Source organism: Lepisosteus oculatus, chromosome 7 (assembly GCF_040954835.1).
Source record: "Lepisosteus oculatus isolate fLepOcu1 chromosome 7, fLepOcu1.hap2, whole genome shotgun sequence".
Lineage (NCBI taxonomy): Eukaryota > Metazoa > Chordata > Actinopteri > Semionotiformes > Lepisosteidae > Lepisosteus > Lepisosteus oculatus.
Genome location: NC_090702.1, coordinates 42,699,632 through 42,771,720, shown reverse-complemented (window position 1 = coordinate 42,771,720; position 72,089 = coordinate 42,699,632). Strand labels below are relative to the sequence as shown.

The 72,089-nt window shown below is 36.2% G+C and overlaps 1 long non-coding RNA gene across 1 annotated transcript; it reads left to right on the top strand.

Moving 5' to 3' along the window:
• Positions 1-25,829: 25,829 nt before the first annotated feature.
• On the top strand, positions 25,830-42,248 carry LOC107078004 (uncharacterized). Its single transcript, XR_001478982.2, has 3 exons — positions 25,830-25,899; positions 35,498-35,569; positions 41,497-42,248. It is a non-coding gene; the product is annotated as an uncharacterized lncRNA (long non-coding RNA).
• The last annotated feature ends 29,841 nt before the right edge of the window (positions 42,249-72,089 follow it).

The window sequence follows — 72,089 nt, the reverse complement described above, 5'->3', positions numbered from 1 at the left end:
GGCATAATTCACTTTAAAGAAGTGAGTTTCCAGTTTAGTAGAAGGTTTCTAAGTTGTAAACTTAGAAAATTGAAAGTTATTGTTCTTTCATATGAAAAAATAGTAGCAATCTTTTCCAGTTTGTATACTGCCATTTTTCAGTAAGGATCAATTCAACCCTGAAAGTATTCTTTACAGATAAAAACAAATTAATTTATCAAACTGTCTCAAAATAAATGCAGTTGTCAAGCAAGGTTTGAAGGCTTAAACAACTCTGGGATACAGGATTTATTAAAATCCAGCAATATTCATCATTCCATTGCAACAAATTCATTCATCTTTTTGACTGGTGAATATGAATAAGATAGCAATCAGAAATGAAGATGCTTTTTGAGGTAAGAATGTTGAATTGAACAGGCATATTTTTAAAAAATAAGTGAGAATATTAAAAGTGGTACTCCTCTTTTCTGAACCTCATACAGTCTCCCTTTCCACATTTAAACATTAGTTGTGAAATCCTGTTTATAAGATGAGTATTTTAAAAAAATAAAAAATCCAAGGCTAATTTATTACCCAAGCCAAAGAACCAATTTATTTTATTTATAACTTAATCTGGACATTGTATAATATAATAATATGATTATATGTATATATACAAATAATATGTGTATATTATAAGGTATATGCATATGTTATACATTTAATTACCTTAATAGGTATACAAGCATAACAGAAAAAAATTGCACTTGTACTATTTGAGTCTGTCCTCTGCTGTTGAGGTGTTCCTTCTGTACACATTTGTGACCATTGGAACTACTCAGTATGTAAATTTCACCAAGAAGATACTGTATTTTGTCATCATCATCCTTTATTGTTCCATGGGTGGATGATGTCCTCCACGATATTGTTCCCAAAATGTCTGTCTTTAGCCTTCCTCATCCATCTAGCAACATTAATAAAATCTTTCCACCATAAACCAGGTCTAAGTTGTTTTTTATTCTTTTAGACTTTGTTCCAGTATCTCCTTGATTCAATAATGATCTCTGTTCTTCAATACAGTGTCAAACCCATAGCCAACTTTGTCCTGTTGCTTTTGCAGTAATGTCACATATACTTATAGTATTTATATTCTAAGCCTCCTCTGTGTTTCTTTCTTCTCTTTTCAGCATGGGATAAACCTTTACTTGTTCCTTTGCAGCCTACGCATGCTGATGCAGCTACCTACTTTAACTACTTTAGCTACAGTACCTACTAAAAAAACAGTCTCATCATGGATGTCCACTTTCACCTTTATTGTTTGCCTGGTCTTTGGAACATTTCACACAGGTTCACTAGTACTGGTTTATTCATGTAGTGCCTCTACCCAAGTTACTTATAGTAATACTCAACATTTTATATTGCACTGAGCAAATTATACATTGTTATATGCTGACAATAATTTTAATTTGTGCCTCATCTGCTATGTTTGATGATTTTGGACTCTATTCAGGTATAAAACTAATTGGTCTAAGTCTATTCTATTATTTTAAGTCTGTGCAGAAAGACAGTCTATCCCTTACTTTACTACTGGACAAACACCTCAGATACCTGTGTATTATGATTTGTCTTTCGTTATGTGCTATTACCATAAGTAACTTTAGCAACATTCATAAAGAGGTACTGTAGATCCTAAACACAACAGATTAACTTTTTTATTTAATTACTGACAAAAGACAATACTGTACCTTCATATTAAAATTTACTTGATTTTTAAAAATGCATTCTAGAAATTAGGAATTCATATGAAAAAGGAAGCAACCACATATACAAATTCTACAGAGGGAATGGTCAGTGAGAGGCTCATATACAGTATGATTAATTTTATTGTTTGTTATACTTTGTACAGCATAATTGTTAATGCTGACACTTCTATGATATATCTTGGTCTCACCAAATGGAAAATAATGATGGAACACTGGAAACTCTCATCTACAATATGTTACCATCAGAGCTTTGTCCATTTAGGAACACTACAGAAAGTGATTGAACAGTCAGCACAGCACTTTAAATTACTTCTTGTTGAACAAAACCCCCTAAATGCCTTTTAGGGGTGGCCATATATAACATTAGGGGTCTCACATTTGTCAAAAATGTAGCATTTCCAAGCACGTCTGTCTGCATGGCAAGGCTTGTACAGAGAGATGTGGTTGAACGTTTAAATGTCTGGAAAAGCATCCTTTAATCCAGAGTTATAACATGCAGCTGTTAGTCACAATTCCCAGTGCAAAGAAATACAACTACCAAAAAACACAATTCTTTATGAGGAACATAACAGAAGAACAAGAATAGCACACGTTTTGAGAAAATAACAAATAATGTACTGTAGTTTTTCACTTTTTATATTGGCATACTTTGTAGACTTTTAGGTAAAACATATTATTTTATAGCTGATGGTAGCAATCTTCTCTAGTATTCTGAACTATGTACAGTAGGTATTATAGGAGCTAACATTTAGTTTCATCATCATTGTGAAGACAGCTGGCACAAAACTGGGGAATTTTGGAAGCTAACCTGGGCTATGGCCCTTGGAGTGAGTTGGGTTTTACCTGGAATGTTTCCAAATCATTTTGAACAGAAAATTATGTAATCTGTGTTTACCAGATCAGCAAGGATTTTCCAGAATGAAATTAGAATCTAACCCAAAGGTTGCCAATCCTGGTCCTGGAGGGCTCGTCTTTATACAGTTTTTCAATCCAGCTGGGTTCCTAATGAATCACCTCATTATTGGCATAATTGGACCCATTTAAAATCTGATAAAAAAAGGCTGATCTCTTGTTAAATTAATATAGGTCTTATTCTGTTTAATCAATTTAGAAGAATAGTGAAAATATTCTGTAAAAACATCCTCTGAACGCATTTAAATTGCCAAGCAGATATGTTTTTGGTGATGTTTAAGACTGATATTGCATGCAACCACTGAATTTTCAGATCCATTTTTCAACTTAGTAAATCTATTGAGATACGGATGCATCAACAGTCCCCTAAAGGATTTTGCTCAAACTAAAGGAATTAAGCAGTGAGTGAGTCAACAGGTTTTATCATGAAGATGAACTATCTCTTATCTGGAAAGAGGTAATAACGGAAGCATTGGAAACACAAAAACAGAAATACTCTTTGAAGAAAAATTAGTTTTCCTGTTCCAAGAATCAAAAATACAAAGCTTTGAAGCATTTTAAGGCTTTCAAGCTTAAAAATTATCTACATACACAAAAAATAAAACATGATTTCTTCAAAAGAACACTTCTGAAGATGTTTTTTAAAATAATTTCATACACATGAAAGTTTGAACCTTCACCATAAATAGAACGTTTAGTTGATATCAGGGTCTCTGTCTTTAAGCTGTTGAATTTCAAAGCTTTTTGCACTTGTGCAAAACTTGCTACTGTTTATTTAAGTTCAAACAGGCTCCAGGTGATTTTCCAAAACTATGCATCAATAAGAAAAAAAAAACAGTTTTATTTTACACACTTACAGTATACTGCCTCTTGATATGTTTTACATGTTTAAAAATTCATACTGAATTTAAGAAAGTGGAAAGCGGATTTTCCTCTGGATCAAAAAAAATCCTACAAGCTATTAATAGGAAAGCGGTTCAGTTTGGTATGTCTGTGTGTCTGGTGTATCTGAATATCTGTGTGTATTTCATTAGGGATGTTAGGATGTTAGTGTTGCTGCTTTGTAGATCTTGGATTCTGGGTTAAGTTCTGAAGTGGGGCTTTCCGTGTGCTGTCTCCGATTTCCCTTATCCATACGAGGATTTGCGTCTTCCCACATTCCAAAGACATGCTGGCTAGAGAGACCGTGAGACACCAGAGTCAATCCCATTGAACTCACGAACAGTACCATGTTAACTGTTGATGGGTCATTAATTCTCCATACTGGGAAATTTCAGTCCAGAGAGAACCGTGCCACCTCCACCTACCTACTCCTGGATCTGGTTGGTCAATTTGTCTGCATCTTTTACAGGTCTTTTCAAAACACGAGCAAGCATCCAAACAGCTGGGAAAAACTGTTAAACTAGTCCAGTTAAGCAAACAGTGAATCAAGTCATTAAGAAGCCAATTAGACTGAAAACCTGTAGATACAACAGCTATTAAGATGTTAGAGTGGAGAGGATTTTTTATCTCAATGTAAGATTTGGAATAATTGCTTTAATAAAGTGAGGTCTTCTTTTCAATAAGTTAATTAGGAAATATTTCCTATCTGTATGTGCATAAATTACCCATTTTTTCTATATGTGTTTGTTGTGTTGAACATCATCCAGTTTCTAATGGAAGGAATTTATGGAATAATGGAGGGAATATGTTATAATTTAACTAAAAGAGGTTTAGAAAATAAACCAATATTTAGAAATAATAATAATAATAATAATAATAATAAACTTTTTTTTTAATACAGCGCCTTTAAAGGTGGCTTCTCAAAGCACTTTACAGAATGAGAACAAGAATAAAAAAGAATACAAAAGATAAAAACCAATTACAATATAGAGAAGAGACCATGGATGGTGGTACTAGGAAAAGCAGAGAAGCATCATACAGTAAGTTGCCAAGACACTTGTAAGATGTACTGTACAATAAATATACAGTCACATCTCATTTTTCAGACAAACGGTGCTTTTCTAGCACCTATTGGACAATAAGTGAAACACCTTAAATTATTTATAATGATTTTATAGAATACCTTAACTATTGATCTGAGTTTTTACAACTCTGGTTGCAATCCACTATATGCCTATATAATTTAATATGTGATAAAATCTTAAATGGCGGTTTGTAGAGTTACAGATCATTTGGAAACATACATATAAATAAACAAACAGGTTACTGTTCAGATTTGCAAATTTATTTTTTTAAGACTCTAAAAAACAGATATTAAATTGCGTGTATTTGTTTCTCTCTGTTTTCCCAAAATAAACTCACGGTGACCTGTATAGATGATGATCAATTTCTTATGTAGCTATTTCCTGTATTCATCTCTACAAGTTACCCTCTACACCCACACAGGCTCATTTAAAAAGCTCTCATGAACCCCCTCTTTTTTCTGTTATAGACTTGCAGGATAGTGTGATTAACTAGTATTAAGACAGTAAGTTCCAAACAAAGGTTTCAAGACATTCAGGCCAATCTAACCCATTTGATGGTTAACAGCTAATTGAAGTATCTATCAATCTCTTGCTTGATCCATGTTTTTACAAGTTTGCAGAAGACATCCTAATTAATACAGTATTATGTTGCCAAGAATTATGTTGGAATAGAACAGCCCTTATGTTCAATATGCGGTATTGAATAATACCAAATGCAGTACTTGCCACACTCACGTTTACCATGACAATGAAACGGAACATCTTTTTAAGCAAGAGGAGATTATTTGTGCTGCCATCTGCAATTTACAGTTTACAACAAAATACAATCCCTTTTAACCTTGCAGATCTGAAGTCCTTATAATTTAACCACCACATCCTCCAGAGGGCTAAAATTAGAAAAGCACTTTCCCAAGCAGGTAGCAGCCTCTTCATTTTCTAAGAATTTCTGTTGCTTTTTTTCCCCTCGCAACTGCAGCCACCCACCCATTCTTACCACTCACACATCTACAGGTGTGCCTTCCAGACGCCTGGGTCTCTCCGAGGTCTATCAGTCCCGTACACCTGGAGATGAAATCTTCAAACTGCCATATCTGCTATACTTAGTTTGTGGGGTATTAAAAGTTGGACTTTGGCATAATTCTTTCTATACATTTCCGTTTAATTTGTAGAAATCAAAGTAGTTTATTTTCTCTGGAATGTACTAAATTTGTTACTAATGGATGTTTGTGCACAGAAATCACAGAGACATCCATCTGTTAATGTCTACTGGGTAACAGACTTGTGACAATGTTCTTAACAACATCATTGCTAGGCATTTTCCACACAAAAAGAAAAGACGAAACATCTGGATACACATTATTCAAAATAAATTTGATTAAAAGCTGGAGTTAAAAGGTATTTTTAATATGTGATTTAAAAGCAATTAATTAGTATATGGGCTACAAAATCTTTCAGTAAAGTATAAAAAAATAAATAAATCATCTTTGGCCATTACATCTAAATTATGTACCTAAATATTATAGCTTATCAAACATTTATGAGATTATCAACACAATGAATGGTGTACTCTGAAATGGATTACAAAATGCTGATTTCCAATCTATTAAATGAAAATTAATTTAAATGCTACTGAACCATTCGCAGCAGCAACCTGAATTTCCTTGGAGGTCTCCTATATATGTATAATAATGTATATAAGAGTACAATCTAATATTTCCCATTTTCAAAATGCTTACCAAACTGGTCTAGTATAGCTTCTGAAAACACAATCAGGAAAAAAGGTACTAATATAAAAATAGAATATCATTATATTGTTGCATGTATGCCATGTGGAGTCTCTCAGGGTTAAATCTGTCCTTGATTTATCATTAGAATATCATGTAAACAAGGAGTAAAATTTCTGCAAGTGATGTGTGCTTTTAGAATACTATAACACACAAGTGCTAGGTGAGGTGCAAAAAATAATAAACCCCCATTGTCGACAGGTTGTTGAGGATGACAACAGATCCTAGAGCTTTCTGTGTACCTCACAGTAATTATACAGTTAAATTTACTTACTGTATAAGGGGAAGTAGTACTGTACATCTGAAGGGTGAACATGCTGCAAGATCTGCAGTGCTTGACCCTCTCTGGTCCCCACTGGCACCCAGAACTTGACCGCATCTTAGCAGATGTTGTATGCTAACTTTGGCTGGTGTGCAAAAACAGATGACCATTTGCCTGAAACTAGTCATGAAATAGAAATGCCTACCCTACTGTATAAAGAGTGTTCTAGTGCCATAGAACACAGTAGAAGAGATTATTTAAAGGCTTATTGTAAACTGTAGTAGGCATTGTAAGGTACAGATGACTGCCTATCCACTGTGATCATAGGAAATACCAGAAGAAACAGTACTCTACGCTACCAGCCTTCAGTTTCCACAGAGGAGGGAGTGGGACTAGACTTAAGAAATGACTTTCTCACTTTAAAATATTTATATACTGGCTCATGTATCTCTTATCTATTATTGTCACTTTTTCTACTCTTTTAAATTTCTCAGGCAATAGGCAAGTAGAGAAGTGACAGGAGGAGATGGTCACTTGTGGCTCTGGATGCAAATCTGTAAGTTAATCGCCAGGTGCATTGCTCTGAATCTTGATCACCAGGGAAATTCAGCTGCTTTCCTGATAACTGAACACGTCGTTCTTACAAAAAGAGCTCTTAACCCTTTTAATAGGGACCTGTCTAGTAAAGGCTTCCTAAAAATTGCCGATCTTAAGACAACTGACTGATTTGCAGTTCATTCACTCTGCAGTCAAGAAATGTCAAGTTGAAAAGTCATGTCGGTAGCGCGTGACATACACTGACCAGCTCTGATGAAAAAAAGAGCATTTTTAGTCTGATCTGGATGCCATTTTCATATCTCTTCCTGCCATATATGATCTTAATTGGTCTTATTTGGTGACTTCTGTGCCACAGGCAGAAGACAGACCACAGGCTCATTATAACCCATGAAATCATGCGCATTTCACATTACATGTTTAACCCTCACATTATCCCCCTACAATGCAAGCGATCTAAAGTGATATCTTAAATACACCTTCTCCCTGGGTAACACAAATCTGACTTTATATAAAAACCTTCCATGGATCCCATAATACAACTTTCTGGGTTAGGAGAGTTTATATTACATACAACCAGTGTGGCAGGTTCCTTCTGTGGATGAATAGTGTAGACTAAATGTAATACAGGCACCACCATGGATCTGTTTTACAGATCAGACTCACTTTGGTTTTGCTCAGGTGTGGTAACTTCTGTACATTATTTCACACTTTTGTATTTAAACATTAAGAGTGATTCATATTGCAATCATGCCAAGGAAGCACCCAAGTGATTTAATTATTTACTGTGCATTGTGTGTTTAATTATTAAACAGTACAGTGTAAGGTAGTGATATGTACCGTATATATAAATGTGTTAAAATGTAATTCTTTCTAATTAATTTACATTACAATTTTAAGTGAATGCTATATTTGGTCTTTAATTATTTTGATTATAGGGTTTTAAACTTTTTTCTTTTGTTATTATTTCATTTGTCTCCCCCTTTGTAAACAGTGTAAGTTTCCTTTCTTTCTCTCTACCTCATTAACAATACATTCTGTCACTTGTTCTTCACACCCCTCCTTGATACCTGTTAACCACTAAAGGACAATACATGTTGGTGACTCAGCAATTCTGCTGTCCTGTTCCATTCTGCTGTCCAGTGTTCTGTCCTAAAAAACAAGTTCCAACAAATATCCTTAATGAAATGCAGAAGCACATGTTGAAATGGCAGGAAGATCTAACATTAACCTTAGATAAAGCCATGCAATAAAGGCCAAGATACTGTATCTAGAATATAAAATTATTGAGATTGGTAGGAAAAGCACATGAGCTCCAGAATTATGTGGAAACCAAAACTCTAAAAGGTTTTTTTATGTATTCCAAACCATACATGAACGTCAAGGTCAGGAACCACACCAGTGCTGCCATTAAATAGCATCATACTGTCACGATCGTGTTTTCTCCCATTACCTGCACCTGGTCCCTATTTCCATTCCCCCTTAAAAGCCAGACTCAGACTTTACTCCTGGTTCCTCATTGATTTCCGCATCATGAGAGCCCGGGGTCCTGCTGCGTCCGGCTCCGTTATGGTTTTAACTTTCTGTTCCTGATTCCCCTTGCTGGTTCCAACCCGGTTCCTGTTCCCCCCCGGATAGGCCATGGACTTCTGCCTTTGTTTCTGATTACCCATTTAGATTTCCTATATGGATTGCTTGCCCCGGACTCACTTCCCCTGGACACCTGCAATCCTTGGACATGCCCCCTTGTCTCCATCCCTTCTCCTGCATGATGTTATTCCTACTGTGTCTTCACCAACCGGATCGTGTCGTCTGCATAGGGCCAGGAAAGAACTGCTACGTGACACATACCTCACCAACTGGTATGATGCTAAAGCTACATATAACTTGGTTAATACTTGGTTTACCATGGATATCACAACTCTCTACACCTTAGAAGATTAAGGTCTGGTAGTAGACATGTCATTCCCCACAATGACGGTCTTACAGCCCTCAAGCACATGCTGGACAAATGCACAGTGCTTGATCCACCCACCCACACCCTTGTACACCTTGCAGAATTGGTACTCACACTTAATGCATTCTCTTTCAATAACCTTTTTTTCCAGCAAGTTAGTTGAGTCGCCATGGGCACCAGAATGGGACCCAGCTATGCCAATATTTGTGTCGGCTGGGTAGAAGAACGCTTCTTCACTTCCTACACTGGCTTTGTCCCGGACCTCTACAAGCAATACATTGATGACTGTATCGGTGATGCCACATGCTCTAATGACCAGCTAGAGCACTTTCTGAATCATTCACCAACTTCAACACCCATCCCTCAAATATACAGTTAACATATCCTCTGCTACTCTTCCGTTTCTAGACATAAACCTATCCATAAACCATCCCCGACTCTATAATTTGGTCTATTACAAACCCACAGATTCACAAAGCTATTTTCTGTACAGCTCATTTCACTCCAAACACACTAAAAACTCTCTTCCTTTTTCACAGTTCCTTTGGCTGTGACTGTCATGTCCTCTGCAGCCAGAGGGGGCTCCTTCTCTGTCCTGTCTCTCATTTCCGGTTCTTTGCTGTCCTTGCGGGGTTTCTCTCTCTCTGGGTCTATATATTTCTGGGTCTTTCATTCTGCCTTGGCTCAGCATTGATGTTCGGATGTCCTGAGACCCGCCTAGCACCAGGTCACCCCATGTCCGTTACCTGAGGGCATAGGTTTCTATACAGCATTCCCTGAACAGCTGAGCCCGGGCTAACCCCCATCTCGCCACTACACATAGGGTCTTTTCGCTCTCCTGTCATTCCACGGTTCGTCCTTTCAGACATCCGTGACAACGACGACTCAATGATGATATTGATTTTCATAACCAAGCACTCAAAATGCACTCTTTTATCATCAACAGAGGATACCCCAAACCAAGGCCCTCATCCAAGCCAAAAACAGCCTTCAGACCAATCAGGACCTTCAACTCAATTAGGAACTCCCAGCCCAACAACTGCAATCCTCTGGTGCTCCCCTACCACCCTAACACATTCGTTATCCCCAGGACTATTAACGACAACTTTCCTATCCTACAGGATGCTCCCCCCATTTGGGGCCCTCTTTTCTGACTGCCCTATCATCTCATATCACGACCACCTAATCTGCGTAACCTTCTTGTTCACAGGTCCCTTTGACCGCCCTCAGCAACCATCCACACCAGGCACTTTTCCCGGCAAAAGAGCTTGCTGTATCAACTGCAAATACATATCTAATACCACACTCATTCACAGCCCCTCAGGACAATTCCAGATCACTCAGATGACATCCTGTACCTCCAGCAACCTTATGTATTGTATCTCTTGATGTAAATGCCCAGCCAGTTTCATTGGGGAAACAGGAAGGAGATTCGGAGACTGCTTCAGAGAACATGTGAGGGCTGTGAAGATTAAAGATTTCTCCAAGCCCATAATTTCTCATCTCACCTCTGATGGCCATGATCACACTGATCTCTCCGTCTGCGTTCCCAAAATAGGGTTTCTTAACTACTATAGCAGAAAGACATGAGAAACTAAAATTATGCTGCAGCTTGGTTCACACCTTCCCCCTTCTCTCCACGACAGACTTGTTTTCTTCTAATTCTCCCTATTCATTTGTTGGTTTCGTTTCACACCTCCCCTCACCTCTCTCGACCTCGCACCACTTGGTAGGCCACTCTGCCTCTCCCCTGCTCCCGCCTCCTCTTCTCTCCTGGCTTTTGTTTTCCCATGCTATATTAGCTTTGCTGACTGCCCTATCTTTCTTACACCCAAAGAAGGCTCCACAGCTGAAATGTTGTGTTTTCTTTCTTCTCTTTTCAGCATGGAATAAAACATATTACTTGTTCCTTGGTTAATACTCTATGTGCATGTGATTACACCACCCATGTATCAATACATAGTAAATCTTAACATTTAGATGGATGTATAGATGAAGATATGAAAAAATAAGAGAGAAAATCACAAATATCTGTAAGCATTCTGATCTACTGTGTAGCGGCGAGGCTTAATAATAAGGCAGAATTAAGTGTTCTGAGCCTTCCCAAATGAGGCCCCATTTCTCTGTTCATCTCTGTGGTGCAGCCACAGAGAAACTATTCATGCAAGATGTTTTCTTTTGATAAGGACAGCTCCCAAAGGGGGATGCACTTAGCTAAGCCTGGCTATCATGATCAATGGTCATCCATTGGCGCCTATCTGTCTAGGGAGTGCCAGTTGGACATCTGGACTGCATTACTAAGTGTCAGGAGTAAGTGACTCATATCTCACCTTGATCAACCAATCAGGTACTGGTAGGGCCGAGTAACCCACGTGGGACTCTGATGCCCATGGAACTTTCAGCCAATCAATGAGCTGAAGTTCCTCCAGGTAAAAACAGGCAACACAGAGATTCAGACAAGATTCAGATTCAGATTCAGATTCAACAAGATTCAGTAAGATTCTAAAGGGAATTCAAAGGAGAATTCCAGGTCAGGACAGCCCAGGAGCAGAAGGCTCCCAAGGGCAGGACATTCTCGCAGCGCGCCTCCTGACCATCCTGAGACTCAGCCCGGACAACCACGGAACGGCCAGTGTGTCCGAGTGCCAGAACTTTCTTTTGTTCTAAGAGTCTAGAGTGGAGGTTGCCAGAGAGTAACCAGCAGCAGGCCTCGTGAACAGGTCTGAACTGTGGACAGCTGAATTACTATTCAGAACTAGCTCTTCATTAGGAACGAACCGGTCCTCTTCCTGACTTGCTGGGACCCACAGTCATCTTTTCTCCTGTGCACAAACTTTGCTAGTTAAAGCCAACACTAACTAGCCGGACAGTGAGCATCAGCAGCGCACCGTCGCAAGCCGCACAGCACAGCCTGGCACCGAGCCAGAGAGCGCGGATTGGACAGCAACAGCCTGCAACTGTTCCTTTGTGCCCGCAGGAGATCTGAATCCCCAGAGATTGGATGAGTATTCAACTTCAATGCATTACAGCTCGAGAATTCAATTGTTATCCCAACCAGTTGATATCAATTTAATTCCTAAGAGTTATGTACTTGTTTTGAGTATCTAATGTAGAAGTTGTAACCAAGTTCACTTTACGAAACGGTCTAATTGGATGATATACTGAACGTATGTCCTCTTGATATGTGTAACACTTTGTAACTGATTGAATATATATCTTTTGTATTCTGATAACCCTCTCGATAAGATCTGTTAGTTTTACATGCATATTCTATGTAATAATAAATGTATCCTCGTGTATTAGTACCTGTGTGTGCGCGTTGTTTGAGTTATGTCGCATGGTTGGATTCTAAAGCCATCAAAAGAATCAACTTTGTGATTTACTGCTACAATTAATAATTGTCTCAGTAAATGCCCAAACCCTACAGAACTGGTGCCTTCAGAGAGCCACTATGATTACATATTTGGCGTCCCTGAACCGGTTTTCCCTACATTATTTGGCGTCCCTGGGCCGGCTTAATCTGCAACTGCAATAAAGTAATACAGACTAAGTAATATACCGAATACATTTTTGTTAATATCCATAGGTATTTTTAAGATATTTATTTTTTAGATAAATTAGCATTGGAAAACTTTAAAACTTAATCATGTGGAATCCCCAATTGATATAAAAAGCATTGACACCTCTCATTTTGATATACCATAAATTTAAAGCAAGGAGTTTAAATTCTTGACAAAGTACAGTGAACTTGAACTTGAACTTGAACGTTATTGCCATATGTAACCGGTACTGGTACAATGGAATTCTTACTTACTGAAAGTCTCTCGATTGTAAAACAAGTGTTTTACAATAGACAATGTGCAAGTAAACATATAGACAGTTTGAATGTAAACAATACAGACGTGTAAACAATGACTGGAGATGTGCAATAGATAAGAATCATAAAGAGGTAGATGGTGATGGTGTACTGTAGGTGTGGTCCGAGGGGGATGTCTAAATGTGTTCGCCAGTCTCACTGCTTGTGGATAGAAGCTATTGAAGAATCTAGTGGTAAGTGACCGTATGCTCTTATATCTCTTGCCTGAGGGTGAAGAGCTCATGCCCGGGGTGGTGACTGTCCTCTTTGATGGCCAGAATTCTACCACGGCAGCGGTCCTCATAGAGCTGTTTAATGTCGGTGAGACCGCAGCCGATGATCTTCTGGGCCATATTGACCATTCTCTGCAGTGCCTTTCTTTCTCGCGAAGAGGTGTTGCCATACCACACGGTGATCCCGTTGGTGAGGACGCTCTCGATGGTGCAGCGGTAGAAGTTCACCAACACATGTATTGGCATCCCCCATCGCTTGAGGCACCTCAAGAAATAAAGGCGCTGCTGAGCCTTCTTCATGATAGAGTCAGTGTTCACAGTCCAGGGATGTGAATTCCCAAAAACCTAAACTGGTGACTGTTTCCACTTCCGTTCCATCAATACTGAGTTGGCTGTGAGTGTATGGCCTTTGTCTCCGAAAGTCCACTATTAGCTCTTTCATTTTCTTTATGTTCAAGTCCAGGTTATTGCTATGACACCACCTAAGCAGCTGTACTGTTACGATCCCTGCCTCCCAGCAACGGAGGAGGCAGAAGTAGGCGTAGCCCCTATTCATCAGTTCACCTATCAGTTTTCCCATTCACCACCACACCCCCGTCTCATCCTACTTAAACACCTGTCCTTCCCTACCTCGTTGCTCAGTATTGGTTTTCCCTTTCGAGCTTCCTACTTGCGCTACTTCTACTCTGTGTTCGTCTTGGCTTTCGGTTTGCGGTTTTTCCCTTTGGACTTCGGCTTTTCGGATCTTGGCTTGGATTGGTTGCTTTCGCTCTGTTTTGGATCAATGGCTACCCCTGGATTCTCGGATTGCTCTACAGACTACGACTTTGGATCTCGCTTCGGCTTACGTACTCGTTCCCTTTCGGATATCTGGCTTCCCCTGGACTCTCGGCTCGTTCCTACGATTATGGTTTGCTTTCGGATTACGACTTGGTTTTGTTCGCTCCTGCAAGTGGGTTCACTTACTGGTTCAGTCCCTATTACCGAACCCATAACAGAATACTGAGCCATTTAACATGGACCCAGCGGAGCGAGAGGAGATTCGCTCGGCTTTGGATCAGCACGGACAAGCCTTACTCCAGCTCCAGGCTTCTGTCCAACAGATCTCTGCGCACCTGTCCGCAATGCCGCCCATCGGCAATCGAGGAAGCAACGCTGGAGCTGCCGCTTCGGCTCCGCCTCCGCCAGCTCCTACACCTGCCCCTCGACCTCTGCCACTAACTCCACCTGACAGGTTTGATGGCGACCCTACGAAATGTCGGGGCTTCTTAGCACAGTGTGCGCTGGTTCTCAGGCTTCACCCGGAGACTTTTTTTTCTCCTCAGGACAAGATCGCCTTCATAGTTTCAGGGCTAACCGGCCGCGCTTTGGAATGGGCCACTGCTCTGCTTGATCGCGGGGCTCCTGAAATTCAGGATTATGATTTTTTTTAGAAAAATTTAAGGGGTTTTTTTGTCGTCCCATAGTTGGCCAAGACTCTGCCTTCCGCCTCTCCTCCATCCACCAAGGCCGTTGGTCTGTACATGATTATGCTATAGATTTTCAAGTAGCAGCAGCAGAGACTCACTGGAACGATGAGGTCCTTATTTTTCTTTTCCATCAAGGACTCAGTGAAGAAATTAAGGACCATCTGGTAAATATGCCGCAATTGGGCAATACCTTGGAGGAAGTTATTTCACAGGTATTGCAATTAGAACTCAGAATTCGCCATAGGAGTGCTGAGAGATCTCGGTCCCCTATACTAGAGGCTCCTCGGCTATCACCTTTCAGATCTGCCGACTCAGAACAACCTATGGAAATAGCCCGCACCCGGGTAACCCCTGAAGAACGAGAGAGGCGCCAACGAGAGGGTCGCTGCCTGTACTGTGGGAAATTTGGACACTTTAAAGCGGCCTGCCCTGCTGCATACTCATCCTTGAAGTGCCGCCCACCTTCTCAGAATCCTAAGGTGAGTGAGAATACTCAATTCCCTCACCTTTCCTCAGGATTTTTTATTTGTTCTACACTATTCTGGGGTAATGAAAGGAGACCTCTTCTTGCTTTTATAGACTCAGGGGCGGCGGGTAACTTTATAGACGCCGCCGTCGCTTGAGCTTGGAAACTACCCTTGACCCTGGTGTCTACCCCTCTTCTTGTCCAGTCTATTGATGGCTCCCCCGTATCTCCAGGACTTATTAGGTGGCAAACGGAAATTATAAGCCTGCAGATAGGCGCCACCCATGTGGAAGACATCTGGTTTTATCTCCTTGAGACCCCAACACATCCTCTGGTGCTAGGCTTTCCTTGGCTACAGCAGCATGACCCACACATTTCTTGGTCCCGTAAAGAGATAGTAGCTTGGGGACCCAGATGTATTAGAAAATGCTGTCGCCTACCCGTGAAGATTGCACTCATGGCGACGTCCCCTTCAGGGGTTCCTACCATACCCCCTCAATACTCTGATCTACAGGAAGCCTTTAATGAGCAGGAGGCCTTGGCCCTCCCCCCTCATCGACCTTACGATTGTGCCATTGACATTTTGCCTGGTACTATCCCTCCCAAAGGTCCTATTTTTCCACTCTCCAATTCTGAGTCTGAGGCCCTGAAAGTCTATATACAAGATTCTCTGAAGGCTGGGCTTATACGTCCATCCACTTCACCAGCATGTGCCAGTTTTTTTTTTTGTGTGGAAAAGAAGGATGGTGGGCTCCGTCCCTGCATCGACTATCGTGGCCTCAATGAGATCACCATCAAGAATCGGTATCCTTTGCCTCTAATTCCAGCAGCACTTGAGTCTGTGCATGGAGCCAAGATCTTTACAAAACTGGATTTACGAGGGGCCTATAACCTAATCCGCATTCGGGAGGGGGATGAATGGAAGACGGCATTTATGACAACCCATGGACATTACGAATATTTGGTCATGCCCTTTGGTTTGGTTAATGCTCCAGCAGTGTTTCAATCTTTTATTAATGACATCTTTCGTGATCTCCTACAAAGATTTGTCTTGGTTTATCTAGATGATATATTAATTTTTTCTGATTCCTTCCAGGATCATGTTCTCCATGTCAGAGAAGTACTCTCCCGGCTCATTAAGAATAAGCTATATGTCAAACTAGAGAAGTGTACCTTCCATGCTTCGAGGATTCACTTTTTAGGGTACGTCATCTCGCCAGAGGGGGTGGAAATGGATTCGAGTAAAGTCTCGGCGATTACTGATTGGCCCACTCCCAAGAATCTAAAACACATTCAACGATTTCTCGGCTTTGCTAACTTTTACAGGAAGTTTATTCGAAACTTCAGCTCGGTGGTCACTCCCATAACCTCTTTGACCCGTAAAGGACCTAAACAAGGCAAATTGACCCCTCAAGCCGAAGAAGCATTTCAGCGTCTGAAACACCTGTTCACTACAGCCCCCATCCTAAAACACCCTGATCCAACTTTGCCCTTTGTGGTCGAAGTGGATGCTTCTGGCCATGGTGTGGGTGCTGTTCTCTCCCAACATCATGGAGAAAAACAGATTCTTCATCCCTGTGCCTTCTTCTCTAAGAAGCTATCACCTGCCCAAATGAACTACGACGTAGGTAACCGTGAGCTCTTGGCCATTAAGCTGGCACTGGAGGAATGGAGGCACTGGTTAGAGGGTGCTCATCACCCTTTTTTAATTTACACTGATCATAAAAACCTGGAGTATCTGCAGTCGGCCAAACGTCTTTGTCCTCGCCAGGCTAGGTGGTCCCTTTTTTTTTCCAGATTTAATTTCTTGATCACCTACACTCCGGGTTCCAAGAACATCAAGGCAGACACCCTTTCACGGATCCACGACCCCCCTGAGGCCGAATTGATTCCAGAACCCATCATCCCGTCTGGTAAGTTCCTGGCAGCGGTAAGATGGGACATTGAGGTAATTGTCCGACGAGCCTTGGTAGGGCAGACGGTACCTCCTCAGTGCCCTCAGGACAAATTATTTGTCTCTAATTCTGTCAGATCGGCAGTTTTACACTGGGGACACGACTCCTGCTTCGCCGGACACCCTGGATTCCACCGTACCTTGGATTTCATCTCCAGAGACTTATGGTGGCCAACTATGGCCAAGGATGTCAAGGAATATGTCCAGGCCTGCTCTATCTGCTCCCAAATGAAGTCTTCCCGGATGAGGGCAGCGGGCCTTCTTCAACCCTTACCCATCCCGGACCGTCCTTGGACCCACTTCTCAGTAGATTTTATTACTGACTTTCCACCCAGCCATGGACACACGACTATTATGGTGGTGGTAGACCGTTTTTCCAAATCTGCCCATTTTATTCCCCTACCATCCTTACCTACAGCTTGAGAACTAGCAGAATTGTTTGTACAACATATCTTCCGACTGCATGGCATCCCTAAGGATATTGTTTCTGATAGGGGCCCTCAGTTTGTCTCCCGATTTTGGAGGGCCTTCTGTAAGTCACTGGGCGCCTCAGTCTCACTTACCTCAGCTTATCACCCTCAGGCCAACGGGCAGACAGAACGAATGAATCAGGAACTGCTGACCTATTTACGGACTTATATCTCCTCTACCCATGATAATTGGGTGTCCTTGCTCCCATGGGCAGAGTATGCACACAATTCTTTGTATACCACATCTACTGGCATGTCTCCCTTTAAGTGTGCTTTAGGTTATTAGCCTCCTCTTATCCCTGACTCCCATCCCAACACAGAGGTACCTTCGGTTCAGGACTACATCTCTAACCTGAAGACCTTCTGGAGGAAGGCCAAAGCCACCCTTCTTTGCACCTCAGCTCAGCAAAAGAAGGTGACTGATCGGCGCCGTCGTATCCCACCCAGACTTCGACGTGGTCAGTTTGTTTGGTTATCTACTCGTAACCTTCCTCTTAAGCAACCTTCTGGCAAGCTTGCTCCCAGGTACATTGGTACTTTTTGTGTCCTCGCCCAGATCACCCCTGTAACTTACCGACTGGCCTTGCCTCCTACCCTTCGGATCCACCCTACTTTCCATGTTTCCCTCCTTAAACCCTTTCACAGATCCACCCTGTCTAAACCGCAAAAAAAAAAACCCACCTCCTCGAGTAATTGATGGACTCCCTGCTTACACGGTCAATAAAATCCTGGATTATTGATGGTCTCGTGGATCCCTACAATATCTCGTCGATTGGGAAGGCTAAGGTCCGGAGGAGCGCTCGTGGGTCTAGGAGAAGGATATTCTGGACCCCAACCTCATCCAAGACTTCCACCTTAACTTCCCGGATCGTCCCGTTAGGGCGTCAGGAACCGCCCGTAGAGGGGGGGGTAATGTTACGATCCCTGCCTCCCAGCAACGGAAGAGGCAGAAGTAGGCGTAGCCCCTATCCATCAGTTCACCTATCAGTTTTCCCATTCACCACCACACCCCCGTCTCATCCTACTCAAACACCTGTCCTTCCCTACCTCGTTGCTCAGTATTGGTTTTCCCTTTCGAGCTTCCTGCTTGCGCTACTTCTACCCTGTGTTCGTCTTGGCTTTCGGTTTGCGGTTTTTCCCTTTGGACTTTGGCTTTTCGGATCTCAGCTTGGATTGGTTGCTTTCACTCTGTTTTGGATCACTGGCTACCCCTGGATTCTCGGATTGCTCTACGGACTACGACTTCGGATCTCGCTTTGGCTTCGGTACTCGTTCCCTTTCGGATATCTGGTTTCCCCTGGACTCTCGGCTCGTTCCTACGATTACGGTTTGCTTTCGGATTACGACTTGGTTTTGTTCGCTCCTGCAAGTGGGTTCACTTACTGGTTCGGTCCCTATTACCGAACCCATAACATGTACAACTTCATCCCTGTAAGTGGCCAGTCTCAGCTAGGGATACCCAGAAGTTATAATATTCAATGACCTCAGGTTGATAATAAGAAAGGGTCATAGTGAGATGATTCTTCTTAGTGACTTCTTCTGTGAACCCAAGACAAAATTACTTAAGACAATGCTGGTATTGTTGGATGCAGTTATTCAGCAAAGCCCACTGTGTGAAAAAGATGATCGTGCCAAGTGGTGACAACTAAAGGTCTAAATTATCCTCCTTCTCTTAACGACACTTAAATTATGGGGGAAAAAAAGGTGTTGTAATTGATTTTAAATCTGGGTGTTAGTCTGATATGTGGATTTTAAACATTACAGCATTGCAGAAGAAATAGCATGCAAAGCACATCTTTGATGTTAGATAAAGGTGAATGATTTCAAAAGATCTTTTCAAAGTGATTATGTGGGAAGAGGGTTTAACCATTGCAAGCAGAAAAAGGTTAAGAGGGGATAAAACAAAAGTAAAAATACTTAGAATAGTGATGGATCTACAGCTGTCCCCCACCCACAGTGTTCTGGTGAATTCCATGGGGATTCATAATATTTACAACTAATAGCGTTATTTTTTCTTGCCACTACTTCATTATACAACTTTACACAGAAATAGCAAAAGTGACATTTTTGACCACCTACGCAGAAATAAATAAGTGTTCATAAAGAAACAAATATATTTTTTTTGTTGGAATTTTACTCATACCTGTACGTTTGTTCACAGAGGAGAAATCTACGGGGTGACTAGTACAGCTGCCTTTACATATGTTTGTGCTAAATTGTTGTACAGTACTTCATTTAGTTTATTTTAAAAACAAAAAAACACAAAAATATTTAAATCTATATATAGGAACTCATTCAAAGAAATCTAACACATCCCTGAAGAAAGAGGTCAAAGCATGTTAGTACAGTAGGTGTCGATGAAACAATTATATTTGTGAATGACAGGAAAATGGACTTTAAGTACAGAGTGGAACAAACATTAACATATGTGACTTTCTAGTTTTGATCTTATTACGTAACATGCATTGATCTCTTGCAGCAGAGAGAAACAGAATAAATTACTAAAGAATCTGAGGTTCAAACACTAATAATTTTATCTTTCACCTCTTATCTCAGAAGTGTATATCAACAAAGTTTTCTGTAATTAATGCAACATATCCATAGAGGAAACATTATGCTACCACAGAGCTTTGTTAGCCCAGGCAACCCAAAACATTTCTGTAACCGCTGACTGAGAAATACTTTGCCTGGGTAAGAGGATCCAATGTCTCATATTGCCTTTAGCCTCAGGCAGTTGTGGGAAAGTGGTACAACTGAATTTGTCTCTGAGCTAGTGGGCAGCTTGCAGGAAGCCACACACTGATACCAAATGCTGCAAGAGTCAAGTATGGGGAGCAAGTGTTTGCCATGAATGAATGAGTGAAAAAAACTTAAACTAACAAAAGAATCAAGACCAGTTAAAATATGACGTTCTCCCACAAAAAAAACTTGTTGGAAAGCAAATGCTTACTAATAGCGGGGTTAAAACCATATTTTATGTATACAAACACAAAATGACCCAAATAATCCCAGTTCAAGCAATATTTTGTCTTTTATCTTACTAGAAAGTGTAAGTATACCAAGGGTACACTTAATTTGGTATTACCAATTAATTTCACAAACTGCAGAGCCTTGGGAAAGTATTCAGACCCTTGTGGTTTTCACATTTTGTTGCTTTAAAGCTTGCAGTCATGAAGCTTTGCAGTAGCCATTTCTTTAGGTTATATAGAATGCTCCTATTATACATTGGGATTAGGGACCACAAGTATTGATGTTAATATTGTTTGGGACAGTAAGAGCATAAACTTTGCCCATGCGAAAAGACAGGTGGCTTTAACCATGAGAATTAATGGAAAAGAGTTGGGGTAGCGACCATATATTAGACTGATTGTGTGTTTTACTTGTAACTAACCAAATGCAGTATGGAAAGTCTCAATATAATTATAGATTTCTTAATAGGTTAACTTTCTTAATAATGCAACTTATAGTGGAATTACTTACTGTAGAAAGGGGAATTAAAATACATAATCAATAATATAATTCACTTCATACATTCCCAACACAATTCCAACACAGGTATATACATCGAATGTACTGTACCTACAGTATAATTCATAAAAACAACAATTTAAATAGATCATGCTATAAATTCACTATTCGCGAAAGTACTGCGAGGTCGCCTCATATTGGCTGCCAATCAACGTGGAGCACACCGGAATAAGAAGGAGCATTGCATGAAAGTTAACAAACAACAAACATGAAATAACAAACATGAAACATAGAAGATACATCTGTGCTGGCTCCAAAGTTTGACAAGCCTCTCCTCCATTTGCACAGTCCAAAACACTCACTCCTTATTTCTTTGCAGCCACCATTGCTCTTCACTGTTTGTGGGCATTGTATGCATTGTACTTCCAGTTGAGCAATCATTGGCTGTTGACTGTCGCAGACACAAGACCCCACCCCTATGACTTGCGACACACTAAGAGAAAATCAAACCAGTTTTTTGTCGAAGCGAGTAGCAGAGATTCGTAGGAGCTGTTAAGGGCGCTATGACTGAGTCGCTGGGGGTGTCACACTACACAACTGATGGTAACGGGCACGCACTGCGACTATCTGCAACTCTCTACAACCTGCTAGGATTTTCTTATGATTATGTAAATGAAGGCTACGACTGAAAATCCTAGGAGAAGTCGTGTTGTGTGATGCCTGCATTACCAGTCATGGCCTAATAATAATCCCCTATTATAAACTGGCTTCATTACCCTGCTCTTCTCCAAACGAATAGCTGATGTGTGGTGAGCATACTGGAGCACTTTAACTGCCATCACACCATCCAGGTGGGGGGGTTGTGATGGAGGGGAGTCCCCAGTACTATAAAGCGCTGTCTAGAAAAGAGCTATGGAAACATAGGGAATTCTTCTTCTTCTGGGTGTATAGTGGGGAAACCTATACTGTGGACCGCCTGTGTACACAACCTACTCCACACATTCAAAGTAAAAAACAAAAAAGAAAGATATAGCAAAGTAATCTGTAAGAAAAATAGAAAATACTTGAATGCATAGCTATTAAAACTTTTTTTGTGGCTGTCTCTGTAAGATTCCTCCGTCAGGGTTTGAATTTCAAGCTAGGAAACACCCATGAAGCCCAAGAGTTTTCAAAACAACTCACAGATAAAATTGTATAATGGCACAGAGAAAAGTAGAAACACATTTAAAAGAGCCTTAATACTGTATCTGTTTGACAGTGACAAAGTTGTTCATTTATAAGTGTATAAGTGTAAGGCATCGAGACACTGCCAGGCTGTTCCTCCAAACTAAGCAACAAAGCAAGGAGGAAACTGGCTAGGAATGCCATCATGAGGCCAATGGTGACTTTGAAAGAGTTGAGGCAGAGATGGTATTGTGTAAACAATATCCTTGTCACTCCACAAAGAGAGTGTCACGATATTAGTTCCCCCTCCTTAAGGGTGCTCCAGCCCTTTTACTTAAGACTTTATTCTCTGCACCTGTTTCCTATTCCCAGCCCACCTTAAAAGCCAGGCGCTGACGCTCATCCGGGCTCTGCATCTGATTTCCATATCCTGCGAGTCCGGGACCTGGAAGCGCCTGGTCCCGTTAAGGTTTTAATCTCGGTTTCCGTTCCCGTTCCTGTTCCCTGTCCGCCGATTCCGACCTGGGCTTTGTGTTTTTAATTCCTTGTTCTGATGGATCTCCTGGTTTTGGACTTTCTCGTGTGTTTTTGGATATTCCCTAAGGACTTCTCTTTTGGATTGTTCGCCTCGGCCACACCTTCCCCGTGCACCAGCGTACCTTGGACACGCCCCCCTGTCTTCAGCCCCGTTTTCCTGCATGACGTTTCCCTAGTGTTTCCCCACTCCGTCGGACTGTGTCGTCCGCATAGGGTCCGGAAAGAACTGTTCGTTACAGAGAGTTTGTCTATAACTGAAAAAAACATCTCATATTCCACATAGAGTTTGCAACAAAGTTATACTTTAAAATATGGCAAACATGTTGTAGTCAGACAAGACAACATTGGACTTCCTGATCTTGATCCAAAGCTTTACATTTGTCTGAAAACCTTCTTAGTGCATCATCAGTGCATATTCAGTCAGCATCATTCCTGTTGTGAAGCATGTTGGTGATAGCATTAGCATATAGTTCTGCCTCTCATCAACAGGGATTTGGAAACATCTTAAGAATGATGGTACATACTGTAGATGCAGCAAATTACACGGATATCCTAAAGGAAAAACTGATGCAGACTTAAAACTGGGACAAACACTCACTTTTCAGGTGGAAAACTTGAAAAATGCTGTTTATAAATGATTCCCAAACACCTTGAGAGAGTTTGTGCAAATCTGTCAAGAAGAAAGGAGGAGAACTGAACCAAACCAGTATGTAAAGTTGGTAGAGACTTAACCAAAAAGATGTAATTTCTGCCAAAGGTATGTTTACATTGAGTTCAAAGGTCTGAATACTTATGCAATACTTATGCAATCAATATACTGTATTTTATTTCTTTCTAGTATTTGCTGACATTCACTGTAAATCATCTTACCCCTAGAAGTCTTCAGTTTAAGCATTCAGGTTTCACATAAAATCTTAAGTTAAAATATGTATCTGCATCATTTCACAAAGTAGGACACCACAGGAAAAGTTTGAATACTTTTGCAAGGCACTGTGTACTACTCTTGGAAGTAATGAGGAAAACAAGTACATCTCGATAAAATCTAAATCCAGGAAAAGAAAAATTCAAACAAGGATTTTTTTTTGTTCTGTGTTGTCCCTATTTGTTTCCTAGGAAAGCAATGTGGATACACAGGAGAAGATCATTGAGTAGTCACAAATCCAAAGGGATCCAGTTCCCATAATTTTTGAAGTAAAAGTTGTAATTATCCAATTTCCACCAAACATAAGGATTCGTAAAAAATACAGAGATGAGATAAAAATATAAATGCTGTTGAAACATTTTAACCACTTTCATTTCCTGCTAAAAAAAACACTTCCTGGGTTTACATTAAGACTTGTTCATCACTTTTTCTCACAGATTCAGCATGTAAGATCTTTGAAAATCTTTTTTCCAGATCAGATGTTTTATCTTTCTTTCATCCATATGGCTATGAACATCATTCTTATTCTTTTAATGTCACATACAGTATGTCTTATTTTTTAATACGTCTTAAGTTTAAAGGATTTTCAGAAAGTATGTTACGTTGCAAAAGCTATATATAATTATTGATATATAGACTTGGTTAGAATGTTTTTAATTTGTACGCTTTCGATATCGCTGTATAGTGTCATAAACTTAAATCAGATCTTCTCATTGACCTATTACATGGGGGGCTGTGGGAAAGTCCCAGTTATGATGTAGAAGAAAGACGTTACTGTGGTTAATTCATAAGATACATAATTTTGCTGTTAATAATCTTTCACACAACTAACATTCTGGACCAGGCCTTCCAAATGCACCATGCCCTCTTTGAATACAGGGATATTTAAGGCTACATAATCTTTTACATATTAAATATCCTGGAAGTACTGAAACATATGACATAGGACTTTGAGTATAGATTATGAAATACACTTCATGAGAGTTTCTCAGTGGTTTTATACAAAAGAAATACAGAATAAAAACAACTGAATATTTTATTAATAATATTTCATATTTAAAAAAGGAATGCTCAACATGTTGTTCATATATAAGGTAAATGTCCAGGAAACTAGTTGTTCAAACATATAGTAGCTTCTCTATAGTGACAGTAGTTCAACCAAGCAAACAGTTGTATGATATATTATTTAATTTTTTCCTTGTTTTTCCATATTTCCTTATTATTAGGAACCTTAAATAGTTCTTAATTAGCATCTGAGATTCAACTGACAGCTTTCTTTAAAATCCATTCAATGAAAGCAGCACTGGAAACTATTGGTTATATGTTTCTGTATGCACCTGCAAACTCTTTCACAGTAATTCAGTGTAATTCTTAGACAACTGTTGTTTTTTTTTTCAAGAAAATAAGAAAGATGTGGGAACAGCATTTCTTAAACCTGAAACTTTTAATCATAAGAAAATTGAAAAATGGGTATCACTTTCTTAGAATTTTTTATGTCAATCTTTCAATATGACTTTTTCAGATTTATTCAAGGTGTCTTTCCTATTTTGAAGGTCTTTAGATCCAATTTTAACAGCAAGTACAATTTTATTCTCAGAACAGAAGGGAGGTCTCACTGTATTTGCATGTCAACCAGTTAATGTCTTTGTGAGTAACTTTGTGCTGTGTTTAAGCTCAAGTACATGTTCATCTGAAAAATATGCAGTCTCTTTTGATCAGTTTCCTGATGATCTTGCAACACTCTCAGAACACCTTTCAAGCTTCCTGATAACACTTACAATGTGATATTTCTGGTGATTAATCTCAGAGGTTCTTTCTGCTCTTTTCTAAGAATTATTTATAAAGTTTTAATGCTATAATACTGTTCCTAATTTCAGAAATTCCTCCCACACACATGAATAAGTCTTAAACATATCTGTGTCTTTTTTTATTTTTAAATGTATAGGCTATAATACTGTTATATACTTTCTTGGAATTAAAAAAAACAAAATATGCTTGACCTATATCAGAGTTAGTTGTCAGCAAGGATGTGAAAATCAAAATGTAGATAGCGCGTTGTTAAGCGCCCAGGATACAAGACATTATCTTCAGATAATGCCAGCTCTTTATTAGTTAAGAGAAGCTAGTTGTCTTGTACAGGGTTTAATGTGAGGATCTTTAAGAGTTACATGGCTGTCATTCATATAAATAAAAAATTCAAAGGTAAGGACTGGAATCACTTTTTTTGTCACATAACGTTTCCAAATCTTAATATCTAATCAATCTAATTGTTTTCAACGTTAGTTTTAAATGACAAAAATGTTTATAAACATGTCTTTGTTTATATGTTTATAAAATGTTTATAAACAAGCTTGAAGTTTTGCATTTTACAATAGCATGGTATTAAATGTATGTGATATTAGGCTGTGAACATACTTTTACTTATCTTCTAAGGGAAATTACGTTTTGAAAACAAAATTCTGAAGATTTTCTTAGTAGTAGGCACTTAATGAAAATAATCATGGAAGCTCTTGGTTATCCATGCACTTTTTAAATGTTATAGATCTGATTTTGGTTTGTGTGCAATTATGAGCAGGAAGTTACTGTTGACCTATTTAACCCATGTAGTTGATGAGGTGGCATAAACTATGGATAGAAATGCTGAGTTTTATAATGCTCTCTAATGCCTCCCTGTCATCTTCAATGGGGATTCATGAATTTGTGAGGTCATTTATCATTTCAGAACCATATGCCATATATGCAAACAGGAAGATAAGCTTGTGAATTTTAGAAAAGCAAATAAAGTCGGTCTCAATTAAGCTTTGTTGAAAGTTTATGCATTTATTTATTCATTATCTCTGCAAAGCAATTTTCCATATTAATTACAGTGACAGGAGGAAGGTAATAAACACAACAGCTAAACAGGAACTTGTTTTATGCAGAAGTACATGGTGTTTAAGGCACCCCAGACCATCTCTTGTAAAGCAATATAAATGTTGTTTTTTTATATATCTGCCGACAAGTATTAATATTTCTCTATTATAGGTTTTAGAGTAAACCAAGTTTTGTTTGAGCTGAAAGCGTTTGTTAACAGTTTTAGTACGTTTTTCCATTACGTATTTCCTTAGATCTCTTTTGGATTCTGGCATAAAAACGAAATAAAAAGGATGTTCTTTAATGATAATTTGACTCTAGTATCTGGCTTTTCCCCATTCCCAAATATCTACAAATATCTAAAAAGAAATCTACATTTCTATGTTTCCTTTGTTATGCAAATTTCGCGTAACAGAATATGAGTGCTTTTCGATTAACCTCAAAATGTCGACTAAACTTTCCCGAACGGTAATGTGTAGTGCCTAATAATTTCCTTCCATACATACCAATTGTGAGTGGAAAACCAACTCTTCATCAGAAAAAAAATCAGTTTTGTGCAGGGAAATATTTACTGTACATATGGCATTCGGGATTGCAAATTATGATGCCTCTAATTAGTAGCTGCTTCCATTTCAAGCACTAAAGAAAATGGCCGATTTAACATGGTCTTTCTATACACATTCACATATGCATACATTATATGTAGTGTATACACTATATATTAATATTTGTTTTCTGAAAAAAATCAATTTCAATCTGTAATTAAGGGGTAATTTGTATAATAGTAGCTGAAGATTAAATTCCCCCCCTATCCATGACAAAGTGCTTCTCAATTGGCTGTTTAAAGTTTAGGTTTCCTTGCATGTCTGTAGTATTTGTCGTCAAGATGTTGTTGAAATGAAAAAGGGAGCAGTGATGAAATCAGACCATTCTTCCTTTCATCAAACATCTGTTGTTTCTTGATAGAATAACACAATTACTTTGCTTCTTTAACAAATCTTTAACTTTATTTCATTTTCACTTTTAACGATTATATTGGATTAGTACGTTTGCAAAACCAATTGAACCGTGTTTTCCGAAGGTGTATGGGCAATTGGAAATAATTTCCAGTTGTGGCAAAAAGTTGCTATTGCTGACTTAATATAAACCGCAAGTAACTGAACATTTTCGCAAGTGAAACTTGGAAAAAAGCCAGGCAATAAGCCCTTTGAACCTTTGCAAGTATACATTGTCAGCTTTACAAACAGGAAAACTTAAAAGACACCAAAAAGTCATGCATTTTTCTAATTGCAGATGGAAGTATGGTTTGGAGAAAGACAGGCTGCAAACACCTCTGACAACATAAAGCACAGATCCATCATCTCTGCTTTATGCTGTATTGTAATACTTTTTCAACTGCATTTCAACACACTTAATGTTTTAATCTTCAACATCATAAGCATCAGAATATACAACAACAAAAACATGTTTGCACTTTGACATGCAGTGGTTAACTGAAGACATGAATAGAAGAAAACTGATTACAAACAAGACAAGCTATTTCAGCAAGAGTAGCAGTTGGTACAACTTATTGTTTCACAGGATATGTTATTCTTTTTCTAAAGGAGCATATTGCATTTATATTTGTCTTATGGTCTCCCTGTTTTAAGTTTTTATGACCTATGAATCCCAGTTCACTGGCAGTTCTACTAATCTCTTAGAAACTATAGTTATAAACTATAACTGCCACTTTGGAAATTCTGAGCATGTTAAAGTTAAAAAACAACTACATTGGTACAGAAATAATGTAAATAGAAACATGTAGTGATGCACATTGAATTAGTTTATTTTAATATACATGATTCAGAGTAAATTTAAAAAGTCTACTCTATCTTAAATACTACTGAAGCTGGTCATTTCAGCCAAGCATACTCAATAAAACAATAATATTAACACAGGCTTCTCAAACAGCTAATGGGCACACATTTTATAATTCAGTATCAGGGAAAGTGCAATTTTTTGCAGTCTGCCAAACATAAATGGTTATCTTGCCAAACCTAAAGATACCACTCTTTTTGTGGCACAAGGTTGTAAACACATTTTGAACTTTTTTCAATGTTTTTAAGATACAATCATTGTGACTCAAATTTTATTGACGCTTGTTTAATTTTGAAACTTTGAAAATATTTCCAGTTTTTGGCATGACCCGTTGTCTTTGAGATGTGTTTATATTTCTTAAGTACTCTCTATTACTCCCACATATTAGGTTTGCCCTAATGCATGTTGCTCCTACGATGTGCCTTTGGGCGATAGGAAAGAATTAGATGAGCGATTGAAAAAATAAAGTTTCTCTTTGGCTTTAACAGATTAACTATTACCCCAAAATTATCTTCAATATTGAATCTCACAAATATAACCATTTGTAATCATTATGTGCAGTCTTACTCTCAACAGTGCACATTTCCTTCTAGGAACGTTTTACCAATAGACAAAATGTTAAGTGCTCGTATAGAATTTGGAGAGACATTGTTTTTGATACATTATTTTAAGCTAAAAAAGATACAGTGCCATATGCCAATGTTCTCAGGATTTTTGTCTTATAACAATATTGTAATTATATTAAAAATAGGATTAATACAAATTATCACACTGTTTGACATATAAAAAATGCTCATTTAAGCTTTCATCAAATGATGGCATTCAGTTTCTTGGATATAAATTTTATTTGTAGATTACAATTTTGTGAATCATATTTTTATCTACCATGTTTTTTACGCATTGTTTAAAAATGGTATACAACCATTTCTCAATGATAATTGCCTTGGTGTAAACAATATAGGGATGTTCGACAAAGGGTCAAAAAGGAACGAGACATTTTCACAGACAAAATATTATTGTATCTTAGAACGTCACCTCCTAACATTTCAAGGGCATCCTTCAAACCCTTTAAAAAAAACATTTAATCTGACCTAAATGCTTGAATTTTAAACAAATTTTATCAAAACATTAAAATAGTCTCAATTTTCAGTATTCATTTCACTATAGAATTTATTCTCGTCATATATTTTATTGTACTATATATTGTTTTATTTTCTGTTCATACTGTATACTGCACTATACAGTTTGTTGTCTCAATTAATTTAATGTGTACTGTATATTTGTGGTGTAAACACTGTGTATCATACATAAATACGATTTGTTAAATTATAAGAACTATTGCATTCATTTGTAGTTAAGTAGTAAATACTTAGCTACCTAGCTTCAGAATGTTAGCAATCTTAGCATTTTATGACACTGATGTATTATGTAGAAACTCATAAAATAGTTGCTTTATATATGAACCTTTTATTTTTTGTATAACCTGCTATTTAATTATTGTCAAAAGCATCTCAGAGTCCACATACTCCTAATTCCGTGCAGGAGAGAGAAGCTAGCAGTGCTTGTTCGCATTCTAGTAATTGTAGGTTAGCGTTTGAATGTTCATCTAAAGCTGCCTTTATGCTTCTTTCAAATGTCCACATTATTTCTTCTGTACCTGTACCTATTGTGGTACTGTAGTTACAGAAGTAAAAAAGACACAAATCACAAAAGTAAACTGGGCTTTTTGTTCTTCTTGTCCCACAAAACAAACTGGACATAAAAAGGCATATTTTCAATTATATTTTATTAACTGAACAAAAATACAGTTTTAATAAATCTATGTCATTAGTTTATGCCATATATTGTACAGCTTTAGCAATAAGAAAATGTTATTGTACAAATTTGTTTTCAAGTTCACACCAACTTTAGAGTTTATTTGAAATACTGCAAAGTTGTGTGCAGGAAAATGCATTTTGTGTCAAATGGATTTCTGTTAAAAAGATTCCACCATCTTCTACCATAGTCCTCACATGGGACATACAGTAGGAAAGTTTACAAACTTTGCCAATTGGCCCATCTATTTTGTTTGTTTGCTGGTAGTATCTCTTCCAGGTGTTTCTTGAAAAACATTAGTATTATCAGCTTTAACAACATAGCTGAGTCACTTATTCCAGACACCCTTAAAGAAGTACCTCCTGCTGTCAGTTTCACGCATACAGTAGTTTCCACTGGTGTCCTCTGGTTTGTGTTTCACTGTTGACCCTGAACAAGGTCTTAGGGTTGAGTTTGTCAATGCCTTTGAAGATTCTGAATACTTTAATCGGGTATTCTTGTCATCTTCTCAGTTTGACACTACACTAGTAAACATACCGATACAGTTCTGACTCTAGTTCCCCTCCATGTGCACTGATGGTTTGTATTGTAACTCCATTATTATTATTGCCAGCAGTGTAGATTCTTATTAATTCAAATAATTTGTCATTTGTTAGATTTGTGCATGTTTTAATGGTCCTCCACATAACCTTTTTAATTCTATAACTCACATATAGTGAGTACTGGTTCTGAAAATATTATGCAACTATTATATTTTGAATGAAATTTTTGCGAAGTAAAACAGCATACATAAAATTTATGTGATAAAAATATGAATTACATAAATAACTTTCAGATGTGTTCACTAAGGTCAAAATTCCAAGTATTTATTGTTGTTTTCAATATTACATCTTAAGGAACACCGACATCATCCCTGGCCCAACACTTTAAAAAAATATTATGACATACAGTAAAAGCACATGTGCTCAAGATTTTACTCAGATGATGGACGACTTAATCATTAATGTCAAAGTGATTATTGTGGTACTCCTTGTCGATTTTGAAGATTACAGTTTGAACTGATAAAAAATAGTGTGTAAGGTATTTCTGAATGGCTGTTTTAATATTAAATTACAAAACAGTGCACAGATAACCCAAAATATAATTTTGACAAATTTTAATTTTTTAGTTCAGAGGACATTTTTTCTATAGGAAAAAATCTGGCCTATGATACAGAAGTGAATGTGGCACAATTATATAGAAATTACTAATATCATTACCAATCATTATAACGGAGATTACCTCAGTATGTAGGGTGTCATCTTAAATGGTCCAACAACACTCTAAGCTTAGCAGTAACAGCAGTCTACAAATTTCAAACCATTGCAGAGTCACTTGGGAAGTTATTTTACAGTTATGCCACAAAATAACATCAGTTCCAATACAAGGATGTTTTTTGTAGTTATTATTTATCTTCCTGAACTTTTTAGAAAATGCATGACACTGTGATAGCATATAGACTTCAAGTAACTACTGTTATTTAAAAAAAATATTCAGCTACAACACTGATTGCTGAGGATTAAATCTACACATGTGACTTGTTGCCTACTTTTTGAGCAGATACTGTGTAATATGATATTTAGAAAATAGTTATAACATGGCAATAAACTGCTTATTAGTATTTCTCAATTGTGTTGCATTCTGTTCTATAACTGGCTATCCCTGACTAGGAGAATATTTCATAGTTTATTTTCTTATGAAGCGACCTAATTGATCTGCTTTCAAACACATTACTGATTGTATCCCACAAGTCTAAGTGTTCATTCACAAGGAATGACAACGCCCCAGAATCGAAGCGTAACAAACTATTGTTGAGTGAATATTTGGCTTAACCCGCTTGGCTGAGGGCCGACCTCCTGCCTGTAGGACGAGGAGGCCAGGACCTCACCGCAAGGCAACCAAGGGGCAGCTGCAGAGGTGGAGGTGGGATGCAAAAGTCACACGCGAGGGAGAGAGATATCGCATTTGGTATTTATAGTGTTCGGTGTTGGAAGGTGATTGCTAATCGCTGACGGCTGGGAATGATTGAGTGTGGTTGTTGTCATCCCTCCCGAACTTTAGTTAAATAAACTCCATTTGTTTTTCTTCTAGCTTTAATATATGTATAAAATACAGTGCGTATATACACATATACAAAATGCAGTTTTAAACTCTTGTTATATGGAGACTGAGCGTAATTGTCAACATTTGTATTATTTTAATAGGAGAAAATACTAATCATTTCCTTATAACTGCGATTTAAACTGAATAAAACACAGTTGCTTAGACTCATATTCATTCAGTTTCTTAGGTAATTCACTTGTTAACTCTATTTCCTTGTCTTTTCAGAAGTTTGTTCTTCCTTTAAAAAAGTGAAGTGCAGAAAATAAAATGGTTTACAAAATCTTTGGGGGCTCACATTTTCTCTCAAATATTTATGTTATTTTTTTTCATTAGTTTTCATCTGCTGCTTCATACATAACCTATTCATAAACGGCATGCAATGCATTACTTTTCATATCTTGGTCAAAGCATAATAATATCTATGTATAGAGTATATATATATATTAGTATTTGACATGCCAAAATGCAATTGATTTTAAATGAATACTTTGATAAGTATTCTGCTCCGATACTACTATAAAAGATGATAATTATGTGATCACTTCAACGAGAACAAATTTATTTAAAAAAAATGAACATCATTTTTTAAGTTTGCAGATAAGTGCATAAAAAGCTAAGTGGTTTTGTTAATGGAATATATAGATAATGATCATTGTAGATGAAGAGAAGTGATTGATTGTGGTCAGAGATGTGCATTTGGTAGTGCAGTAAGCTCAAACATCATTTTGCAAAATTGAAAGTTTTTTGCAGCAAAATGTTTAACTCTTTACATTCTTAACTTTATTTAAAATGCCAACACCCTTTGTTGCAATGTGCTTTCTAGATGTTATGGTTGAGGTCAGCTATGTTATTATTTTCCTATAGCTAATATCCTTACTTTTTAATGTCAGAACTATTAAAGTCATATCTGCAACAGAAATGTCAACTAATTCATTTTTCCCATTTGGGAAATCACTAAGAACAATGCTCTTGGGCAGACATGCTATAGAAAAGGCCTAAACTATACAAAAGGCAAGTTTTTATAGGCAATGACAGTCCTTATCACATTTGGTGGATGTTTTATAGTACATATTTTTATTTGTAGTCTTGGCATCTGTAACAGATGAAAGGAATCAGTGTCACAGCTGTAGACTTACATTGTTCCAAAACTCAAAGGTGTTGTTTACATATTTACTGGTGAGACCACACTGTTCCCCTGCAGTTGGCTACATATGACTTTAATAAAAATGTGTATAGCCTGCCCATCTTGTGACCATTCCTGCTTTTTCTGTTTCACTTAACTTTAAGTTTGGCAGCTTAAGGATTTTAAACAGCAGGATCATATTATACAGCCCTTATACAGTATGTGCCCTGATGGGAGAATAAAAACAACAACTGTCACTGCAATATACTAGGTTTTGTATAGGTCTAGAAACAGTATTTAATAATATAATACTTAGTAACTTATCTACTACCTTTTAAACCTTTTAAATTATAAGCTTTGCCATCCACATTTTCAAATATTTCAGATGTATTTAACCAGATCATACTTGCCTATTAAAAGTAAAATCCCTCTCCTCAGATTAGAAATTCACAGCTCTGTTTGGAGCCTGTACTCATTCTGTCTAATCACTCTACTGAGCATGTGCACAAGTTCAAAGTATCGGGAACTGCGTGCTGCAGACACACTATCTGGCACAGAGACAGTGATGAACTCACTTTTGGGGGAAAATCTTGTTAACTGGTGGCAAAAAATGAACAATTAGCCCATAAAAATACACAATTCTGAGTATGAAACAGTGATACATACTGAAAAGCCATTGCCCTAACCACTTGAGAATTCATAGAAAACAGTTTCCTAGTTTTGTGTACTTACAAGACCTGGTCTTACTCATCACAGAATACCAGTGTGGTTCTACAATGTTACAGTTACAGCAATAATGCATTTAGTGGTTATTGAAAATGACCTCTGTACATTCCCAGTACATCAGATGTGATGTCATACTTTGTTTTCTGATTTAAAGTAGTATATTCAAAGGTCAGCATTGCTTTCAAAATCTTTGTTACCTTAGCATTTTGTATAACAAAAAAAGTCTGACCTAAATCTGAAAACTGCAATTAAAAATAAAATAGATTAATACATTAAAGAGCTTCATTTGTGTTTAGTTTCCGCAAGCCCTTATCACAGAAAATTGGAAGCAATATTCCTACACATCTTGGTAAGAAAAAAAGAGAAAAGGAAGTTGGGGGAAGATACATCTTTATCGTGGAAAGAAACACACGCACAGTCTATTATGTGCTGGATGTGGTCTACTTTTGAAATTTGAAATTTTGCCAAAAGTGTTCTCTGAGAAATGTGTGTATTTGTTAGTTTACCAAAGATGTAGAGTATACAGTACCACCTAAAAGAGAGGGGAAATTAATGTTTGACTTTTTAAGAATAAATTTGACACAATGTACAGTAATACAGCATAAAAAGGAAATACAAACTTTAATCCAAGGAAATGTGAAAGAAGATTGATACTTGCAGAAATTGCAGAAATAGGTTCCTTAAGCCATGATGTCCATGACTTTGGCTAGTAGATATGTAATAATTGTACAATGGAAATATCTATTTTTTCATAAATCATGTTATAAATATATAGCTAAAATTACATTTTAAATATTTTGTGCTGACAAATTTCATGGAGGCAGAAGTTAAATGGACCTCAATTAAAAAGTTCAGGTTGACTGACATAACTATATTAAGCTTTGTACTGTATGTACAGTAAGAGGAACTTTTACCTCAGAATGTGTAGCTCAAATCACATGCTTAGCTGCAGTGATATACAGTTTGCGCAGGTTTTATCAACCTATAGTTGACTACCTTTTTCTTCAGATTTTTGTTTTTTCAGTGGTAAATAAAAAAAAAACAGAATCCACAATTAATTATAAAATACAAATAAATGCTAAATCTATTTGAGTTCATTGTTAGACATATTTAATTGTTCACAATATTAAAAATTGCATGTCTAAACGACATTAAAATAGTGATATCATATTAAATGGTGCATGGGTACTGGTTTCACAGACCATGTTTTGTCAGTTTTGTTCAATATACTGTAGATTAGTTTCACCATACTAAGCCCTTCCAACACTGAATGTAATCTTTCAGACTCTAAAACTGATGCACGAGTATGTCAAGTTAACAGAAAGAAGTGACTCTACAGTTTCTACTGCATGTACTGTAAGTATGTTGAACAGCATTGTTTTTTTACAATTATCCTACTTGTTCAAAGTAGATAAACGTTTTAGCTAAAAATGTGAAGACAAAAAAGAAAAAAAAATGTTTAATAAGATGTTGAAGTTAAGTGTTTACTTATTGACATTATTTTTGGATTTCGTTATTAAGGTATATGCTCCTATCATTTTTTTTAGTTTTTTAGTTTTATTTTTAAATTTTCATCTTCACGTCATCAAAGTGTGTGTTATGATTATGATGTGCTAATTCATTAAAAAAAGCATTCCATTATTTTTCTAATGCAATTAGTGGCTTCATTACAAGTGATTGTTATTACAAAACAGACGTTTATTGATAAACAGCATAGCTAATGGGCTGTTAGTTAAAATCTACATCTCTATCTTTATAGAAATAAAATATGTATAATCTAAACATTAAAAGAATGTAATATCATTTTTCAGATTCTGAACCTAATATATATTGAATGCTGTTTCTCTGTTTTCAGCTTATAATAATAATAAACTTTATTTTATATAGCATCGTTAAAGGTGGCTTCTCAAAGCGCTTTACAGAATGACAGCAACAATAAATAAAAAGAATACACAAGATAAAACACAATTACAATACACAGAGGAGGCCATGGATAGTGGTACTAAGTATAGTAGGAGCAGAGGGGTAAAGAATGGAACCAGTCAAGTAATGGCTCTTCTAAAGAAGAAGGTTTCGAGTCTGGATTTGAAGGAGTGTAGAGAAGGTGACTCTCTGATATCCTTGGGGAGAGCGTTCCAGAGCTTGGGGGCATAACAGGAGAAGGCCCTGTCACCCATAGAATGCAGACAGGCTTGGAGGACAGTTAGTAGACTAGAATTAGAAGAGCACAGGTTGCAAGGTGTTGTAGTTTCAACAATTTAATTTTTTTAAATGGCCTTGAGAATATAACTTAATGTTGGTTGCATTTGCTTCACTTTGAAAACACACTGACCTGAATTTTCCACTTCCGCTCTTAAGTTCACGTTACATGATAAAACATACAGAACTAGAAAGTAGAAAGGAAGAGCGAAGTCTGTAGTCCTTCCGATTGTCAATGTAAAATATTTAAATTCCTATTACTACTTAGGAGATCTTGTTAAGTATGCATCAGATTCCAAAATTATTTTCAGCACTAGTTACCAATAAATCTTAGATATTGATGAATAAATAAGAGTAGTTATCAGCTACTGTAAAAAACATATGAATTTAAAGTCAGGAATACTTTTTTAAGGATTTGTTTCAAAAAACAGTTAATTGTGCAAATGATAGATAACTACAGGCATTCAGAAGATCCTGCTTATTCAGTACATGGATTTACTGTGCTGTTTTTTCCGAGTATCAACAACACCAGCAAGATCTAAAGCATTTTGCTTTGCACAGATAGGAGAGTGTACAAGTTTGACCAGGAATAAATGTCCATCATAAATATCATTGTTAGACTACAGCATAAACTTTGTACCTTAAAAAGTATTTTTTTAAAAAGACTTCTGTACATGCAGGCGGGTGCTCCACCAAGTATCATATTTTCCTTTTTGTTTACTTCCAAATGTTTTTCATTTATTTTGATTTGGATAATCTGAAAAGTTAATTCTACTAATTTTCTGAATTTATCAATAAAATTGAACATCTGAGAAATTCCCCCTTTTAAAGTTTTATTATTGAATAACCAATATTGGAAATAGAAGATTGTTTATAATTATATATGTTAAGAGTTTCATGTTAATTCATGCGAGTCTTATTATTCCCATTTTAACATTTTAATAATGTGAGCTAATTTTGAAAGATGCATAAATACACAAATACGAATATCTAAAAACTAGACCTATTTGTTTCTCTGGCAAGAGACATTTTAACACTTTATATCACTTCTGCTATGGCTTACGCTGTCAGTGAGCACCTGTGCAGAATTTCCAGAGAGACTTGATGGGATTAATACTAATAGCGTGATATGAATGTTTAAGAAGATTTCTCTCCCTAAGAAGAAAATATGTAATCTCACAATGTTACTCATACTCATATGCAACCAAACATCAAGGCATAAACAATGTGTCTTTTTGGACGTAAACTAAGTGAAGGGGTAATGTAAGCCATAGTGCAGGTGATACAGAGTGCCTTTTTGATGTTTCTGAGTAGAGTCACACTTCATTTTTATTCTTGAGACACTTGTATTTGCAAATACATGTATGTAAATCCTTCAAACCTGTGAGTGTAAAAACAGGATATATATGGAAAGGCAGTAAAAATACAACTAATAATTAATATAGCCGATAGCATTTGTTGTGTTTTAAATGCCTTTGAGTACATAAGAATATATAAAAATGGACATATTACATACGTTTCTGTAAATGGTAAATCTCTGACATAAAATGGTAACTAACTTCATTGGTTGTGGCATTTGGATTGATGGAAATTGTTTATGAATGTAGTGCTGAATAAATAACCCCATCATAAAATATATGTAAGAAATCCATTATAACTAACTATCAATAATCTAAAGGCTGTGAATGTAGCATCTAACTAGAGCCTATCCCTGAAGGAGTGGCTAAAATGTCAGAGTACCAACATGCACTCACACACAAGGGTGTTTTACTTACTGATTAATTTGACTTTCAGCTTTATCCAAAGCAACTTACATGTACACCCATTTTAACAACTGGGTATTTAACTGGATTCAGATAAAATACCTTGATCATAGGTACAGTATTAGTCTGTTATGTGGGATTTTGAAGTTACATCCTTGTAGTTGCAAATTCTGAACCCTAACCACTACTCCACACAGCTGCAAGTTTAGAGACACTTATTACCTTAACCAGTATGTCTTTGCAAAGAAAACCAGGAACGGAAACCAGAGAAAAACCTGCACTCGCAGGGGGAAGATGCACACTACAAACAGATGGTGCACCAGTTGAAAATCAGCAGCCCAGCAGCCATGAAATGTGACACAGTAATGCTAACTGCCATGCCACCATGGTGCCCTCCACTATAGCCAAATAAGAAAAGTGCTGTACAAGAATGACTGCCTCTAAAAACAAATATGATATACCATGATGTTCTGTTCAGGAATTTATCCATATATCTCCATATTTTCTAAAGAAATGTATTTTTCATCTTGTTTCATCATTTTAATATCACATTACATAAGAGCGCCAATTACTGATGTTATTTTGATGGCTTCTTTAGTTATCAACACTAGAGTCTGTCTTTGACTTCCTCAGTTCTTTTGTACTTTTTGAAAAAGGAAAAAAATGTAACCTTTTAAACTAAAAACAGCATGTTCTAGATATGCCCCGAATGTTAATGCCTGACCATAGCAATATAGAAACATCTAACACTTCTACCAATCTAAACAATACACTAAATTGTGAATCTATACGGAATACAAAATATTAAAAGGGACACAATGAACTTTCTGAGGGAATGCACATCACACCAATATATTTCACCTTGAAGGAATATGCAAATGATAATAATAATAATAATAATAATAATAATAATATAATAATAATGTTTCTTTATTAGCCCTATACAATTTCTTGCATTAGGGATTCGTCTTTTCGCATACCCCATCTTTTCTCCATGGAGACACAGACAGGGAGAGAAGCTTGGGGTCAGAGCGCAGGGTCTGCCATTGTACGGCGCCCCTGGAGCAGTTAGGGTTAAGGGCCTTGCTCAGGGGCCCAACGGAGTATGATTCCTCTGCCGGCCACGGGATTTGAACCGACAACCTTCCAGTCACAGGCGCAGATCCTTAGCCACAGAGCCAAATGATTAGCAGAAATATATTTTACAATTTATAAGAATTCATAAACAGTATTTTTATCTATAAACACTACTACACTTTTGATTTAGGGATATTTGGATCAACAAGTGGAACCATTAACAAAACTTCTTATCTCTTCATTCGCTTGCAACACATGCTAGATGTATTTCATAGTAATAGTTCTTACATGCAATAAACATTGATGATCTACTCATTTGCTATTCCAAAAACTGGCTGAAAAGCTTCAACTAGCACAGGTTAAGTGAATACTTAATAAAGCAAAAGCACAAATATATATTTTTGTATACATGGGGCAAATGTATAAAGGGGGACTGTTACATTGAAAAATGTCTTCAAAGAAAAAGAACGGACTGAAGTGTGGAACTCAAATTGGCATGAATTATGTATAAGATCTATTCCTCTTATAATAGTTTATACTGTACTGTATATTGCTTGCAAGCACTCAGTTCATATGTACTGTATGTTGTATCAAAATGTTGAAACGTTAAAATGCTTCACTTTTAATATAGTACTTTTCTTCCAATAAGTATATCCATATACTTAGTATACTGTATGTAGTATTAACTATCTCCTTTTCCTATGACAGCTGATACACCACAGAAATGTATGACATGTAGTACAACTCAAGAATGCAGCATGCAATATGGATCCTAAAGATGTTGGATTGCGGTTATCGCAGATCAAGAAGTACAATACTTGTTTGCTAAACGAGTAATCAGTACAAGCATTTTTAAAAAGCATATTATAACTAAATCTGATAACCCTGAAACCAGACAATTTGCTTACTACATAGTTTAATATTCTTGTATGTACAGAGAAAAATATCTTTTTTATCTTATATCATACTCGTTATTAATAAAATGCTTAGACAGATGGTTTAAGCATGCACATTCCTTTATCTTATTTTGTGAACCCAATCACAGATAAATCACACAAAAAATATATTAAAAAAGATATACATTATCATTTTATAAACACACAACAGTGTCAAACACCAGTTAATCTTTCCATATAACACAGTAATTTGAAAATGAAAAAAATATGTTACCTTAATTAATAACACTTAATATGGATTACTAATAGATTTTGGATTATTTTTTCATATATTTTTCTGGTAAGTTGCAGTGAAGTTGTAACATCCAATATATGACTGGAACATATTTAATAATGCAATATATAAGCTTTGAACAATTATCTGTAAAGACAATCACTAGTGAGATAATACAACCACAGTACATGAATGGCAAAAAATCCAGATAAGCAGCTTTTGAACCCATAACACCTACTGTAAGTCTACACTAATTTCCCATAGACCCTGAAAATGATTCAGATTGAGGTTTTACTGAATTCCATGCACTTGTATTATTTTTTGTATGGCTATGTCTCCAATTAGTGGGTTAAGAGGTAGAGATTGACTTTTGTTAAATCATAATGTTAAATCATTTGGCCAGTGCACGAACCAGCATGTCACCCGTATTTTAGTTTTGAGTTGCCATCCAATGCTATCATCCTTGGGTTTTCAGTTGTGATTCAGCATCAGTTGATCAGTAGACATTATAATGTCAGCAATTTCACAATGCAATTTACTTATTTTCTGAAATGTATGAATAAATGATAGTTTTTTTTTACATTTTCGGTTTTAATTTCCTAAAAATAAATGTCTTAAAAATAGGTTAAAATCACAGAATCCCGGGCTTTGTCTTGACATTTGTTTTTTAATCCTGCAGAATAAACTGAACATGCATTTATAACTTCCTATTGGTTGTTGTTTTTTTTTGCAAAGGTGGGGGGGTGCAGAAAAAAATGAAAGTGCCTGGTTATTAATGCTGTCAAATCGTGATGAAAGATTCATTTCATTTTATTTTTTATACATTTTCCAATTGTAAAACACAGAACATAAATGGGACAATTGTATAAAGTTGCTCTACCTAGGCTACAAACTTTTTTCTGTAATTGAAATAATAATGTACTGTATATGACTGGTGACTCAAGTGAGGATCACACTGTGGTGTGGTGCAGTTCAGTACTGTATCACTACAGAAAGAGAAATAAAGCATTTTGTGTGTGTTTTTTGTTGATATTGAAGCATCCACTAATGGGAATATCCAATATTTTTGTTTAGGTATTTGTATGTGTTGTCAGGATGCGTTCTTTCCGGACCCTGTGCAGACGACACAATCCAGGGTAGAGTGAGGAAACACTGGGAAAAGGCATGCAGGAGACGGGAATGAAAACAGGGGGCGTGTCCATGGAGTGCTGGTGGTCGGGGGAGGTGTGGCTGAGGCAAACAATCCAAGGATGAGTCAAAAGGGAAATCCAAACCCAAAGTCCAAGGCCAGGCGATCCTTCCAAGACAAACGATTAAAAAAACAGAACCGGGTCTGGACCAGCAAGGGAAATGGGAATGGGAACAGAAACTAACAGCTTAACGGGACCAGGCGCATCCAGGTCCCGGGCTGCGGGATCCAATGCAGAGCCCGGAATAGTGTCAGCATCTGGCTTTTAAGGGGGAACTGAAAAGGGGCTGGAACAGGGAGCAGGTGTGGGAGATAAATAACAAACAAGGAAGGGCTGGAGCGCCCTTAAGAGGAGGGGTTTGCGATCGTGACATGTATGTAATTTACATACATAAACCCTCAAACCTGAAGAAGCTCCACAGCTGAAACATTGTGTTTTCTTTCTTATCTTTTCAGCATAGAATAAACCCATTACCTGTTCATTTACCTACAGAGTATATCTTTTTCTTCACACAAAACAGGTTAACAGTAAACTTAATAAATGCCCATAACATCACAACCCCTTCCTGCAACTAGGATTGTAGAATACATAGTATTTAGAAAAGAATGGGGTTAAACATTTCATTTTTTCGGCGTTAACTGTTCATTCTCATTAACTTCTTGGCAGGTATGGTTTCCAGTTCCATTACAGATATTATGTATAAGATCTTACCCAGCATGTCTTTGGAATGTGGGAGGAAACTAGAGCATTTAGATTTAAGAAGACATTAGTGTTTAGCTAATTGGTGAAAGATAATTATTAGTACATAAGGACAGTCACCAGATAAGGGTCCCACATCTTTTGAAACATACCATATCAGATCTGAGAACTATAATTAGAATTTCAATATTCATATCTTTTTGCAGACAATTTTTTTAAAGTTTTACCCAACATAGCTGCATGGTGTTATTCTAAACGTGATGTTACTGGCAATTCTAAAATAAAAGTAAAAAACACCAACAGAAAAAAAAAAACTCTTTCAGTGAAATGAATGTCTGGACAATACACAGCCATGGAATAAAGTCAGCACTACCAAATAGCCAAAAGAAAACTATTATATTTCTTCTTTGCTTAAATGGATATGGTTATTTCATTAATTGAAATTAAAGTATATAATATTGTTGCATCATTGTTGCTATACCTGCTTTAGTACTACAGTGCACTTTTAAATTCTCAGGAGTTTTAAATCAGTTGATCAAATAACTTAACTTAGATAAGATGTACAGTAAGGCTAGATATAGTATAAGAGTGTTGTGTGTACTATAGCAGGATTACATCTGCTTTTATACAAGGTTTGAAAAGCAATCGGGTATACCATAAAGTTTATATAACGCATTTATTTCAAGCTGTTATTAAACATCACTGATGCATAAAGATATAAACAGTTATGTATACTGAACTGGAGCTGAGAAGCTACAGCCTCGTTATTTTTTTATTTCTCAAAGGCACACAAGTCATGCAAATATATCTGACCACAGTTCTTTTTCTTAAGGCTATGGTTTGCAAAGCGTACACTTTGGTATACAGCATATAGGTATAAGAAACAGGGACGTCATGTCTATCTAGTTTACCACACAAACAACAATAGGTCATAAACTATTCCCTCCTCATTGTTTCAGCAAGCTGTCTACAAACCACAAGAAGAGATTTAGATGGAACCTGACCTTGAATATACACGTATTAATTTACTGACAACATGAAGCCATGAAGAGCATTTCTTCTTTCTTTGTACTGTTTCACTAATGTTCTTGTACAACTGAAAAATGCTGTAGTTTCCTCTGTAAAATCTAATCTCAACTGTTGTAATAGGGATCCTTGACCTCCAAATAAAGACATAGTAACCCAAATAAAATAGTTAAATCTGTGAATAAAGCTATGTTGGTCACCTCTATAAATGACAGGGTTTAGGGCTCAAAGAAAAAAAAATGGACTGGCCATTCTTTTTAAATGTGAAGGGAAGCTGAAAAGGTACTGCCAGCATAATTATGCTCTAACGGATTGTGAATTGGGGAGATGAAATCAAGATATGCTGCTACAATTCTATGACAATATAGATTGCACACTGCTGTGATCACTAACCATGGGGATTGTTTTGTGAAAAGAAAAGTCGGCATTGAAAAAAAAGAAAAATATGCCCCCTAATGTATTTTTTATAGTTTTAATATGAGTTCACACAAATGATTAGTTTATGCACTGTTCAATTTCTGAATGTGTACATTTGAAAGATTTTCCAGAAGACCACAAACTGCTGTCTTTGTTAGTCACCAAAATATTAAACAGAAACTTTTGTATAATTCATACTGGCTCCACAAAGCACATTAGGTCACACTACTTTGATTTAGTGATTAAGGAACGGACTGGGGATCATCCCTTTACTTTAGGATCAAGGACGAATCAGGCTATCTGAGCCAGTATCATTTGGATTCAGATAACTGTGACTGGAAAAAACAAAAAATAAAACAAACATTATACGTCTTGTGCTGCACATGCTATTTTTTAACAGAACTGGTTTGTATTCTGACAGGCAAGGCATTCTTCAGGCATTTAGTGTTATTAGCATTTTTCATTTCTTTTACAATTGTTGCATTAGCAGACATTTTTCAGTTAAATATTTAAGATAATAAGAATAACAGATATGTCTCAGATAACACATTGGATTTACCTGGCTTTCTTGCTTCATGCACATGGTGGTGAAAAGTAGTTTCGTTTTGAAAAGTAATTTTTCTATTGAGTAAAACATCACTTTCTAAAAACAAGTCATCTAAGATAGCTTTTGAAATTGACAATTGGTGAGATTGGTCAAACAAATATGTCCCGGAGTCCTGATGTTAAATAAATTGATCAGGGCAGACATACCACATTAACAGATTAAATGATTGCTTTGAGAGGAGGTCTCTGAATAAACAGAACTGACATAATGTGTATTAATGAGAGTTAAGACAGGGCACAAGTGCTTTCAGTCACATTGTATTCAAAGCATTCATTTTCTTTTGTGTCTTACCTTATTGTTTTACAAAAAGAAGACAACTGTTTATTGTCTTTAGATTGATATGACTGTGCCTGTTAAAACAAGTTAAAGTTTCTTAATTTGTATTTCTTAAAGAAATAACTAAATGTATATACTATTAACACTTACTTATTTTCATATAAATGTCTGTATAATAACTCATTTCATGATTTGCCCTCTTTGACTTCTAGAACAAAATGTCATTACAAAAATAAGGCACATCGAAACCTTTGCAAGTTTTCACCAGGATGTGATTCAACCACAGTTTCTTACAAACTGTTCACAGGGCTTGTTAATTGAATTCAATTTATCAATGAGGTAACAGACGTGAAGAAATGTTTATCTTGAAAGGAATTAAAATGAAACACAAAGAGAAAGACACTATCAAAATATGCTAGCTGTGGACGAAAAAAGGAACAAAAACAAAAAATTCTGCAGGAAGTTGCTATTGTTTTCAACCATTCACGTTGCATTTAGATCTTCTTTTATTTTTGATCTGAATTTTTGAAAGTGCATACCTTAAAGGTTATGGCATCAACTGCTGGTTCCTGTAAATCGAAATGTATGCAATTGTAACTCTCCAGATCAGTTTGCTTTTCTGCCTGAATATTAAGAATAATTTCATTTATTTATTCAGACATACAGTACCCACATGTATGTAAACTGAAAACTGTAGCAATAAAAAGAAAAAAAAATCTCACCTTCTTTTATCTTTATAATCACATATAGTTTACTTATTAATTAGAAATAAGATGGAATCTTTAGTTTAATACTGTATTATATTTTTTTTTCATAAAAAATAAATTGTGTTTATTCTTTTTTGTTTCACTTACAGTCTGCCGACTCACTTCTTTCAACTTAAAGAAACCTCAAATAATCATCTTCGCTGGCTCAAAAAGAAAAGATGTTTGTTTAAAGTGCAAGTTGAGTCCTGTATTTTAACATCACTGTTTTGACAAAGGGTCACCTAATTGGGTGGCTGTGAAATGTGGTGATTCATAACTGTTAGAAATAGGTAGACCATGCCAGGGTTTTCTCATCTTTAAGAGAAACAGTAACTCACTTGACTTGTCAGCTGACTGCACTGATTGGAGCGGTGAGATTCTTCTAAGAGAAAAAGTGGACACTGCAGTGTGCCACCAGCTGAATGACTCTGACAGATGGGCTTGTCAGAGGAGCATGTCAGCCAGGCCTCATTCTGTCCATGTGGTACAGGTGTCATGGCTGTAATTTAAGTCTTTGTAGAAATCTGCAATTCAAATCAAAGTTTATTTATGAAATGCACAACAATACAGAATGCAGCAGTAGTTGCTGGCAATTAAATGTATTTTCTACGAGCTCACCGGGGGGGGGAATGATCACAAAATTTACAAAAGTTAAAAAAGGTTACATAATAATACATAACTACTGGGTATCTCTGTACATTTTAAAACTTTAAGTTTTGGATTACTTAAAAAGATACAAAAGCACATCTCAGTGACAGAACAGTAATAGATTTGCTTGCTGGGGATCAGTCATGTCAAATGAATACTGCTACAAGTAAGTCTTACTACTACAAGTACTGTAAGTGCCCTAAAGTGGAAACATAAATTCTGACATTTGTAAATCATCCATAAATGTTGGAAAACTAGAACTAGAACTAGAACTAGAACATAAAAACAGGATTGCCAATAAAATATTTTAGTGCGATTAAAAAAATCTTCATCAGGGAAAGGAAAAAAGAAACATTGTAATAATGTGCCCTTAACAATGTTGAACTCATGGGAATTCTTCAAGAATCATCATAAAAGCTCTTAGGCTTATCATTGTTCTAAAGGATTGAATTTTTGTTTGTGTAGTAAGCAGGTGTTTCTATTACATTCTAATACATATACAATTATATAGGAAACTAATCATGATCGCAGTATAGGTGTATTGTTACTGTCTTTGATATATTAGTCCTATGGTTATTACAACCTTATGAAGAGTTAAGTTATTAAAGTACATTAAAAATATTAAAATGTCTTTAAAGGTAAGATTTTGGTAGCTTTGTTACATGTCTTATAACTGATACATACTGTAGAAATTATACAGAATGCCTAAGTTCTTTATAAAAAGAAAAGCACAATCTGCAGAACGCTACCAAAAACACATTTTATAAGATGCCAATTAAGTATTCAAATTGCTTCTGTACCTCATCACTCATTCATTAGTGCCACCTAGTGCACACATTCCAACAGCAATAATGCATTCTTTTTTGTCACAAGTGTAAGTTCATTGCTTAGTACCATAAACCCAAACATCCGATATAAAAGGTTTTTTTAAGTAAAATGAGAACTAAAGGAAAAGATCTATGACATTTCTTTTCTTGCCATTTTCTTCACAAAAGTTCTCCAATATAAAAACAAGAAAATGTACAAATTAATTGTAATGTATCTATTAAATGTTGCTTCTTTTATAGGCTATATTTTTCAAATTGATTTAACTGAATTGAATTATTTGAAATAGCTCAGTATACATAAACTGTACATATACAGTTGAGTTTTAATGATTTTTAAGTATTTTTAATTTTCATTATATTCATTATTTTGGACTATTCACATTAATTGCCATTGTATAGAGTATATGAATTATTACTACTATTAATAATAAATTAGTTATAGTAGCAGTATCCTGTTTTTTTGGAGTTTTGCAGGGATATTTAAATTGTAATTTCAATTTATAAGTCATGCACCAAATATGAACTATTTCAAATTTTATGTAAATCTATTTCCAATCAAGTACACTACTTGATTGTATTATCATATTCAAAGTGTACTGTTTTTTATTTGAAACCCCAGTATTTTGACTATGTAAACATTAAAGGTGTTCTAAACATGATAATATAGAGCTCATTGAAATACTACAACTAATGTGGTGTAATACACTCAAACCAAACATGATCAATTTTAAAACTGATGCATTATGCAAACATCTCTCAATATATTCACAGAATTCCATTTAATAAATCATTTAGAAACATAGAACTTAAAATAGGCAAGTTAAGTACTAATGGAAAATGTAGTGTGGATCCCAGAAATGGTACCAAGTTATGTGTTCATATCTGGACTATGAAGAAAAGATAAGAATCAAAATGTAGGTGTTTCTTGAGCCCAATGCTACTTGTTAATAGAGAAGGTGTTATCCACAAGAAGCCACAAACTGATAAAATTGAATCTGCCTTCATTTGTTTGTTACGGTAGTGATGATTCTAAACATTTACTTTGATCCGGCCAAAAGATTTTAATGTTATGTTGAATCATAGCTTTTAATGTTCTACGTTTTAAGTCCTGTTGCACAAAATACATTTTCCTAATTAGCTCCTGGAAACCTGCTACTGTAGGTAATTTTTCCATTTCCATGCTGCTAGTGGAATTTCCAGGAGGTAATGCTGTAGTGGTTAAATAAAAGAAAATGCTTCAATGGAAAGAATGTATAGGAAAAACCATTACAACTGGCTCTTAATAGGTAGAAGGCCAAGATCATAAAGGGATATGGATTTATATACGCTATTATACTGTATATAACTGTAGTTAAATATCTATGTTGTATACACTTTGGTCAAAATAATGTGGTTAGTATCAGACTTCTGTGCAATAAATAGAATGTTTAAAAAAGGAATATGCAGCAATGGATACTTTCTATTGATAATGTTGTTTCAGTTGCACAGATGGGTTATTAAGTTTTTGATAATGATTCCACCACAAAGTTTGCGTAAAACTCTCCAGAGTATATACCGAGGATCAGTGTGTAAGACACTGTTGCAGAAGATAACGCCTGCCCCTTGAACAAGTGCATGATGTTCCAATGTTAGTGGGCTCAGACTTGAGGTGTAGTGAAGTTCTCAAACGTTCTGGTTATGTTCTGGTTGTGTAGTCTAAAACTGTAAGCATCTTTTATCAAATCCCAGCAGGGCTAGAGCTGAACTCATCATGTTGGTGCTGTGACTTAGTCACAGAGTGTGATGTGTATCAGTTGCTGTGGTTGTTGTAGAAGAGAAAGAAGACATTTAGAGTAGGAGAGTATGATGGGGCTTAGTGGGCAGGAGCCTGCTAGAGAATATGATGTCACCCACTTGAAACCTATACAGTGTACATTTCTCCCAGGATATGAAATCATTTTTTTTTGGCACTACACTTCGCATGCATGGTGTGCCTCACATCTCTGTCATATTGTCTGAGCTAGGCATTCCCCTAGCCAGGACTTGGTGAACACCATTTTGCTTTCATTATCTGTGGCAATTGTACAGTACTTCTAAGGTGGGTACAGTAAGATTTCGAACCAGCCCATAATCAATACTTAGGCCAAAGTTTCTACTTTACTGCATGATTTATCTGTTCAAAGCTGCATTTATAGATGTTTACAGTCATATGGTTGAGAACCAGAACAACACAACATTAACTTGTCCTTCAGCATGAAGACTTACAGTATATCAGGATTCTGATCAAATCAGCACAATGCATTTCCTGTAATACTATTTTAATACTACTAGTCAGTCATCAGGAATTCCAGAAAATTGATGACCTTTGACCCCTTTCATGTGATAACTTTCATGTTATAGGGAACACAAAAAACAAAACTCATTTTTCAGCATTTTCTGAAATGGCTAAAAGGAACACTTAAGATACAGTGCATGAGAGATTGAAAATGCTCGTGTGTAAGATGTCAACCATCCACTGTAAAGAAATAAAAAGCAGCTCAGACTGCTCAAAAAGCAATAGGAACACATAGAAACAGTTTTTACTCTTTAAACTCTTTAAGATGCATTAGACCTTAGCCAGATCACTTACTATAGAACATTGTACTGTAATGCAGAGGTCCCTACATTGGTCACTGGAAAGTTTCAGGTTTTAAACTTCTCTCAATAATGTATGAGGTCCTTTATGGAATTAGGGGACCCTTCTCATAGAGTCCTAAACATTATACTAAGTTTCATAGCTGTTCATTATTCAAAGATCTCTCTTTTTTGACATAATGGGTCCACACCCTTAGCTTTTGTGTACCCTGTTTATTAGATTTCAGTCCTGTTAACATCAGAGAAGTTTAAAGCAGTTCTCAAATGTTCAACGTTTGTTTTCCACCACTAGTGTGTAACTGTCCATTTTTCATGGTTTCTGATACTGTACTGTACTTTTGGATGCATTAGCTTGATAAAGACCTTTTTTAAAAAAAAATATTCAAAACATATAAAAATTTAAAAACCAAGTGTGTTTCAAGGTACACTGGAATGGCAGTTCATAAGGAACCCCAAGAAAAATGTCTACTTTATTATCACAATTATCTAAAATGTGTATTAAGTCATTTTTATATGTGTAAGTAAACATCTACAAAAAATGTGCTGCACCATAGTTTTTACTTTACAGCAGATTTTTTTTTTGGTTAGGTTTTCATGTATTCTTTTCATTTCAAAATTAAAAAAAATAATATTCTGAATACATGTGTGATTCACACTTCTCTGTACCCGTGATACATAGAAATCTATTAGAAAGTACTTTCTTAGAAGTAAATCCGAATGTTAGTAGGAAAATGTGTGTAGTGAGAGAACCAAAATCATTTGAAAAATGTATAGAAAAGGGGAACCAGTCATTTTGAGCATGTGTATGAATGTTTTTTTTCTGCTCTGCTTTTGCTATGACTGGGAGGCTTGGTTTACTTTCTTTCATGTCTATATATTGTCATTTTTCTAGACGGGGGCATAGGTGGTTAGGGAAGTGGGAAGATGATGAGCATTTACTTGCTCTTATTGCTTGCTTGGGACCTCGGGGTAGATTTTTTGTAAGGTTAAGGAATCATACCTCAGTGTTTTTGCAGAATTCTGGTGATAACACCACTTTTGCATGAACAGTACATGAAGAATACTTGTATTGCAGTTTAAAATAAATAAATGTAAATGTATAATACATGTATTGTGCTACAGAAGAGTTTCTTTGTCTATGTATAGTTTTATCTCAGTGAACCTGTATAACCTTTCAACTCTAGAATAATAACAACCAGGTGAAACTCCCATCTCTTCCATTATGCTAAAAAGGGGCCCCACAATGAAAGAGATGCTCATGTCAGATTAATGAAAATGACTACCAACAACCTAAATGCTATCAGCTACCAAAGATGTCAGTATGATAAAAAGACAAAACCTAGACACAGAAAGCTGACTTTTCTGCCTTTTGTAGTGATGAAAATTTAACTTGAAGCATTTAACCCAAGAATTTTTGTATTTAATTAATTTCTACTATAAGACATTAAGCAGAAAAAAAATCAGTTTGACAATATAAATTGAAAGTTACGTTCAAAGCAAATATTACCTTATAAACTATACTTATTTTGTCACCAAATCCTTTTTTCATAAATCACAACCAGTCCTTCGAAGTCCCTTTTCTCAATTAGCTTTGGATTTGGCATTCTTTGGAAGTAAAGTCAGCAAATGAGAGACAGACCAAGAACAGTCCCAGTGGAATGCGGGATTGTGATTATGTCACCACTTAGCGAAATAACTGACACTGATGGGTTTGAAATGAATCCTAGTCCCAGCAGATTGAACTTTCAGCCTCTTGCATATCAGCCATCTCTCTCTGGGTATAGGGTTACAACAAAGTGAGGGCAAGGCCAAGTTCACCCAGAGACCCCATAAGAATCCCTTGGCTGCTGTTTGAAGAAAGTGAAAATCTCTTCTACTGTCTTACTGCTTTACATTGGGAGCATGTTTAAAGACATAAATAGCAATGCCAGGGCTTTTATATTATGCTTTAAAAATTGCCAAAAATGTTTCCTTCTTAACTAATATCCAACATGTTTTTAAGAGGTCAGTTTTCAGACTGCATTGTATTTTTTCTCTGAGTATTTCCATTGACTATAAATTGTAGCTATTTGACTTCAAGAAACTAAAATTATTTTTAAATCAGGTTTCAGTGGCGCACAATAGGCAAACAATGCAAACTACTGAACGCACATCATTTGCAGATTGCTCAACTTCTTTTTGATTGTCATGTCCCATTAAAACCATTAACAAATGTCATTTGTGACAAGCCAATTATGAAGTCACTTTCCAACTGTTAAAAGAGACATATGTGTTTAGTCTATTAAAAGAGACAGCAGGCACACTCTGGGAGTCTGAGTCAGGATTACTGGCAGTTTCAGTTACACTAACACATGAGCTTGCTGTAACCCGGGTCACTGCTTCTTAAGGGCTCTTAAACTGAGCTCAGTCCATTCAGCTGCCAGCCATAGTCCCTTGGTGCAAAGTCACCTTTCTGATTCGGTGGGACATTGTTGCCTTTCACATCCTGGTGAATCTAAGGGGGCACCAACTGTTCTTTGATGGAGGAAAATTAAAATTAAACTACTGGGTAAGAGAAATGTAGATGGATACACTGATATGCTTTCCTATTCCTGATTTAATTAAGTTGAGGAAATTATAATATAACTCAACCACCTGCACAATTTCCCACAGAAATAATTACGTAATTTATTTTACAAACCTGAATCCACAGATGCTGTCTTACTGTTGCAGTCCATTTCTTCTAAAGCTGTTGGAGTAAGTGCTAAAATAACATCATGCATGTACTGTACTTTATCACTTATAACATTCCAGAAGAGTGCAGCATGCATGCATTGTTTCCGTCTCTGATTCTTCTTCTATTTTATGTGGAAGTGTAGAAGAATATTGGAGATGTGTGTTAAAAATATGTTCCAATTTTTTTTTCTAATTTTAACAAATTTTCTATAGTTGTTTTTGTTGCTGGTTTGTTTCTTTTTTACAGAACTGAATAATTCTTGAAGAAAAATAATCAGTGTAATTTTTTGTTCTTTGGATGTTCTATAACACTCCTAAAAGCTCTAGTCAATGCCTTATTACAATGGAATTCAAAAGCATTGACTTAAATTCTTTTAGATTTGGCTTCAGTGAGAATTCATCCATGTTTAAAATGTTCTTTGCCCTGTCTAAACACAATACCAGTGACCTCATCTAAAAGAGACATGAGTACAGATGACGTCTATAATACTTTACAGGTGTTAACTATTTTCTGACAACACTCAGAAACAATGAATGAAGCAACACACAAGTCTTTTATAACCAACTAAACCATTAAACAGTTTTTAATAAAATATATTTTAGGGGCAATCATCATAGCATTAATCATGTTTTCTGTGAAATAATTTTACTTAAAATGCATTAGAATGCTTTATGAAAATATATAATAAAGTAATCAACATTCAAGCAGATACATAATTGGATTCAATGGATTCAAACGGCAGGTTTCTAATTGTTTAGCCAACCAAGAATATACAAAGTAATGTCCTTGCCACAAACCCCACAAAAACTACTTAGATTCTATATACAGTACATAAAAATAGTTGCTGGTCAGAAATATATAATGCCTCCAAAACAGGTTTATCTTTTCCTGTCAAATTTTATTTATTTATTTTGGGAATAATATTCAGTATGGCTACTTTGGGTGACTAAACTCAATGTAAAAAGGAGCTATGAATTCTGTGGGTTTATAAGCTTATAATAGGCACTATTTAAAATACTTCTTGGAACAGAACCAGTGGATTTAAAACAATACAACAACATGCTTAATCTGTTGTGAGGAGTGACCCTGCTGGAAAAAACAAACAAAAGTTTTACCTATAAACGTCCATCCAAATACCGTACTGCATTTGAAGTGCAAATCTTCCCATTGATTTTAAGGGTCCCAAAATTTCTCTGTGAAATAAACTTGAACATGAAAAGCCCAGTGGAGAACAAATGACAGGATTGGATGGCTTTGTGAAAGGATATAAGCAGTAAAGATTGAGCCGGGGAACTTTCAGTTCTTGCTGAGCTACATTTAAAACATACAGTATAAAAAATATCACAGATGGACTCACCGAGAGCTGCTATATGATAGGTTGTAGGAAACGTAAATCACTGGGAAGCAAAAATCAAAAACATAGTGGGTAAAAAGTTAAATATAGAACATATAAAATAAAAAACAATATTATGAATGAATACTGAAGGTTTTATAAAAAAGAGATTCTACTATACTTTAAAAGAAATATATAGAGTCCCCTGTATTTGCCTCTTAATATGTTTTTTTAGAACAGGAACTTTAATAGTGATTCATACCCACTTATGTGTAATCCATTCGCCCACCTTGAAGTTAATACTTTCTCCTTAGCTACAGTAATTAACCACCCACTTGAAATTATTTTTGCTTGTTATGCCAGAGGTTAGACATCCAAATACAAGTAACCAAGACCAGAGAAAAGTTATTATTTGAGATCAGTGCACCAAATGCAATTGCCTTAATGGAACAAAAAGCTCATCCCTCACACAGTGTAGTCTGATGTGGCTTTCTTGGTATTAATGTGTGAACATTCAGCCTTATTATAAGTTGCAGCAGCTGGAAAGAAGATACTAGTACCAATTATCCTTTCAATACATCTTATGATGCATGTATTGCCCCTTAGCCTGCATTCCTTTAAACAAGCAATACAGATATCCTCTGCCAAAGACAAACAGAACCTCTGTCATGTTAATTAGATACAACATTTTTTCTTCTAACTTATTCAAATACACATATGATTTTAAATCCAGGTCACTGATGGCTGTTTTTTAAAGAAGTCTAGTTGACAAAAATAAATTTAGGCTTATTGTTTAAAGCTATTTATTGTATCGAGGGAATACATATACTGTGTTACAATCTACAGGTTAAGATACTTTGACTTCAAACCTTGAAAAAGAGATGGAAAAATTATTTCTAAGTAGTTAAAAAAACAACTTTCAGTGATGCTACGTAAGAACATAAAGAAGTTACCTAGTGAAAGGAGGCCATTCAGAAAAAACTCGCAAATACTGTATGTAAGCGTGCTTGGAAGTTGTAGAAATTTGTATTAGTGTGAACAGAGGGGCAAATTTTACTGTGTATTTGTAATTAAAGGTCTGATGAAGACATTTTAAAATATTTTAAGTACTCTCACTTTCATAATTTCTATTCCTATTTTTAAATACATTATTAAGACAAAACTAAAAATGTCTCAAAAAAGGGCATAATTTATTTACAGTAAATTAAATGACATTTATCCATTCATCCATTTTCTAAACTTTTCATCCAATTCATCCAGTCGCAGAGGTGCCATAGCCTATCGCAGCAAGCAAGGGGTGCAAAGCAGAACACACCCTGGATGGGATATTGGTCCATTATGGAGGATACACTGACACACACTCACAACAGGGCAAGTTTGCCCAGAAACCAAGTAACTTACCAGAATGTATTCAGTCTCTAAGGGGAAACTGGAGCACCTGGACGAGACCAACATGAACACAGGGAGAACACTCAAACTCCATGCACATAGCACCCCATGTCGCTGGAATTTAAGTCAGGCCCCCAGCACTGCACTGTGCCACCATGACACCCACAATGTCAGGTCTTTGAAAGTATTCAAAGATAACAGCAATAAAATACATTATGTCAATCAATTAAGGGGATTTTATTTTTTTAAAAAGAAAATGATGACTGTACAGTAGATATTAAAATGATAAATCAAAAGGTAAAAGTTTGCATATGGAATTTTTTGGAGAAAATACAAACTCTTAATCTAGCTGCATATTTTATTCACCCACCTGTGCTTAGCATGAAATGGAGAGAAATGACTGTGGGAAACTCTGCATTCAGAGTTAAACATTGCTTGACAGCAAACAGACTTGACAAAACTCCACAACTGTTCTTTTTTTAACGAATCAGAGAAGCTCTGCAGCCAAACCTTTTGTATGTGACCAGATTCTCTTTTGCTACTATTATATTCTAAGCTGTAATGTCAGAGGGCATCCACAAAAACACTTACTTTTATTCACTATCGTAACCAAATAACTCTTCTCTTTTTCTAGTGTGAAAGTCACACTCTGGCATTGGTAAGATAGGGAACACCAAGTGCCTTTGAAGCTGGTGGGAAACCAGCGAAAGTGATATGATAAACAGTATATTTTAAAATTAATTCAAATTGGGTTTGTGCAAAAAAATCACAATAGATTATTCTCCAGAGGCACAGAAATTGTGCTATTATAAAAAAAACAACAACTCCAAAATGCTTTATTATTTAAATCTTGTTTTTGATGCTAATCCCTCTTTTTGGCTATGAAGAACACTTTCCCAGTCTTTTTGTTGATGCTCTGGAACACCATTTTTTGTGCATCCTAAAAGCAGTGGTTTATAGTTTCAGGCCAGAGGACACAACGCACAACATTGTCAATGATGCAGGTGTCCCATTCACCAGCGGTCACCTACAACACATGTCTTATGGTCAATTAAGATGCAACAGACACACACAGTCATCGCTATCTGGGTGACCATTCCTTGAACCCAATGTAGTGAGAGGATTCTTTTACATGGCTGAAAGAGCTTGCTGTGTGTAGATACTAGGAATTCAACTACAACAACCATGCAAAACAAAAGAAATGTAGCCATCATTTAAATAGAACTTCAACAGTTTCACCTAGGAGGTTTACACTGGGCAACAGGTGCTAAACAGTCATTGCTTTGTAGACTTTTTCATGTGAAGTGAAAGGACATAGCTTAATGTTTTGTCTGTGAATACAGAGAAAGCTCTTTTGTTTTAGAATTAAAACAGTTATATCATTAGTCTGGTCTCAGTGGATTAAGGGAAGGCATTAGAGCATTAGAGACTTATCTTTTAACTTGATTTGTCATTTCTTTTAAAAACGAATAAATATTATGCTTAAATATAAAGCATGAATTAATATAATAGCAGTGTTCCATTCCTTCATTAATCTGAATTTTTGGAATGAAAATGTTAAAACAAACATATTTTGAACATTTGTTTTCTGAAGACAGGTATAATTAGATACCCTAGAATATAAAAAGACTTTTCGATTCACCAACTCCATTCACTAGAGAAAAATAAACAAGAACTTGATTATGATTTACACTGTTGTTTTTACCAATTTTTTTGTTACCGTATTTAAACAGAGATGAGTATTAGATGTGGAATATGGCAATGCAAGTCTCTGTTCAAGAAATCATGAGAGTCTTATAAAACTATATACTGCCATATGCAAATTAACTAATAATATAGAGGTGTTAAAACAAGAAAAAGCCAAATAGATTTATTGATCTTAAAAAAACAAATACTGTTTTACTATATTCTATTTGTATGTTTATTTTTTAAATACTGAAAGGCCTAATAAGGTTCATCTGTAAAATACTGGCCTCTGTGGCTTGGGGGTCACCCAGGAAACCAATTCCCACAGTTCTATGTAACTAATGAAGTCACACTAGCCACACACACTGTGCCATTTGTGACCCCAGTCCTGCCTCACACCAAAATTTAAAGGTAACATGATAACAGTTTTTGATGAAGCCACAAAGCAACACTATGTTTGACCACATGAGCAGAGAACCCCAAACAAAGATACCATAGAAGGAAAGTAAGATCATTTTGTACCTCTAAATGTACCGGTATCTGTTGTCCCTCCCCTCTTGTTCTCTTGACAAACTCTTGGCTTTCTGCTGTGATTCATCACTTTCTTAAGCTTTATTTGCCCCGACAAAAGACAAAATCCCCTTATTTGTCCTTCCAGTGAGAGAAAAGTATCATTGGTTCAACAAGTATAAGAACAAGGCATAAAACTTTTTCCTCCACCCACCTTATTAATGGCTTCAACTCACAAAAGTATCTCCCAGAACCACCAGTAAACACACCGAGCAACACAAGACTGTAGTACAATATAATTACCTATAAATTACTCTAGAAATTACAATTCAGTACCATCTAAACATATAAAGAACATGAGACAAAATAATATCCTCAAGGGACACAAACACTAAAGCAAACATTAACTTCACAGTGCCCAGGGACCCGAAGTCCCAACTGAAAAAGTAAAAACAGGGAGAACCTTTGTCCGCCACACCAAAGGAAGATGGAACTCCATGTGGTCCCTTAATGGTCGATAGCATTCTCTCTAGACACAACAGTCCTAACAATGCTATCAATATTCTGTCTTTCTGCAACAAATAAAGGGTAGGGGGAGGAAGACGATGCTTGAGCCTTCTGCTGCCACTCTCTGTAGAACCCCCTCTGGTCTCTGAGTTCTCTCATGTGTCCAGTGGTTAAATCAGTGTGCCAAATCCTTTTCCTGCTGCCCTTAGCCCCTCTGGCCAAAGCTTTTTTATACCCTTCCTGGGCTGAGCCCCAGAACTAAAATGACGGGCAAGAGGGGGCCATAATAAATGAACTGACTGTATGCCGTTGTTCAGGAGTAAAAATGAATTGTCTCTCTATCTTTTGTTGTAGTGTTTCTCCATCTCCTGGGTTCAGTCAAAGGCTGTTCCATAGCCTAACATGTCACCAGTGATTGTGATGCAATTAACCTGGGTCTAGTCAAACAGTTATCCTGGATAGTGCCATTCAATCTTTGTTAGTTCAAGTAGGTACCTGCGTCAGTGTGCGTACACTTTCAGAAACAGACACTTTCACACTTTTCACACTTTCACAGCAGACACATATGCATAAATAAAGTCAATATGGCAACCTTATCCTTTTGTCCTAAACTCACTTTTTTCACTTTGTATTTACAGTCAGATGAGACAACCAGATCTGTTGCTGAAGGAGACCCAGATTGGTGCCATCTTCTAACAAGAGGAGATTCATAGGAAATCTGAACACCCAGTTTATATGGTGCGACAATTTACCTGTCACACATTCCAAAAACGAAATAACTGGTCCTTCTTACCAGAAAGTAAATCAAGTGTCATGCTCATAGTATGCTGGTTAGGATATAAAAAAGATCCAACTGGGTGAGAGGAGACCACACTTGGAGCCCTCATGACTCCAAACACAAGCTCACTTTCCCATAATAAAGTTAACAAAAAGCAAAAGTTTCCTCATTGGAATTCATTAATTGAATTTCATGAATCACATACTGTAGGAACATCCTGCTCGCTCCTTTCTGGTAAGCCTAAATGTTGTTGCTATGTGAGCAATTCTCCTGCTCAACTATCTTGTGTGCTGGCATTTCCAGCTTTTCTGTATGAACTGTCTGCATCTTATTTGTGCCCATTGTTCGCTTGTAAAAAAAGTCTAAATTGAAGACTAATTGTTGAACAGTTGTCATATTTAAGTTCTCTGCCTTTGGAGCAATCTGGGAGATCACTGCAATCACTTCATTTTTCACCAGTTGTGCTTACTGATCCAGTGACTAGTCCTGTCCAGTGGCCATGCGAGTCAGATCAGGATTGTCAAGTTCTTTCAGTTGTTCTTCCAATCGCTTCTTTGTTGTTCTTGACGTTTCGAGTCCTCTACCATCCTGGAAAAATCTGAGTCAAAAGAAACACCAAAATGGGAATAATAAAAATGGGAGCTTCAGCTAAGGACCACTATGACAGTATTTCAGTCATGTGATCTCGAGCCCACAAAGTTTTGTTTTTTATGTAGCCAAAAGATTTTGGCATGAACAAAATGCCGAATTACAGTTTTAATGTTTGATGTAAAAATTGGTTATTTAAATAAAGTAAATGTTAATTGTCCATTTATAATTATTCACTAGCTCTTAATAAAGAAATATGACATTACCAGGCCACTTTGAAGAATCATAGCACAGTTAATGATGTTTCCTTGATTTTCCATTTTTCAGTCCGTCTTACAGTACAATAATGATTAATTTTGATTTAAGGGATTTTCAGAAGAAAAGATCAGATAAGATTACTTTAAATTTGGAAGGTCTGACATATACTGTATGCAACATACTACATTAATAATTGGTAATACTGCTAGTAAGACAATGGTCAATGACAGCTGTATTATATTGCAGTTCAAAGGACAGCTCAGCTTATTGTTGACGACCTTTCCCACCCTCCACATTCAAATTTCCAATTGCTACCTTCAAGAAGGCATTTTACAATGCCTGTGGTCAAGAAAAATGTATACAAGAAATCTTTTGTTCCCTGTACAACCGATATATTAAACACAGCTAAATTATTGTTTCCTGTAAGATTATTGGAGTAATAAAGGTACTGTGTACTGTATATATGTAGTGTTGCATAGCTTGGACTGTTGTTTGTTTTTAATGTGTATTTATTTTATGTTTAGTTTTTTTTTTGCAGTTCTTATGGTGACGGTAAAGACAAATTACCACCTTTTTGGATGGATAATAAAGATATCTAAAGTAAATAAGAAACATATAAGTGGTTTCTTAACTAAAACTTAATATTTTATTTATTTAATAATAAATATATAATTTACTAATAATAAATCATTATGTATTATGTGAATTTATTTATTTCACCGGTCTGCCTTTTCTGTTTCCTGTAAGCAATGTTTTCTTTCGAAGCAGTTTCGAGACAATAAATAATGATTCCCACCCCCACATTAAAAAAAACAATAAAAACAGTTTTTTTAACTCAGGAAAATAATCATTTTTACTTCCCATAATCATGGCATCACTCATATATAATGTTGTCTATTTATAATAGTAAATTATATTTTTGTATGCCTTCATTATACTTTTCCCATTCAGTTAAATGCAACCAGTCTAAAAATAATTTTAAAAAAAGTATGTGGCTATATTATTTTAAAGTGTCTCCAGAGAACTTATTTTTATGATGATATTTTATGAGGTCAGATGTTGCAAGTATTTTTTTTGTGAAAAGAAAGGGGATTTTGTCAGTTTTTGTTTCTCCTTATGTTTCATTGTCTTTGGCTTATGTTGATTAATTGAATTTGTCATGTGTTTTATATTCAAATTAGACTTTTCTTTAGGTTTGAAATATAAGAAACAAATCTTCCATGTAACCTGTTACTGCATCTTACAGATTATTAACCAAAGTATCCCACAACCCACACTAGTCCAGATTTTGGCTTGTAAGAAAGGAATTGAAAAATCTTACAGGGAATGCCAGCCCTCCACCATCATCATCCTTAACGCCAAGAAGGTCAAAATGGCATCCTTACCTTCAAATTGTAGACCTACAGTAACAAGCTAGCTTGGTGAAGTGGATTCCATATTGAATGAAATAACAGATTTCTAAAACCAGACTATTGTCTAAGGCCTACCTTGAACCTATGACCTCAAAATGTAGTGTACTCTACCATTGCTGCTGCCTTTAAAAGCTCTAGGAAACTTGTGAAATCATTTATATCTGCAGATGTTACTGAAGTATGCAGGTCTGGAAGTGGTACCACACATCCCTGCTGAGCACAAAAACATTTACTCTGGCAGAACTGTCAAACTTCATCGGAAAAGGTAATTGTGCCATGGATCAAGAAGCTTCAAAAGCCCTGATCTCCTGGACTCCTTTCAACAGCTGCCTCATATCATAGCACAGTCACTCCTGAGGAAAAAAAAAAGAATTCTATACCATGTTGGATATGCAGTAGGCCAATGTAAATGAATGGGATGTGGTCATGGTCTTAAGGGACTTCAGTGCTGAGATTGGCAGAGATCATAATGGATCTGCTGCAGTAGTTGGCATGAATGTAATGAGAATCAGAAATGGCAATGGCATAGAACTCATAGTAACATGCCAAATTTTCATACTGAAGATTTTCAGTAGATTTTTCTGACACAAAAGTATCCACTGCCTATGTTAATGTGATGATGGGCAGAATACATGAGAGATTGATCACTCCTGGTGAATACCAGATGTCAGGTAATATTTCTGGTTAGATGGAGAATGTCACACAATCACAATATTCCACCACCTTTAGTATACAAGTAAAAGTATGTTTATCTCAAATATCAGGGGATATGTTACTGATAAACTCCATATACAGTGCACAAAGTCAAACTTGCAAATCAATTGTATGGGCTCATCAAAGCTCAGATGTAAGGAAAGGCATTTTACAATGATACAGAATTAGAATATACTGTATATATATATAAAAATAATATTATAAAAAATAAGAACATTAATTTGGACACAGCTCAGACATTGTCTCGTTCTTTTATCGGAAAATTCTGATACTCAAAAGCTGCACAACTAACCTCACTTACCTGAGTTCAATGGTCAATAGGACCAGAAGTTTTTTCTAGAGAAGCAAACCACAGGCAGAGCAAGCTGCATGGGAACATGAGTAATGTCTATGACAGTATCTTCAGGAAGATAAAGTCTCTGTTTTGACCTTCACTACCTTTAACTACTAGCAAGTACAATCATATCTGTAAAATAGAAAAGAAACAATGTTTCAGCTTTGGAGCCTTTTTCAGGTATGAAGAAGGCACCACAGCCAAAAGGTTGTGTTTCTTTTCTTTTCAGCATGGAATAAACCTTTACTTGTTCCTTTGCAGCCAACACATGCTGATGCAGCTACCTACTTGGACTACTGTATATCTATAAAATACAGTATATGACAAAATCAACCTTAATTTCAACAAGTGAAGAATAGAAATTATAGAAATCTTCACAATCATACCACAGTGCAAATGTGCACAAAATATTATCATCCTAACCATCTTTTCAAAACTGGAAATTTAAGCCTAAAATATTGATGACAAGGAATTTCATTTAATTATCAAATAGTATACTAAGTAATAGTATAGTTACTACAGAAAAAATCAGAATTGGCTAGGGTCTAACTATTGTAAAGTAGAAAAATAATTGAATTTACCCAGACTTAACCAATAACTAAACAGATCTTTATCCCTTTGTTTAGTGACTATTGACAGAATTTCTATCATCTGATATTTAATGCATTTATTGACATGTTAGGCCTATATCTCTCTAGACAAAAACCATCTGTGGCTTCTGTTGTAGTGGTAAATGCCTCTCTGGATACTTGAAGTTCAGTGGTCAAACATAAATCCTGTATTTGTTACAAAGCATAGTTTCTGGTAAGGAATCTAATCCATCTGTTGTACAGAGTGTGCTTGGATAGATCCTGCAGTCATAGATGGGGTTACCTGCTGAGAGATGCATGCTGGCTGTAGAGCTGGGGGATGTTATACTGTATCCCTTAGTTTAGGCATAAACACATGGTCAAAGACCTACTGTAGATAAAACGCCTGGTTTATGATAAATAGTCATTATGAAGATGAGTCTGTCATGGACTTTGACTAGTTTAGCATCTAGTATTACAAATACTAGTATTTGCTGTCAGTTTCTTTGTTGTCCTGCCTTGATCTACAAATCTCCACTAAATAAGATGTAGAGATATGCCTGTTCTATTTAAAGGTTTTATCATTTTTGATTATGTGAATCCCTAAGCCTCTATTATTGGGGTACATACTGTACATACAATAATACCTCTGTATGTAAGGATTCAAGACCAATCATAAATGAGACAGACAGCTTTCTCATCTGCTAACACTGGTGGATATGGTAGATCAATTTCAGCCAGCATTTAAGCCACCTTTACAATGTGGACATAGAGTTGGGGTCTGTGCTCCTGGAGACTTGATGTGTCCGAGGGACTGTCCTCAGATCTATACCAGACTCTGTCACACCTCCTACTGCATATATAGTTGCATATACTGTAAATATGACACTAGAGGAGGTTATATTTACAGTATATGCATACAGTATATGATTCTGTGTATGTTTGTCCACTGTAACATCACAACAGTAATATGACAGTAATTCACATATACTGTGTTTTGATTTTGTGACTTAGTAAAGCAATGCAAATCCAATGCACCATTTGACCATGTTGTTAATATATTTACATTATATATTTTTCCATAGTTGCAAAGCAACAACAACAACAACAACAACAACAACAATAATAATAATAATAATAATAATTAATAAAGCACATTTTCAAAACCCATGTGCATTGTACATAGTAATAAGGGGAAAAAGGAACAATAAAAAAAAATAAACAATAGCATACAGCTTTATATAGATTGAATATAGGGCAATCAAACAACAGGCCCTGGAAAAAAGGTGAGTTTTGAGATTGTATTTGAAGGGGGTCAAAGAATTTGTCTCTCATAGGGTCAGAAGAAGGCCATTCCATAACACTGGGGTAGTGACAGAAAAGGCACAGTCACTAAAAGTCCAAGATTTAGTCCTGGGAACAGCAAGCAAAGGACCAGCCTCAGCTTAACGGAGCCTACGGGAGGGAGTGTTATTTTGGAAAAGTTCAGAGGGGTACTGTATGATGGAGCCAGATTAATTAGTGCTTTGAAAGTCAGTACAAGATCTTATGAGGAATACATGACTTTATAGGCAACCAATGCCATAACTACAGTGTGGTATAAAGTAAAACCCCTTATTTGTTATTGTGTTTGTTCCACATCATATATTGTAACAGAACTATATTATAAAGGCAGAAAACACTGCACTGTCATTGTGACATAGCTGCCATTATTTTTCTGTAAAAAATATTTCTTGGAGCAAACTGAGATAATTACTTACCATTTTCAGCAAGCACCTAAAATGTTAAATGTTTGAATAATTAAAACACATTTCTAGTGGCTTTAATGCTAAACGTAAGACATAAGGTACAGTATTTAATTTTCAAAAAGAAAAAATGTTCACACAATATTAAAAAAGATAGAAGGATAGACATTTCCAAAGGACAGTTGCCATAGTGACTATGCCTTGAGCTCACAGACCCCCAAAAAAATCTAAAATATTTTAAAGCCCTAATTTCCTATTCTCTTTCCTGAAAACATATATCATGACTCGTGGTCTTTGCCAAAGTCAACAACATCCTTCTTCATGAGTTAAGCTGGAAATCAGCCGAGGGTCAGGAGTCATCAATACATTTGGCTGCAATTTTTTCTGTCTTAGACTTATTTATACTTTTTACTCAAACTTGGAGCCCAATAAGACTGAATAATTTTCCTGTCGCAGCTTTATGTTTTATAGGAAGACACTTCCCAGTAGCTAATACCAGTTATGCTATTTTGGGGAAGGAAGTAAAAGAGATTTAACATATTTTGCTAGTTGTTTCCTGAATTTGACAGGACTGTAAACTATTGCCAGAAGGAATAATATAAGAATACCATATTAGTTATTTTATACTTGTATGATGTCAGTGTCACCCAATATTATTAATATGTTGGGAACTTTGCAGCAGTTTCTGAATGAAATTAGTTGCATTGCTCAGTCTTCCCAATCATTTACTGTAGCTCTACCGAGATACACTTTTGGTTACATTATTTGCTAACAGCAGTGAATGAATTTGTCTACATTAAATATCATCTGCCAGGTGTTTGCCCAATATTGAAAATCTAATTTTATTTTTTTATTTAATTTATCTAAATCATAATTTACTTTTCAGCTTCTCCAGTGTTTTGTTTTCTAATTTGGGATATTGTGCAAACTAGATTAGTTAACTAACTACAGTACACCAGGATCTTAATCATTGATATAAATCAGAAAGAACAGTAGTCCTCACACATATCACTATGTGTATTTAAATTCACTTCAATGTGAGCTTTCTCCCTTTATAGGGTATTCTGTTTTCTAGGCATTAATGAGTTTTCAATGCAACTGCATGTCTACTATTGAATTTAATCTTTCATGATGAAATTAATCAAAAGCCTTGTGAAAATGTAAATATAACATGCTATATGCTCTCTTTGTGTCCATTACTTCTGTTGCTTGTTGAAATTCTTAGAACGTATTAAAGCAACACTTATCTTTTGTAAATTCAATTTGACTTTCATGCGGAATCCCAAAAATAATGGAAATGATTTTCTAATTTCATATAAATATCTCTTATATATAATCATTCAGCTAATATAAATAAAATGTAATAATCTATAATTATTTGATTATGTTTTGATACTTCTTGGATGAGCTGTATTAATGGATTATAAATAACATCTCTTGTTTCCTTAAGGGGGAACTAAACTTAATTATTTTTTCCAAAAAGGAAGAATCGGTATTGATGAGTACATTTCAAAGCACACAATGAAGGTAGAATGTATACAATCAGTTGTAAAACCACCAATTTACACCATAAAATAGACAGCACCATATTCTGGGATTTAGAACAAGGCAGCCAAACTTCTGGTGAGGTGAAGCAGCTCTATTACATTGTAAACAAGCAGGCTTGTGTCACGATTGTAGTCCCTCCTCCTTAAGGGCGCTCCAGCTCTTTTCACTTTGGACTTATTCTGTGCACCTGCCCCTTGTTCCAGCCTCCTACCCATTCCCCTTAAAAGCCAGACAGTCAGTTCCGGGCTCTGCATCTGATTTCCGTGTCATGCCAGTCCGGGACCTGGAAGCGCCTGGTTTTATTCTCTGTTCCCGTTCCCATTCCGCCAGTTCTGACCCAGTTCTAGTTTTTATCTTGTCTGTTTTTGGATGGGCCCCCCGGCTTTGGACTTTGCTCGTGTTTGGATTCCCCCTTTGGATTTCTACTGGATTGTTTGCCCAGAACTCACCCCCTTGAACACCAGCGCACCAAGGACACGCCCCCACCCTGTTTTGATCCCCATTTCCTGCATGGTTTTTTCCCCAGTGTTTCCTCACTATTCCGGATTGTGTCATCCGCATAGGGTCTGGAAAGAACTGTTTGTTACAGCTTGGAAATACTCTTCTAATCCAATAGAAATATTTCTCTCAACTTGGTGTTGTTAACAAATACAACTTATTTGTTAGCTCTACATGCAGATCATTTCAGAACATTTCTGCAGTGAAATGTCTGCAGCATAACCTGTACTTATTCGCTCATACATCACATTACATTAGACTTTACAGTAACTAGTGAGCAGGAAGGGTTGCATCACGCCACAATTAATGCGATCTCTCGCTCTCGCCTATGGTGAGATCAGGGATTTGCAACAATATAGCACTATATGGTATTTACACAAAGCTCACAATTTTGTGCTTAATTCATTTGAATCAATTTGTTTTGTTACCAAGATTTAATAACTGGTATGAGAAATTGGGACTGCAATAAAATTGGTAAAACATCATCAGGCCCTTGAGACTATTTTAATACTTTATATTATCTTAATTACTTCTAATAATTGTGACACATCTGCATCTTCTATATTAATACAATTTATTATTGAATTTTGTCATTTGAAAGCATAATTGTTTTAGTGAGTCTGACACATGTTGATTCTGAAAAAGCTTCACATACGTTAAACCTTTATGCCTGGATGCTATTTTTTATATACAGTTGCCAAATCTATGTTTGTGATCATTAGATCAATGTGATAAGTATAATCTAAATTTTTCAGGTTGGTAGCTGCATCACCATGCATAGGCTGTAAAGGAACAAGTAATAGGTTCATTCCATGCTGAAAAGAGAGGAAAGAAAACACAACGTTTCAGCTGTGGAGTCTTCTTCAGGTGTGAGAAAGACAGGGCAGTAAGCAAAGGTAATGTAGCAGGAGAACAAAAGCTGGGAGAGAGGAGGGGCCGCAGGCAGGATCAGGGGAAAGACAGAGTGGCCAGTCAGGATAGGTGAGGAGAGGTGTGAAATGAAAACAACAATGAATAGAGAGAATTTAGAAGAAAATGAGTCTGTTGTTGAGAGAAGGGGAAAGGTGTGACCCTAGCTGCAGGATAATTTTAGTCTCTGTAGTCTTTCTGATGTTGGAGTTAGGAAAACCAGCTTGGATTTGCCACTTTGAGTGTTTGCCTAGTATTGAGATGTTCTGACTGATTTTTCTTCTTTAGTTTGAAAAATGCATGTATCTAAAACTTTCCGATCGAAAACATGATGACCTCCTTGGTTGCGTTGGCCATATTTTTTGGGTCATTGTCATACGGCATGGTGCAGCATCACCCAATAACTATCAGATAATTTTATTCTACATAAGTAGACTACAGTATGTTTCTGTAAATGTCAAAACTTATGCTGCTGCTGTAATCATTAAGCACATCATAAATAAACATGAGTAAGTTTCACAAGTGGCCTCGGACACAATATCAACTATACCATGCTTAAAAAGAGTAAGTGGTGTTCTTTGGATCCTCTGCAATTTTTATCTTTCTCCACATTATATCCGTAAAACTTTGCTCCAAAATTATTGTGGCTCTCTGTACTTCTGAACAAGTCCTAATGATAATTTTGTGTACTTAGAATGGATCAGATTTACATTTTGCACTGCGTCCTTTGTAATTCGGCTATCTCAGTCTTCTTCCAGCTGTGGAGCTTGACACCTGCACCCCTGCGCTCTGGTGGTTGTTGGCAATTTCGCTGACTGTTGTTTTGCTATTTTCCTTAACTGGTCTAATCATTCTTATGGCATCAACTACAAATGTTTTATTCCTGGTTTACCTGATCTTGTGTGATTCATAAATTTACCTATGTTTTTTTTTTCTTTATTATATCTGGACACTCAAGAGCATTGTACAGGTAATAGAGACTCCCCTCCATCACTACCAATGTGTAGCATCCACCTGGATGACGTGAGGGCAGCCAAAGTGAACGTATGCTCACCACACTTTAATTTTAATGTTTAACTACAGGCTTCATCTACTGAAGTCAAACCAAGTAGATAAGATGCCAGCAGCCATACAGTATCACTCTGCAACTCACAACTGGCAACCCACTAAAGCTAAGCGAGTGTAAGCTTGGTCAGTACCTGGATGTGAGACCTCCTGGGAAAAACTAAGGTTGCTGCTGGAAGAGGTGTTAGTGGGGCCAGCAGGGGGCGCTCACCCCGTGGTCCATGTGGGTCCTAATGCCCCTGTATAGTGATGGGGAGACTATACTGTAAACAGGAGCCGTCCTTCGGATGACACTTAAAACCGAGGTCCTGACTCTCTGTGGCCATTAAGAATCCCAGGGCATTTCTTGAAAAGAGTAGGGGTTTAACCCTGGTGTCCCAGCTAAAAATTCCGCTTGGCCTTTACCAATCATGGAGTCCTAATAATCCCCATCTATAAATTGGCTTCATCACTTTGTTCTCCTCCCCACTGATAGCTGATGTGTGGTGAGCGTTCTGGCACACTATGGCTGCCGTCGCATCAACCAGGTGGGGCTGTACATTGGTGGTGCTGGATGGGAGTCCCCATTACCTGTAAAGCGCTTTGAGTGGAGTGTCCAGAAAAGCACTATGTAAGTGTAAGCAATTATTAATTATTATCAATATTATTATTATTATTATTATAAGCTACTGTATAAGAATATAATTATTCTTTTATAGACACCTAATTACCCACCAGCAAACACCTGACCAACAAAAAAAGGACTGTGTCAGCCAACAGTCCCAGTGCATTTGCTCCTTTAAGCTAAAGACAACACAGACATTTGAACTGAATTGATTTTATTAAAAATGAAATAAACTCATCTGTCATGTTTTCCACGTGGACTGATTTTTAATAGGATTTATTGTGATAATATTATGTTCATTGTCCTAATGCTTTTTTAAGGGCACTGTATGGTGCTCTAACTTCTTTACTGCTTCTACTGTTTCTCCAAAACTTCATGTTTTTGTTATAAGCAAAATTTAAATTCAGGTATTGTATACCATTGTTAGCCATTGTGTAGAAAGTTTTAAATAAAGTACAAAATATTGTACTTTTGTGTGTCTTTTATACTTTACTAAGATCTTTTATATACTTCCTAGGTATTCTATAGAATGCAAAGATTAAGTAAGTAAAGTATTAATAGGACAAACACTATATATAACAGAAATATGTTATTTAGTAAGTTTATTATTAATTAAAAGCAATCACAATTAATAAAGTAATACAACTGCATACAAAAATTGGAAATGGTTATTTGAAGACTACGCAAAACATCCCTACTTACAAAAGTTCTACTGGAATGAAAGCTGTAATTAATTAATGATGCAAATGCAAATGAAAACTGTGATTATAAGAAGAGCAGACAAAACATTTCTACTTACAAAAGTCATAATGGAGTCCAAACAATAATAACTTAAATTATATTTTTAATTATTAAACTTGACACCAGTGAAATTACAAACTTTGCTCAATTTCTAATGACAGAATTGTATTTAAATTGATACAAATCCTTGATTTTAACACTAAAACGTATTGTACTTTGTCCCTTGTTCTATAGTAAGTACTTTGTAAACCACCTTCAGCAGCTACCATTCCTCTTTTTATTGTACAGTATTTCTGGTTTACACACATTTGCTTTTGTATATGACATTGCAAACTGACCATGGGAATATCGCTTCATTATGAGCAATATTGTTTGGATATTTTTAGAAAGTCTCCAGTAATATAATGAGATGAGAAATATTAGGCTGAAAGATCAAGACTTTGTTGGCTATGTTGGTATTGCTATAACAATATGTAGAACACAGGCCTCAAAATGCTGTCACCGCAAGGCTGAGCAGTCAAATTAGCAGAATTTGGATTCCAAAGGTTGGTGTTAAGATCCCTCATTGTCATTATCATACTACTATTAATGAAATAAGAATCATTAAACCTGTCATAAAAATAATACTTTGAATGACAAACCTTCTTCAGTTTCTCCTGTATCCAAGTCGTCGACAATAGCCAACAGACTATTGTAATATTACACTCTGGCAGGTTCATCTGTTAGTTAAGCATAATTAATTTTGCTGAAGATGCTTTGCTGACTTTCAATTACTTTCAAAAGTGTAATTGTTTTTTGTAAACTATGTGCCAAGAACTGCACTGGAGAGCAGTGTCCTAGCATATATATAATTTCTGATAGATGTTAAATTACATTACTTGTGAAATTTTATATCATAGAGTACATTGCTATTTTAGTTATAATACAAGATAACTTGGGGATGTAAAATGAATATGATTTCAGTATGTGTTAAAGTGAGGAAGGCTTAAATAAAATATCTATCTCTCTACTGACATGAAGGTACTGTATATTTACAGAATTTGCACAATCAGAACTCACTCTGTTGGACCAGACAGACATTTTGTACTCCCTAAGCCCTTCCTACTTCCGATAGCTATAATGTTTTTCAGTCATAATAAATCTCTGCCTGACTTTCTAAAGCAAACAGTGTTGAGAAGAGTGATCCCTCCAATAACATTTTGTCAGTTCCAATCACCTCTGAAATATGACTCAACTGTCTAAACTGCTTGCTTCACAGACTCCTGCCCCCATTTCCTATTTCTTGTTGATAAGCTATGCAGAGTTTAAAGGCTGACAGAAATGTAAAAATAAAGAAATAATTTAATTTAGTTAGGAATCAGAGTTATCTTTTTATTTGTATTTGCCCAGGTGAATTCAAAACCATTTGCTGTAATGAAAGTTAAAAATGTTAAACATGTATTCATACAGTATTTCTTTTGTAAAGGAATAACAAAACGAAAACATTTTTTTTACATTTCATTTTTAGAATGTCTCAGCTTAGTCTTGATTGCATTAGTTTTTATTTTTGTTGATGTGTACTAAAGCCATAGCACTAGGTGTGTATGGGGTAAGCTATTGCCTTTAAAGGAAACTTTTCACTGATTTTCTGTTTTGGTGTTTTGATATCTATATCATGATTACTTGTAGACAACATCAGAATATTCTGCCAAATGTATAGAGTCTCTATATAAATGCATCAAAGTAAAAATAATTTATATATTTCTTCAGTAATGATGAGGTTCTTTTTGTATACTCTTCTCTTAACATTGAGCACTGCATTGTATTTTGAACCACACTAAGGTTAAAAGTATACTCTGATTTTGTATAAACCAACCTTAGTTTGGATAATAATACTATTTTGTTTTTATTACATTGGTTTTTAGTTTACCAGGTCCATTGAATTCCAGTCCCTTTCCACCAAGTTGCCTTTTCAAATTTAATGAGAAAGAAATTCTGATAGAATTTACTAAAAAATGCTTAAAACTTAAAAGCAATGAAGCATTGAATTATGTTTCTCTCCACTTGCCATTGTCAGGCATTCTAATAGATACGACTTTTATAACAAGTTCTCCTTGCACTGGGCTTCATCGGTACTCTAAAGCCAAACACTGAGGTACTGCATTTTGCTCACCTTGCTCCTGCAGTTCCACACATCTGAGAACTTTTGTGTTGTATAAAATGGTTTTATCCTTACGAGTTGGGTGATGGACTACATCATAACCAAATAAAAAAATCAATTGCCAGAAACTTTGTGGGTTTGGTCTTCACCATACAGGTGACACATCATGCCAGAATCAAAAGAGTTTTTAGAGGAACCCAGAAAAAGCAGGTGAAGCTCATGAGTATGAAGAGGAGATTAAATGTATTTTTAAACACTTGGGACTCCATTCATCCACTGTCAGACAGACAGTCTACGAATGGAAAATATTTAAGATTTACTAAAAACAGAACAGTTCGTCCTGCCAAGATCTCCCAAATAACAACCAGAAAAATCATCCAATACAGTAAGTCACAAAGTACTCCACAGTAACAAATTATCTTCTTCACAGCTACTAATGTTGCTATCCATGCCTCAGCCAAAGAAAGGAATGGTTTTAATGGGAAGATAACTAAGAATATGCCATTTACTCTCTAAAAAGAACATTAAAGACTTTTTGTTTCTTGTTTCTTGCCTTGTACTTTTTCGTGGTTGC